Source organism: Cucumis melo, chromosome 8 (genome assembly GCF_025177605.1).
Source record: "Cucumis melo cultivar AY chromosome 8, USDA_Cmelo_AY_1.0, whole genome shotgun sequence".
NCBI classification, from domain to species: Eukaryota; Viridiplantae; Streptophyta; class Magnoliopsida; order Cucurbitales; family Cucurbitaceae; genus Cucumis; species Cucumis melo.
In genome coordinates, this window is record NC_066864.1 from 29,360,663 (window position 1) to 29,432,751 (window position 72,089).

At 32.9% G+C, this 72,089-nt stretch overlaps 3 protein-coding genes and 1 long non-coding RNA gene across 7 annotated transcripts; 3 read left to right on the forward strand and 1 right to left on the reverse strand.

Annotated features, from left to right (window-relative positions):
- The first annotated feature begins 28,770 nt into the window (after nucleotides 1–28,770).
- LOC103502455 (uncharacterized) lies at nucleotides 28,771–36,278 on the forward strand. 3 transcript variants are annotated; one of them, XM_051088240.1, is made up of 8 exons: nucleotides 28,794–28,910; nucleotides 29,624–29,725; nucleotides 33,172–33,311; nucleotides 33,672–33,732; nucleotides 33,878–34,013; nucleotides 34,161–34,491; nucleotides 35,207–35,332; nucleotides 35,429–36,278. In XM_051088240.1, exons 3-8 carry the CDS (start codon nucleotides 33,212–33,214, stop codon nucleotides 35,875–35,877), a joined length of 1,203 nt encoding a protein of 400 aa, XP_050944197.1. In that variant the 5' UTR covers nucleotides 28,794–28,910; nucleotides 29,624–29,725; nucleotides 33,172–33,211; the 3' UTR covers nucleotides 35,878–36,278. The 3 variants fall into 3 exon arrangements, with proteins under 3 accessions (XP_008464616.2, XP_050944199.1, XP_050944197.1); XM_008466394.3 differs by lacking the exon at nucleotides 29,624–29,725 and having other exon boundaries at nucleotides 28,771–28,910; XM_051088242.1 differs by lacking the exons at nucleotides 29,624–29,725; nucleotides 33,672–33,732; nucleotides 33,878–34,013 and having other exon boundaries at nucleotides 28,771–28,910; nucleotides 35,207–36,278.
- A 2,131-nt stretch (nucleotides 36,279–38,409) lies between these two features.
- Nucleotides 38,410–39,183, forward strand: LOC127150734 (uncharacterized). Its single transcript, XR_007823267.1, has 3 exons — nucleotides 38,410–38,558; nucleotides 38,658–39,016; nucleotides 39,097–39,183. It is a non-coding gene; the product is annotated as an uncharacterized LOC127150734 (long non-coding RNA).
- Nucleotides 39,184–50,459: 11,276 nt separating this feature from the next.
- LOC103502454 (calmodulin) lies at nucleotides 50,460–51,801 on the forward strand. 2 transcript variants are annotated; one of them, XM_008466393.2, is made up of 2 exons: nucleotides 50,460–50,813; nucleotides 51,120–51,801. In XM_008466393.2, the coding sequence occupies exons 1-2, from the start codon at nucleotides 50,738–50,740 to the stop codon at nucleotides 51,491–51,493; spliced, it is 450 nt and encodes a 149-aa protein (XP_008464615.1). In that variant the 5' UTR covers nucleotides 50,460–50,737; the 3' UTR covers nucleotides 51,494–51,801. The 2 variants fall into 2 exon arrangements, with proteins under 2 accessions (XP_008464615.1, XP_050944212.1); XM_051088255.1 differs by having other exon boundaries at nucleotides 50,491–50,817.
- Nucleotides 51,802–53,159: 1,358 nt separating this feature from the next.
- Nucleotides 53,160–57,655, reverse strand: LOC103502453 (ubiquitin-conjugating enzyme E2 22). The gene is made up of 7 exons (XM_008466392.2): nucleotides 57,509–57,655; nucleotides 55,811–55,945; nucleotides 55,166–55,310; nucleotides 54,999–55,076; nucleotides 54,721–54,833; nucleotides 54,453–54,556; nucleotides 53,160–53,748 (listed from the first exon to the last, which is right to left on the reverse strand). Exons 2-7 carry the CDS (start codon nucleotides 55,811–55,813, stop codon nucleotides 53,382–53,384), a joined length of 810 nt encoding a protein of 269 aa, XP_008464614.1. The 5' UTR covers nucleotides 55,814–55,945; nucleotides 57,509–57,655; the 3' UTR covers nucleotides 53,160–53,381.
- Nucleotides 57,656–72,089: the final 14,434 nt, after the last annotated feature.

Consider the following 72,089-nt stretch of genomic DNA (forward strand, 5'->3'; position numbering starts at 1 on the left):
TGCATGTAATGTTTTTATAAATATAGTTTTAGAAAATTATTTTGAGAATTTTAGAAATTACTCGATTTTTATCAAAATTTCTCTCACCTCTCTAACACAACCTATTGTTGGTTCCTTGTTTCCTTCCTCCAATTCCATTCCATCTCTATTTTTTCTTCACATAACGAGTCTCACAACCTGATTCTTAATCCGTAGAATGCGGGTCAACACTAGTGGTGGTCCCTGACAGCAAACCAAAGACAACTCAATATCCCAACCCCCAATCCTATGAGAGGAAGCCATAACCTGAAGGACATGAGACCAAATATTACACCCAAAAGGACACAAAAAAAAACAAATGGTCACGAGACTCGAAACCCTCCTCACACAGAATGCACAACTGTGGGACCGAACTAACCCACCTAAGCAACCTATCTTTAGTACCCAACCTATCCTTGATGGCCAACCAAGCATAAAAGGAATGTTTGGGGATATTCTCCTCATCCTACAACAAACCCGTCCAACAAACCCAAACACTACGAGGATAAATTGTATCCTAAGAACTCTCAATCGAAAAACCACCCTAAAATCCAGAATTCAGATCCACTGATCCCCAACACTCAGACACAGACATATGATCTAAACCTTATCCCACAAATCAATCATCTCAATAGACACTCGCGACCACCTCTACTCCTCATTCAGGCCAATGATCGGACCACCTGCAACCACGGGTCAAGCCACACTCTACACCACCTACCATCACTAACCTCCAATCGAAAATGCTCTTTCAGCCTATCACGTTGGTGCAAGATAACCCAAAGACACAAAGATCAACTAACCCCACAATCAACTGACCATAATGACCTCCTCTTAAGAATATAAGCTTCCACCCAAGCCACCCACAAAGAACTCAAACATAAGGCCTCTTAATTATCACACATAACTAACCTTCTTACAGCATTGATGAAACTGAAAACTCTAGGGAGGCTAGTTCAACATACGAGAAAGAACCTCTATAACCATAACAAAAAGGAATTAAGATAAAGGATCACTTTGCCTCAACCTTTTTCTATTAGGAAAATCCCCCTTCAAAGAGCCATTAATCAAAATGGAGAACATCAGTGAGGTTAAATAAACCCCAATCCAACTCACAAACCTCAAGAGAGTGCCAATAGCAGTCAACAAGGCAAACAAAACATCCTCATTTACAGAATCGTAAGCCTTTTCATCAACCTTTATAGTGCACGAAGGCTTACCAGAACTAAACGATAACCCCCAACTTGCTCATGACAAAGCAGAATATTATCAAGAATACTTCATCCAGGAAAAAAATCAGACTGATTGGCACTGATAAAACTAGGAAGCCACATACAAAGTTTGTCGGTCAAAATCTTAGAAATGCATTTATAGATCACATTACACCATGAAATAGGATGAAAATCTTCCGTATGCTCTCATAATGCTTAAGGATGAGAGTAATCGCAATAGCATTAACACAATGAGGTAAATAACAAATCTCATAGAAATGCGAAATAGCATTATAGAAATTCTTCCCAACCACTTTCCGCGCACCTTTAAAAGAAACCAACAGAAAGCTCATGAGGACCAGGAGCCTATCCACTATACATGGAAGAGAGCTCCCTATATAAAATAACCTGGGAATCAAAACTGTTACAATAAAAATTTACTTCCACCTGCACCACCCCATAATGGGAATTCAAGTGAGAGTCATCTGAATCAATGATAGAAAGCAAAGGATTATGACTCATACAAGAATTAATAGAACGGTGGAAGAATGTTGTATTCTGATCACCAAGCTCCAACCACCTAATCTTGGACTTCAGGCAGAGAGAGACTTCTTCCAATGTAACAACCATCTAGAAGGCCTTATAGTGGCAAGGCCAACATGATGACTCAAAGCATCAGATAAAGGATTACGCTCAACCTTCCTCTAATTGCTTAGAGAACTCCAACTCAACATCCTCACAAACCACAAGGGCCAGACCATCACCTTTACTGAAAAAAATCTCACTCACAACCTCCTTCTATTGCACCTTACTCTCAACAGTTCTAGGACACCTTCCATCAGAATGCCTAAAAGCATGACACAAATTACATTTACACTTATACTCATAAGTTGCAAGCATAATAAAGTTCACTCCCCTCAGATTAACTATAATTTCAGTAGGCATATTGGAATTCACATCTAATTCAATACATACACGTACATACGACAACCTTTACGTCTTTCCTTTGTGGCCAAATCCAAGGTTAACGACTTACTGATAGCACCAGCCACCATAACAAGACACACTTTAGTTTACAACTCTTTCGGGATCCTATCCATTTTAATCCACACAAGAAAAAATTAAAAACAAAGGTTTTAAGGACAATACCGAGGATCCATTTACAAAGAAGCATCGGTTTGCCACAAGATGCCAAGGGCCTTGAAATAGAATCTAGTCCATAGATTTCGATCGTTTGAACTAAAAGCAAATGAGATAATATTCAAGGATCGTAATAGTAAGCATTTCAATTTTGTCCCAAATTTTCTCAATTAGCCTTTGAATGGCTACATAGGGCATTCTCTCATCGATAATTTTCCCCACTAGAGAATTCTCCTAAACCTTCACTCCTTGAGCCACAATTTCCTCTAGCGGAACAACCACAAACTTTGAAACCACAATAGTAGGGGGAATAAACAAAAGAGATGATGTCCAAGAGACCAAGCCAAATAATGATGTCGATGAAGAACTCTCTGAAGCCAATACACAATCCCCTTGATCGGTAAGTCCATTCGATAATTTAAGAAATGCAATATTTGGCCCATCATGTCTAATTAAATTTGCATGTTGACCACCCTTTAATCCATATTCAAGAGAATGCTTAAGCCTTTTAAGTTCAAGGTCCACAAACTTTAAATTACTCACAAACCCATTATCATTAGAAGGCCTAATTAAGATTGGCACGTTTAATTGAGCAGGTCAGATAGGATTCAATGGAGTGTGGTTCAAACGACCTGGTTCACCTTCCATCACTTGCCCGACCTGGTTTGACGAAGAAGGTTGAATTAGGGTATCCCTCACCACCGTTGCCTTACGATTTACAGCCACCTCGTATGCACATTTTAGGCCAGACAACACACATTGTTTCACCACCGCTACTTCATTGGATTGAACCAACAACGACATCTCCGCAGTCATTGGAGTTAAATAAACATTTGTCGAATGAAACCTAAAGCTCTCCATTTAACACCAAAGTTTCATTCTCACCTCCAAACACACGATGGATACACCTGCAACACAATAGTACACAAAGCTTTCCACTTAACTCTTGTGGATGGATCCCCACCACCCTTATAGGTAGATGGGACTACTATTGTTATAAGTGTTCAGAGTCCAAGTGGTGGTCTTGGGGGGCGCATGTTCTTGATAAATCCCATGATTAGTTAGTGATTTTAAAATGTGCAGGGTCTAAATGATCCGGTAAAGTGTAGGATGGTGATTGATTTCTTGGGTTTATTTTCTGTGGGGTTATATTGTCTCTTGGAGACTAAAGTTCGTGAAGGAAAATTTGGGTCTGTTTCTAGCAGGTTCAATGTTTTAAGTAGCAGTGGTGTTGGGCATATTTAGATGATGTGGATGTGGAGTCACTTCATCTTTGCTCCTCGTGTGGTGGATGAGCAGTTTGTTTTTCGTTCTGTAATTGATCTGCTTTCTAGTATTTGTGTGGAGATGTTTTGTGTTTATGCCTCTAATAGTAATATTAATAGACAATTTCTTTTGCATCACTTAGTTGATATTAATTCTGATTGGTCGGGTCAAGGTGTTGTCTTGGGTGATTTTAATGCTATTACATTGCATTCTAAAGCTTTTTGTGGGTCTTCTATTCCGACTGATATAAAGGAGTTTGATATTGCTATTCGTGAGGCTGATTTAGTTAAGCCTTTGGTGTAGGGTAACTTGTTCACTTGGACTAGTAAACTTTGTTGCGCCATTTTGATCGTATTTTGATGAATGATGATTGGTTATCTCCTTGGTCTAGCTCGAGGGTTAGTGTTTTGTCTTGGGGTATTTCAGATCATTCTTCTATTTTAGTCTATCCTGGCTTTCAGCAGAGTCAGAGGGTGGTGACGTTTCGATTCTTTAACTATTGGGTGGAGGATCCTTCCTTTATTGATGTGGTCCCTTTGATTTACGTTCACCATGGGGGCATCTATCCGTCAGTAGGTTTCATAACGAATTTACATGACCTCAAGCCTGCTCTTTGTAGATAATTTGGTAGGCATATTTGACGTTTTAGTGAGGAGGTTTGCAATGCAAAAGGGTCCATGGATAGGGCTTAGAGACTTTGTAGTTTAAAATTATATTCTATTCAATAAAGTGATTATCAAGGACTTATTAGTGAAAATAGAATTTTATAATCTTGAATCCAATAAACTAAGATCTTTAAGTTATCTAGTGTAGACTTGAACTTTATGTAGAGACATAAGCGTGTATCAAGTTTGAGTATATAGCCCAAATGGTCTATAATGTATAAATAAGGTTGTGCGCCTTATTTTAGGAACACTATGGATGCGACCTGCTTTATAGTTAGTACAAACGATGTGATCCTAGATCGTTCATGTAGAGACATAGAATTTGGAACATCATATGTAAAGAGTTTACATAAGACTATAACCATGAAAAGGTCACTTTTAAGTTATAACACCTTGGATGTATAAAACTGACTATTTCCATTTTTTATGACCTAGTAACTTAATCTTTAATCCTCAGCTAACTATGAGCTTCTATTCAAATGGAATTATCCTTAGATCTGCATAGACGATAGTAGCTCATCAGCGCTGGCCCAATAAGCCTCCTATTTTGGGGTATGACTGGGTGGATGGCTAGGAACATATGATGCAAGATGAAATTCACCCGTTTTAGGGTTAGTAGAAAGATTGTTCCCATAAGGATTGAATCCAAACTTTGAAAAAGATGGACAAAAATATATTTATAGTAAGAGGAGTGCAACTACAGGACTTTAGTGAAATGACCTATTAATTAATGAATGTTGATTAGCTCGGTCTAAAAGGGTTTAGCCAGTTAATCTCATATCATTAGAGCCCATGGTCTATAAGTCTATTAGGTTCCCCTGCTAGCTCATCTTGAATTAACTTAGGACAATATGATGAAATTATTTGAATTGTTCGAATTATGTAAAGAGAGAGAAACTGAAGAATATATGTGATATAATTGTCGATTATCAGTTTAAGATAGAGCTTTATGTTTAAATATGATTTAAATATTTAAAATATGAATATGGATTCATATTCGGAAGCTCGAAATTGATAAAAACGATCAAAGTTGTGAAAAGTCAAAATGTTGACTTTTGACATTGGAAAAGTCAAACTTTGACCAGCTTTATATTCAAATATGATTTCAATTTCAAAAAAATGAATGTGAATTCATGCTTAGGAGGTTGAAATTAGTCAAGATGGACAAAATGGTAAAAAGTCAAAATATGGACTTTTGACTTGAAAAGTCAAAGTTTTATATTCAAAAAAATGAATGTGAATTCAGCTTTATATTAAAATATGATTTCAGTTTCAAAAAAATGAATGTAAATTCAGTTTTATATTCAAATATGATTTCAATTTCAAAAAAATGAATGTGAATTCAGCTTTATATTTAAAGTTTGACTTTAACTTGAATGGTCAACATATTGCCCTTGGACTAAAGTTAGTAAGAAAATCCAACATTTTTTTAGATAATCCCACTAACACTTAGTGGACAAGTGGTTACATATGATGTAAACATATAGCCCATTAAGATTGAGTGGAGGACGAGGTGTTAGATCAAAAGTGAACCTTTTTCATGCATTTTGCATGTAATTTTTTTATAAAATAAGTTTTGAAAAAACTTTTGATAAGTTTTTTTTTTTTTTTTGAAATTATTCATTTTCATTTTTTTTATCCCACCTCTCTTTCTAACCAAATTTTTGGTTCCCTCCTCCAAATTCCATATATCTCTCCCTTATTTCCTTCATCTTTCGGGTCCCACAACCTAGTTTTAAGTCGAGAGAATAACGGGTTAACTCTAGTGGGGGTTCTGGATTCATGTTTGTAAGGAGATGTCAAGGATCGAGAGGCTTCAAAGGTAAGTTTTCTCTTAACCCTAATTTGTTTTAGTTAGGGCTTTTTAAGCATGTTAATCACTAAATAGTTTAGTTGCATTTAGAGTAAAATAGATTTGTTTCTTCTGCTACGCATGTCTACTGTATTAAATCATCCAGTACATTTTAAATTTCAAAGCATTTGTAAACCAAATCCATTTTAAGAATATGAGAACATAAGAGAAATCGGGAAATTCAAGAATTCAATGAAGAAATATATATAAGGTTTCAAACATAGAGAAATTCTTTTAGTTCAAAAACATTTTAAAAAAAGAAACCACTCACAATCGATTAGCTTCCTCGACTAAGTCCTTAGTCGAAGCTCCCTTTGCTTACAACTTTCTTGTCGAAGTCAAAGCTCGGGATACTTTGAAACCAATTTGAAAGTCCTTCAGCTTTTTAAGTAATTACCAGGTAAAATAAGCTCTTGATCATGTCAGATTTTTGTTATTTATAGGCTTTTTCGGTGAGGTTATCCATGTCGAAATGATTTCTTTTTCCCGACAATAAGCGTTGTCCAATATCAAAATGTCACGTGTCACTTGTCACATCTAATCTTGAATTCATTTGGTCGGCAAAGTCAAATTAGTTCACTGGCTTTCTTACACAAGGATGACGTTAACTACTTCCAAGTGAAGAAAGCTCACATCGCTTCCTAGTTCAACCCATAAATCCATCACCCATCCTAAACGCGATAGGCAAAGTACTTTGCAAAACTTACCAATCGCCAGTTCTCATCGCAACCCACTCTAGTCAGGTGTATTCTTAACACATAGTTTATAACGTGATCAGGGTCTCAAAGTCCCTCTCGAGCCTAATGTGTCGAATGCCAATAAAAATTAGAATCTAGGCAATATGAATACTAATCTGCCCTTAAGAATGCATACCTTATCTTAGTACCAACGTGAACATACCAATTAGAGAATAGACTTTACCAACCATATATGACTTCAACCCTGGTATCGTATACCCAACCTTTAGTAATGCTTAAGATGATCAAAATTGTTGGCTAATTTGTGGGATACCCATGTAAAGATCCTCATGATCACATCAAGAGTCTTTATGCGGTACGCTCCTCCTTCCCCATGCCTAGTATTTCTCAAAAAGAACTCCATCTCACTCTTTTCCCATTCACCTTCAAGGATGATGCGAAGAAGAGGGAAGGAAATTTAGAGGTGGCAAAGTGACTTCCTGGGATCAACTTATTGAAAAATTCATGAAGAACTCTTCTCACCTCAGAAGATTGCTAGAAGAAGAAGAGATATGATGAACTTTAAGCGAAAGAGAGAGAGACTATTTTTTATGCATGGAATAATTATAATAGGCTGATGAGGGCATGCACACACAATGGCATCCCTAAATACATATTGTTTTAAACTCAAGGTAACCAAAATAGGGGGTTTTATTATTTTATTTTTAGATTTCTTCAAAAACTCTCTCAAATCTATTGTAAAATCTTTCAAGATTTAATAATATTGGAGAGCCTTCCCAGGATTCTCGACCCACAGCCTATGTGAGCTCCATAACTAGTAAACAAAGGGAGTTGGTTTCAGTTAGAGATCGTGGTAAGAATCTGGAGGTGACTATGCCTAACTCTTTTGGCTCTCTTACCGATTTGGGTAAGGATGATGACTGGGCCTTGGCTATGGTGGATGATATGCCGCCACCTTTACAAGTGGTTGGTAGTGATGTTGTATGAGTAGTTTAAGTTCAGATGGTGGTCTTGTAGAGGTAAATACTCTAAATAGCTCCCATAATTAGTTGGTGTCCATGGAATGTGAGGGGTCTTAATGATTTGGTAAAGTGTAGAGTGGTGATTGATTTTTAAGGTGTGTCTTCGGTGGGTTTTATTGTCTCTTGGAGATGCGAGTTTGTGAAGGTAATTTTGGGAGTATTTCTGGCATGTTTGGTGACTCCTAGGGTTACTCTTGTAGCTACAGTAGCAATAAGGTTGGCCATATTTAGGTGATGTGGAAAAGAGATCGTTTCGATTTTAATCCCCAAGTAGTGGATGAGCAGTTTGTTTTTTATTCTTTAACTGACTTGAATTTTGGTGTCAGTGTTGAATTTGTATTTGTGCCTCTAATAGTAATGTTAAGAGACGTTTGCTTTTGGCATCATTTATTTGAGATTTCTTCTAGTTAGTCAAGTTCGGGTGTTGTTATGGGTGATTTTAATGCTATTAGATGGCACTTAAAAGCTTTTAGTGGGGCTCCAGTTCCAAATGGTATGAGGGAGTTTGGTATTGCTATTCGTGAAGTTGATTTAGTTAAGCCTTCGGTTCAAGGTAACTGGTTCATTTGGACTAGTAAGGTGCATGAGCCAAGTTTGTTACGTTGTTTATCATCTTCTAGTGAAAGAGATTGGTTATCTGCTTGGCCTAGCTTGAGGGTTATTGTTCTACTTTGGGGTATTTCTTATCATTCCCCTATTTTATTATATCATGCCTTTCAGTAGAGTCAAAGGGTAGTGATGTTTCGTTTCTTTAACCATTGGGTGGAGGATCCTTCTTGATAAGTACCTACTATGTTTGTTAGATGCAAAGCTAGAGGTCCTTCTAGGATCCTTGCAAATACTCACAAAGAAAGCTACTTAGGTCAAACCTAGAATCTATGATGGTCACTCTTAGTTCCTCAGACAACTCACTTCAGGAATAGTTTGATCAAGACTAATCCAATAAATTGATTTTTAACATCAAATCTAAAGCAAGATTTGAAAAAAAAAATAACACCAAAAGGATTGAATAAGCACAAGCTTTTTAATGTTGATAATCTTATCTTAACTCATTTAACTAACATTGTAAATAATTTTTTGCTCAAAATTATTTATTGCTTCATGTGAATTTGCTAGTTTTTTAAGGTATAGTATAAAAATCACTTGAATCTTCTTTGCCTTTCTTTTATAATTGGTTCTTCGAGTACATGCAAGGGTTCCATCATTGAGTTCACATCATCCCCCCTTTCTTTTAGCGGATTTGTCCTTAAATCAAGGTTTTGATCTTCTACATCAAAAGGAGTCAAATCAGCCACATTACAACTAAAACTTACATTTTACTCACCTCGAAGATCAAGTTTGTAAGCATTATCATTAATCCGCTCTATCACTTGAAATTGTCCATCTCCTCCTAGGTGAAGCTTAGACTTTCGTTGATCCATAAATCTTTCTTTTCTTAAATGAACCCAAACCCAATCACCGGGTTTAAAAATCAATTCTTTTCTCCCTTGGTTCTTTCTTTGAACAAGTTTTTGTTTCTTCTTTTTAATTCTTTCTTTGATTTCCCTACGCATGGTTTTTATGTATTCTGTCCTTGAAACAACTGCATCACTAGTAAATATTAGGCGGCAAAGGCAACAAATCTAAAGAAGTTGAAGGATTAAAGTCATAAACAACCTCAAAAAGGTGAACAATTAATAGTGATATTCACTCTATTGTAAGAAAACTCTACAAAAGGCAAAGTATCCTCCCAAAACTTGAGATTTTTAGAAATGAGTGTCCTAAGAAAAAACCCCAATGTTCTATTAACCACCTCAGATTGTCCATCAATTTGTAAGTGACAACTTGTTGAAAACAAAAGCTTGGTTCCCAATTTTCCCCACAAAACTTTCCAGAGATGAATTAAAAATTAAGCATCTCTATCACTAAAAATGGTTTTTGGAATGCTATGTAATCTAACCATTTCTCTAAAGAATAGATTAGCTATGTTAGTAGCATCATATGTTTTGCTACATGGAATGAAATGTGTCATCTTATTAAACCTATCAACTACGAAGAAAATTTTGTCATGATACCTCTTAGTTTTTGGCAATCCAAGAACAAAATCCATGTTAATGTCAATCAAATGTTCACTAGAAACATTCAAAGGTGTGTAAATTTGATGTGATTGTGTCTTAGATTTAGCTTCCTTACATTTGAAACATTGCTTGTGATAGAAATAAACATGCGAAGCAAAAAAAGAACCAAGATTCTACTCTAATTGCATTTAAAAACCAAGAAAACGTAAACCGCAAATTAGTTTAAAATTAGGATCTTTAAGAAAACTTACATTCAAAGTTCTAATTGATGCTTGAACTACCACTAGCGTTAGCCTACTATCCGCCAACTCAAAACTGGGTTGCGGAACCCGTTGGATGAAGGAATCATTTCCAAAGGCCCCAAGAGCCTAATTTATAGAGAATTCACATGCAAGGTTGCATGTGCATGCAAGCTTCGTAGGCCAACAACAGATAACCCACTAATCATTAGTGGGCTTAATGTCTTCATATTGTGCTAACATCTAGTCCAATATAGTTGGTGGGATTATCCAACAAAATGTTGGATTTTTCCACTAACTTTGGTCAAAAGGCGAAATTGCCATTTAGTCAAAGTCAAACTTTGACTTTTTAAACCAAAAAGTCAACATTTTGACTTTTTACAATTTTATACGTCTTGACTAATTTCAACCTCCCAAGCATGAATCCACATTTATTTTCTCAATATTCAAATTATATTTGAATATATTGTCGGTCAAAGTTAGACTTTTCAAAGTCAAAAGTCAACATTTTGACTTTTTTACAACTTTCACTATTTCCATCATTTTCGAGTTTTCGAGTATGAATCCGTATTCATATCTTTAATATTTAAATCTCATTTAAACATAAAGCTCTATCTGTAATCTAAAATCTGACGGTAATATCACATATACTTGTCGATTTCTCTCTCCTCGCCTAATTTGAACAATTCGACTCATTCCATCATGTTGTTTTAAGTTTATTCCATATGAGCTAGTAGGGGAACCTAATGGACCTATAGATCATGGGCTCAAATGATCTGAGATTAACTAGCTAAACTCTTTTATATAGAGCTAATCAACATTCGTTAACTAACGGGTCATTCCACCAAAGCCTTGTAGTTGTACTCCTGTCACAATAAATATGTTTGCGTCCATTAGATATAACCATGATTAGTAAGTTAATCCTTCACAAGTTTGTTCGTAAACTCGACTGGGTCAAAATATCGTTTTATCCCTGAGACTACATCTTACTCCTTAAGTCTCACTGATCCACTATTGAACAATTGGTTTAAGGTCTAACCTATAAATTGAATCCCTCTCAGGCCAATGAGAGGGTGGGGCCCCTTATTCAAGACTTGGATTCAGTCTTTAAAGAAACAATCTATCTACTAACCCTAAAGTGGGTAGAAGCGAATATCGTCTTGCACACTATGTCCCCAACTATCAACTTGATCTTACCCCTGAAATGGAAGGCTTATTGGGCCAACGCCAATGAACTACCCTCACCTATGCAAATATATAGATAATCTTGTGTGAATAAGAATTCATAGTTAGCTCAGGATTAAGATTAAGTTACCTAAGTCATCAATAATCGAGACAATCAGTTTTAAACAGTAAATGGCTTTATAACGTAAAAATGATTATTTCATGGTTCAGTCTTATGTAAAACTTTACATAAGATGGCCCCACTTTACATGAACGATTCAAGATCACCTTATTTGTAGTAACTACAAAGCAGCCTTAGTTTCTTTAAATAAGGCGCACAACCTTCATTCATATACCATAGACTATTTAGGCTATATACTCGAACATGATCCACTCAGAGGGTTACCCCAAATGGCACTCGCCTTTCCGTTTATGTCTCTACATAAAGTTTAAGTTTACTCAAAATAGCCTCGGGATCTTAGTTTATTGGATTTAAAATTATAGTATTTAATTTTTCAATAACCACTTTATTGAATAGAATATGGTTACAAACTACGAGTTTTAGGATAAAAATTCCAACAATTGGTTGGTGTGGGCCACTCTCATGGCTTTTACCTTTTCTTCATCAACTTTAACACTATCCTTTCCAACGATGAACATTAAAGGCCCGTTTAGAAGAAGGAAAGGAAAAGGAAGGAAATGACTTCCTTTCCATGTTTGGGACATGGAATAAGGGGAGGGAAAGGAATATATTTAATCCTCTTTATTCCTTCTTAATCCTTCTCTTTCTTCCTCTCAATCCCCTCTTATTCTTTCTTTTTCTTCCTCAAAAGGTGTGATATTATTATTATTATCATCATCATCATCATCATTATTATTATTATTTTATAATAATAATAACGGAAACTCTTGTAAATATAACAAAACATTTCGTCTTCCTCCTGTTATTTCTTTCATCGTCTTCCTCCTGTGATTTTATCTTTCTTCTTTCCTCCTTTTTTTATGCAATTTCTTTCCATCATCTTTTTTATTTTTCAATTCTTTATTTACGTCGTTTAATCTTTCCATCGTTTTTCTTTTTTTCCACTTTCTTTTCGCTTTTTCATCATCTTTCTACTTTTTCTCTTCTTTTTTTCGTTGTGATTTCTTTCCATTGTCTTTCTTCTTTTTTTTTTTACGTCGTGTACAAAAAATAACAAAATCTAAAAAATTGTGTATAAAGAATATTGAAAACAAATCATTTAAATTGGAGTAGCCAAATGTAAACTATCGTGTAAAAAAGTAAACAATCATATAAAAAAAATAAAAGATCGTGAATAAAAAATCTTGAAAAAAAATCATTTACATTGGAGTAGTTAAATGTAAACGATTGTGTAAAAAAGTAAACGATCGTGTAAAAAAATAAAAGTAAACGATTGTGTAAAAAAGCAAACGATCGTGTAAGATATTTATTGCCTTTGCCATTTTGTTTGTTGTAATTCGCGTTACGGATTTATTTCACTTCACTTAATTTAAGGTTATTCGATGGTGCGTAAATAATTAGTTTATAGAATTGTCGCATAACGCATATCAATATACGGTTGAAAATTATGTCCTTAGCGAATTATGGTAATTACGTGCATTACACTACAAATTACACATTTAAAAAAAATTCACGTCGCATGCTGAATAAACATAAATTCAATTTCTAAAAAAATGGAAATTAAAAATAGGGGTCTTTTCAAAAATATAAAAAAGCAGCAAAAACAAAAAAAGCCCAGAGGCCCATAAAATACAAAAAATGTCCCGTCAACCACGCCATCAATAACGCGCGTGTAATATATTTGAAATCGTTGAGATATGGCTATAATTTATACGCGATCGTTTAGATATGGCTACAATTTATACGCGATCGTTTAGGCATGGCTACAATTTATACACGATCGTTTAGATATGGTTACAAATTATCTTTTCAATTACATCGTTTTATTTTGTTACACAATCGTTTAATTTGGTTACACGATCGTTTAGATTTGAAAATTTGTTACACGATTTTTTTAATTCTTTTGGTAGACAATCGTTTAGATTTCTTTACATGATCGTTTATTTTTTTACACGATCGTTTACTTTTTTTTACACGATCATTTATATTTGGCTACTCCAATCCAAATGATTTTTTTTCAAGATTCTTTATATACGATCTTTTATTTTTTTACACAATCATTTACTTTTTTTTTAACGATTGTTTACATTTGACTACTCCAATCCAAATAATTTCTTTTTCAGATTCTTTATACACGATCTTTTATTTTTTTTACACGATTGTTTTTTTTTAACGATCGTGTACATTAGGCTACTTCAATCCAAATGATTTTTTTCAAGATTCTTTATACATGATCTTTTTTTTTTTTTTACACAATCATTTACTTTTTTTTTTAACGATCATTTACATTTAGCTACTCCAATCCAAATGATTTATTTTTCAAGATTCTTTATACACGATCTTTATTTTTTTACACGATTGTTACTTTTTTTTAACGATCGTGTACATTTGGCTACTCCAATCCAAATGATTTTTTTTCAAGATTCTTTATACACGATATTTTATTTTTTTACACAATTGTTTACTTTTTTACACGATAGTTTACATTTGGCTACTCCAATCGAAATGATTTTTTTTCAAGATTTTTTCTACACGATATTTTAGATTTTGCTATTTTTTGTACATGACATAAAAAATGAAAAGAAGAAAGACGATGGAAAGAAATCGCAGCGAAAAAAATAGGAATAGTAGAAAGACGATGGAAAGAAATCGCAGCGAAAAAAATAGGAATAGTAGAAAGACGATGGAAAAGTAAAAAAAAGAAGAAAAGAAGAAAAACGATAAAAAGATTAAACGACGTAAATAAATAATTGAAAAATAAAAAAGATCGTAGAAAGAAATTGCAGAAAAAAATAGGGAAGAAAAATGAAATCGCAAGAGAAAGACAATGAAAGAAATAATAGGAGAAAGACGAATTGCAAAAGAAAGATGGAAGGGCAAACCTGAAATATTTAAAAAATGACTAACTTTATGGGCTTTGTTATACGGACCGTAAATAGTTTGGTGTTTTGTTACATTCATGTAAGTTTCCCTTATTGGTTAATTTACGAAAAAAAAACAAAAGTAATCGAATAAAATTTTTCATAATCTTTCCCATATAATCCTTCTCCCAAACAATGATAAAGATTAAAAATAATACCACATAATCCTTCCCCCAAACAAGGATTATAAATAATCCCTCATAATCTTCCTACTTAATCCTTCTCCCAAACATGGATTATAGATAATCCCTCATAATCCTCCTACTTAATTCTTCTCCCAAACATGGATTATAAATAATCCTTTCCTTTTCATAATCCTCCTCTCCTTATTCCTTTCCCCCTATATTCCTTTCCTTCCCCCAAATGGCCCCTAAAATTTTGTTCTAAACAAAAACTATATTTTTGAAGTTGGCATAAAGCTTTTCTTCTCTAAGTTTAAGCAAAATTGTCTTAACATGCAAAATATGTTCACACAAGCTTTTTGAGTAAACAAGACTATCATCGAAGTATACAATAACAAACTCCAATGTATTCTCTCAAAACATAATTCATTAGCCTCATAAAAGTGCTTGGTGCATTAGTAAGACCAAAGGGCATAACAAGCCACTCATAGAGACCAAATTTTGTTTTGAAAGCCATTTTCCACACATCTCCTATATGCATTCAAATTTGATGATAACCAATTTTAAGATCTATAGCTACCTAATTTTGTCCGACCTTATTCAAAATTAGTTTAATTGCTAGATTAATTTTTGCCTTAATTTGGTTTATTTTTAACTTTTTGATAAACTACCCTTTTTTCTTTAAAAAAAAGTGTTATTTAACTACTTTTTAAGTTTTGTAGGTAGTTTGGTTAAAGTAACTAAACCATTTAGTTAGGGTAACTAAACCATATAGTTAGGGTAACTAAACCATGGAGAAATACCAAATATGGTAACTTTCTGAAATTGGTTTTGTTAATAAAGGCTCCATGCCTTTTTAGGTTTAGGCCAAAGATGGCATTATTTCAAATTCAAAAAAATCCCACCATTTTGAATTTTTAGCCATTTAAAGAAATGATTTTGGTTATAAATAATCTCTTCTTCTTCATCCACAACACAACATAAAGAAAAGGCCACACAAAAAAAACCTTAGAAATTTTTACAACCTTCACATCCACTCTTCTTCATCTAAATCTCTAACCTTCATACCCCTTACTTCTTTTAACCTTCATATCTTCTTAAAAAAACCAAAAGATTTACAACATTCATTTTATCTTCTCTAAATCTTCATCTTTCTCCCTACAATGCCAAGAATCCAACACACAAAAACCTTTAACTTAGTTGGAGAGGTGTATGGTAGGGCTTTGGTCCCAATGATCCACACCTCAAACAATAAGTGACTTTAATGTGTTAGGATTTCAATCTTTATTTCTTTTCTTTTTTCTTTTTCTTTTTATTATTTTGTTTATTTTTTCTTCAAAGTTCTTTATTTTTTTCTTATTCTTACTATTCTCATTATTTTATTTATCTTTCTTCAAGCTTCCATAAAAGAAATGCAAAAAAAAAAAAGACTAAATGATTAAATATTTGCTTATTATTTTACTATTCTTGTTCATATTTCTCTACTTTACTTTCTCTTATAATTATTTATTTATTATCTTGTGGCTTCTATTTTATAGTTTTTTTATTTATTACATATTTCTTCGTACCTTGTTGTTTATCTCTTTTTTATTTATTATTATGTCTTTTCTTTGTTAATTTATTCTTAAGCTTTATTCTCTATATATTGGATCTTTACTTTTCTTTTTAATTAGCATTTCTATTCCATATTTTCTTTTTATAGCATTATTTATTGCTTCTTTAATATTTTCTCATCTTGATTATTGCTTCTTTAGTATGTTCTTGTCTTTTATATGTCATTTAATATCTTATTTTTCCCCCTCTTTTGTGGTCAATTTAATATGTTATTGCTAATCATTTTTAAGTTTGTTAACATTTTAAATTATTTTTTCTTTTAAAAAAAGACGGAATCTAGGAAATTTGGAGTCCGATTTCTTAGAATTCTTGAGGTGAAGAAATCGATTCTTTGGAAGTTCGAGATTGATCTTCAATATATTTTTATTAAATCCTCAATATGTTATTTTATGTTTGCATAATTTATTATGATGTTTCTTTACTGTTGTTTCTACTTATTTAATTCTCATATTAAGCCTCATTTTGTTTTCTATTTAAAATTTTCAACTCTTTCTAATTCAAATTCTCAATGTTTTAAAATTCTTCTAATTTAAAATTCTCCAAGTTCTAAAATCTTTCACAATTTTTTTTAAAATCATTTAGAAATTTTTTTTCTTTTAAAGTTATAATTTTTTATGTTTTCTCAAACGTTCAAAATTTAATCTATGATTTTATAAGGTTTCTTAATTAATCTTTTCTAATAACTTATATCGTCTTTCCTAAACGGAATCCTACGACGGAATCTAGGAAATTTGGGAGTCTGGTTTTCTAGAATTCTTGAGGTGAGAGATCACATCTTTTATAACTGATTTTGATCCCAAGAAAAAATTATTTTAATTAATGTTTTTAAAAAAAATCTCTTTATTAAAAGGCTATTCCTATAACTGATTTTGAGAAATTGTACTAATTTCTCACTTTCTTGAGATCATAAGATTTTCTTCGACATAGTCTAATTGATGGAATAATTTTCACTTATTTTATGAGATCATTGCTTTAAATATTGTAGTAATGAGGGGTAAAATAAGACATTAGTTTTCAAAGAAATTAAAGAATATTTTCAATTCAAGATTTGGAATTTGGCCATCATGTTCTAAACGGGTGTTGTAGGATGCTAACACCTTCCTCATACACAAATGACTCCCGAACTCAACTCTAGTTTTCGCAGACCATATTTTTTTTATTTATTCAAAATTGTTTACTTTATTCCGACATCTAATCACACCGTAAAAAAGATTAGTGGTGACTTCTATTTTGTTTTAAAACTAACCCATTTTAAGGACATCGGTCACTTTGCTTCGTCTCGGGCACATGGTGATAAGATCAATTTTTTGAAAACAAATTTGCACCATGGAATTCATCTAACATGTCATCTAATCTAGGAATAGGATGTTGATATTTTATCGTTATTTTTCGATGGCCCGACAATCAACATACATCCTCAATGGATTCATGTTTTCCCTAACATAACCTTTGTCCATGACTTCTACTTGCCTTTGAATCTCTTGGGCCTCGGTTGGATTGATTCTACTATATTTAGAAGAGTTGCCCCAGGTATGAAGTAAATTTAGTGTTCAATTCCTCTTAAAGGTGGTAGACCCGTTGGTGCATCTTCATGTGGAAATATGTCATTAAATTCCTGTAAAAGAGACTTAAAAGCACTAGGCGAAGCATCATTAGAGTTAGGTTCAGCCACTAAACACATTCCTTTATATACAAGTACAAAGTTTGGTGCTTCATTTGAAAACAAGTCTCTCATTTCCTCCTTTCTTATAACCAAGCTCATATTCTCTCTTTTTTTTCTCAAAATCACTCTTTCTCCCTCTTGATTTTCATTCACCTTTTGTGCCCCTCTCTTTTTTTGCTTTTCTATCTTTCGTTAAACTTGCTTTCTTCTCTCCTCTCTTGTTCTTCAAATTCTTTTCTTTTCTTTTCTAATTTTGTTTGATCACATTGGACTTCAAATGGAGATAATTAAAGCAAAGTAAACTTCTTCCCCTTTAAAGAAAATGTGTAAATTCAACAACCCATTGTAGGTGACCTCCCTATCATATTGCAAAGGTCGCCCCAATAATATATCACCCGCATGCATTGGTACAACATTACGCAAGACTTCATCTTTATATCTTCCCAAAGTAAAAGAAATAAGAACTTTAGAGTTTACCTTAAGTTCACCTTTGTTTGTCAACCATTAAAGCTTGTATGATTTCGGATGTGGACGAGTAGTAAGTTGAAGTCTTTTTACTAGAAAAGTATTTATCACATTGGTGCAACTTCCACTATCAATTACCAAGCTACACGGAGTTCCTTCAATCAAGCATTCTCTGTGAAACAAGTTCTCCCTTTGATATTCGACCTTTTCTTCCTTGATTTGTACATTAAGTACTCATCTTGCAACTAAGGATATTGAGCTACCTCCTTCAATGTACTCTTCATCATGTGCATCGGATTCTTCCTCAAATGGTGCATCATGCTCATGACATTCATCTTCCGAATCAATTATCCCATTCTTATCACCATGACTTTTTTATTGACACAATCTTTGCTCATGTGTCCAAACCCTCTGCACTTCCAACATTGAATGATACTAGACTTCTCCTTTACCTCTTTTGAAGCTTCATTCTTTTTAGTGTTGGAGCTCTCGGTTTCCATTCTCTTGGCAACCACAAACTTATCTTTTGCTTCACTCCTATTTACAAAATCATCATTGTTTCAAACATTAGAATTTGAAAAAATACTAGACTTAGAAGTATACCTCTTGGAATGCCTCTTACAGGATAAGCAATTTCTCGATTCAAACCTCCAAGGAATCTAGACATGGTGTCTTCTTCTTCTTCTCGAATTTTCGCTCTTTCCATCAAAGTTTTCATCTCTTGATAATATTTTACCACACTTTTTGTTCCCTACTTCAAAGCTTACAATTTAGTTTTCAAATCTCCTTCATAATGCTTTGGAACATACCTTTTTCTTATAGCATCTTTAAGTACATCCCACATTTCGATGGGATCTTCCTCTTTCCTTCTTCTTTCGGATTTGAGATGATACCAATTTCTGGCATGGATAATGAATTCGGCAATGACAAGTTTCATCTTCTTATTGTCACTAAATGTGTTGCAATCAAACACATGTTCTATCTTTCTTTCGCATTCCAAGTATGCCTTCGCATTCGTCGTTCCACTAAAGGATGGAATTTTGAGCTTAATTCTACTACCTCTATCTTCATGAACTCTTTTGAGTCTATAAGGTTGCATAAGATTATTTTTTCCTCTTCCTCTAACTTGTCTTTCTTGTTCAACTAAATAAATCACTTCCTCATCTTCTTGCAAGGCTCACTCTTCTCTTTGATGTTGTGCCCTCCTTTCTTATTCATCTTCCCTCATCATTTCCATCATTCCTTGAATGGCGTGAATAATGGCCATAGTAGGATCTTATACTTGTGGTACTCCTTCACCCTATGACATTTTCAAGTTAATAAAAGGACCTTAACACACATCTCACCAATTTCACTCAAGAACACTCGTGAGTTTATCACTCAAAGGTAGGCTTTTGGTACTAGGTCAAAGATGTAAGGGTTGGTTTTTTTTTTTTTTGTACAGTCTCACAAAACATTTAATGTAAATCAATTCAAATGAATAACTCTCACAAACTAAAACCAGTATGTAACTCAAGCTTTAGGATCCCAACAAAAAAAATTAAACAAAAAGAAAAAAAAAATGTGCTTTGGATCTTCCTTTTTTTTTTTTTTTTTGGCTACTTTCATTTTGGTGCAATCTCACAAAAAGTTTAATGTAAATCGATTCAAATGAATGACTCTCACAAACTAAAACTAGAATGTAACTCAAGCTTTAACATCTCAACATAAAAAAAAAATTTGAACAAAAAGAAAAAAAAAAGTTGCTTTGGATCTTCCTTTTTTTTTGCTACTTTTTTTACTACTTTTTTTTGCTACTTTTTTTTTCCTTTTTTTAACTGGTTTTTTTAATGATCCAAAAGTGATTTGAAGAATACTTAAAGACAATTTGTAGTATGTCTTGTATTACATGCAAAGAAAATTTGGAAACAAAAATGAATTGAAACAAGTAAAGATGAATTCACCTTAAGAGTCGGCCAATGATGATAACCAAATTCTGTGATACCAAATGATAAGTGCCCACTATGTTTGTTAGATGCAAAGCTAGAGGTCCTTCTAGGTAGGGATGTAAATGGGTTGGGTTGAGGGACATTTCCAACCCAACCCATATTTTCGGGTTGGTTGAGTTGACAACCCGAATAACCCATATTCCAACCCAACCCAACCCTTAAAATATGGGTTGGGTTGGGTTGGGTTATCGGGTTATATTATTATTTTTTCATTCTTCATGTTTGTACGGTTTAAAATTGTTGTACGATGTCGATAAACACTCATATCCAAAGTTTCAAACATCCATAAATTCAAAGTTTCAAATATCCATAAAAGTTCAACATTTTAAACATTATCCATAAATATTAGATAAATAATAAAATATCTATAATATAAATATAAATAAATATATATATAAAAATTATTAATTCGGGTTGGGTTGGGTTGACCCGAATTTTTCAACCCCCAACCCGAGACCCAACCCAACCCGAAAAAAACCAAAATTTTTAACCCAACCCAACCCACATTTTAAACTAACCCAACCCAACCCATATAATATGGGTTGGGTAGTTCGGGTTATCGGGTTGTTCGAGTTATTCTTACACCCCTACTTCTAGGATTCTTGCAAACACTCACAAAGAAAGCTACTTAGATCAAACCTAGAATCTATGATGGTTACTCTTAGATCCTAAGCAACTCACTCTATGAATATTTTGATCGAGACTAATCCAATAAATTGATTTTGAACATCAAATCTAAAGCAAGATTTGAAAGAAAAAAAAAATAACACCAAAAGGGTTGAATAAGCACAAGCTTTTTAATATTGATATTCTTCTTTTTCAAGAGCGTTACAAGTCATTTTGTAGGCTAAATGATCGTGCATGGGGTGGAAGCCCGATAGTAATACACTTAATTGCTAATTAGGAAATTATATGCATGGGGTGGAAGCCTAATGGCCATCCAAATACACTTAAGTGTCTTTTGAAGAAAACAAGACCTAGGAATTTAAAACAAGATTGCATGCTAAATTAAAGGTCAAATTAAAATACTAAAAAGAATGCAGAAAGTCTTCACAATGCCTTAAACAACTCTTCTAGAATTGTCAGCCCCCTTCCGACCTAGGTTCAAATCTTACCTATGTAGTTTATTTTGGTAGGGCAAATGTTTGTTTTCCCTTTGCCAACATGAGCTTAGCTTAATTGGCATCTGTATGTACCTATAGACAAGAGATCTTGGGTTCAAATCTCCCTACCCTTGCATTTATTACAATAGCTTTCCAAAGAAAAAAACTCTTCTAGAACTTTTCTCATGTCATCTTTAATACATTCTTAAATTGACTCATTGAACTAACATTGTATATAATTTTTTGCTCAAAATTATTTGTTAGCTTTTGAAGGTGTAGTGTAAAAATCTCTTGAATCTTCTTTGTTGTGCTTTTGGTAATTGGTCCTTCAGGCATATGCAAAGGTTCTATCGTTGTTGAATTCACATCATTAGGAGCCAAAGAATTCTTCGAAACAGTAGAATCAGAGTAGGTAGAGAAATGGTTAAGAACACTAGAAAAGTGTTTTAGAGTTATGTAGTTCCCTAAGAAGAGAAAGGTGGACTTTTCAGTTTTCTTACTCTAAGAAGGAGCAGAAGATTGATGGGCAATAGAAGAGAACGGACGAGGGTGAGGCAAGCAGGGAAAAGTTTATGGTAGCGTTTAATGAGAAGTATTTCTTAGAAACTTACAAGAAGGAGAGACAATATGAGTTTCTGCACTTAGAGTAAGGCAAGCTCACGGCAGTAGAGTGTGAGAAGAAGTTCACGAAATTAGCCAAGTACGCATTGATGACGATGGCAACGAAGAAAGACAGGTGTAGGCATTTTGAGTTTGGATTAAGGCATGCGATAAGGACACTAGTAGCCACATGATGTAGTTATCCTGAGTTAGTTGATGCGACATTACACATTGAGAAAAGCTTGAAGGAAAAGAGGTCAATGATATCCACATCTAGTGGAGAAGGGGAAAGGAGTATAGAAAAGGAAGGAAGTAACAAGCGAGATAAGACAAGTTTTAGCCAAAGGTCGCAATGGAGTAGTGATAAAAACAAATTTATGCAAAAAATGTGGTAAGAGGCATGTAGGGACTTGTAGGCAAAGCAGTATCACCTGCTCCAGATGTGGAAAGATAGGACATTACTAGAGGGAGTGCAAGGAGAAGTCTTAGTTGGATAAGGAACAAACGAGAATAGGAGTAGCGTCCCACTCAATTCAATCACTTACGCATAGTAGACCAATATTAGACGAAGGCAAGAAAATAGCGGAGATAGAATTTCAAGGACAAGATTCTTGAAAGACGAGAGAAATGTGAAACCCGCGTTCTGGAATAGAAGGGTTACAACGAAAAAAGTTTTGAAGATGGAAGCTAGGCTAAGTATTCTTGGTTCTACAGGAAAGGTATTGAACACAACTAATTTAAGATTTTCTCTTTTGTTTTAAATTTTAAAAACACTTATAAAACAAGAAAATAAAACGTACAAATCAATAAATTGAATTAATAATTAGAACCTTAATTTAAGAAAAAAAAAATTGAATGCATCTCAAACTACATCCTATTGCCCTTTTGAGAAAAAATTAATGAATATTAAACAATTTTTTTTAACAATATGTGGGGTAAGAGATTAAACTTTAAACGTCAAGCCTACTAACACACATTCATTTTAGGAGTGAAGGAATGAAAACCCTTTGCATAGTAGAAGAATTATAGAAACCTTAACTTAATTTAATTGGAAACCTGAAAATACCGATACATTGGCAAAAGAAATTACAAAATTAATTTCTATGGCTAAGCATGCTTAAAAAAAACACAGAGAGGAAGAACTTGCGCATGTTGACGACTCTGAATCAACCAAACACCAATTTAGGGCACCACCACTTGGAAACCCTCCTATTCTCTTGATTGAGATGGTTTGCAGGAACCAAATTGGAAGAGGGGATTATTGGAGAGAAAAGAAAATTTCAGAGAGAAACAATCTTTTTGGAGAGAATGCGACGTACGTAAAAATTCACAAAACTCCCTTCTGTGTATCGTACCAGTAACTCCCTCTTCTTCAATCTGAAAAATAGGGAAGTTGAGAGAAAAGTGGAAACTTGGGAAAACTACCCACGTTCCCTATTAATTTAATAAATTAATATTAAATTAATATTAATATTAAAATAAGGGGTCTTTTCAAAAATAGAACAAAGCGGCAAAATATTTACACTGTATAGAACAATTCTGAAAACGGAAAAAGCCCACAGGCCCACCGTGTAAAATACCAAAAATGTCCCGTCAACTACGCCGTCAATAACGCGTGCGTAATATATTTTCAATTGTTTAGATATGGTTCAAATATACGCGATCGTTTAGATATGGTTCAATACATACGCAATCGTTTAGATATGGTTCAATACATAGGCAATCATTTAGATACAGTTCAATATATACGCGATCATTTAGATATGGCTATAAAGCGATCGTTTAGATATGGCTATAATTTATACACGATCGTTTAGATATGGCTACAAGGCGATCATTTAGATATAGTTATAATTTATACGCGATCGTTTAGATATGGCTATAATTTATACATGATCGTTTAAATATGGCTACAATTTAGACGCGATCGTTTAGATGTGGCCACAACACGATCGTTTAGATAAGGCTACAATTTATACGCGATTGTTTAGATATGATTCAATACATACGCAATCGTTTAGATACGGTTCAATATATATGCGATTGTTTAGATATGGCTACAAGGCGATCGTTTAGATTTGGCTATAATTTATATGTGATCGTTTAGATATGGATACAATTCATATGCGATCATTTAGATATGGTTCAATACATACGCAATCGTTTAAATACGGTTCAATATATACGCGATCATTTAGATATGGTTACAAGGCGATCATTTAAATTTGGCTATAATTTATACGCGATCGTTTAGATATGGATACAATTCATACGCGATCGTTTAGATATGGTTCAATTCATACGCGATCGATTAAATATGGTTCAATATATACGCGATCGTTTAGATATGGCTATAATTTATCTTTTCAATTTCATCGTTTAATTTTGTTATTTAGATTTGGGGACCCAAATCCAAATGATTTTTAAAAAAAAAATTTGGTACACGATTTTTTTAATTCTTTTGGTACTCGATCATTTAGATTTCTTTACATGATCGTTTACTTTTTTTTACACGATCGTTTACATTTGGCTACTCCAATCTAAATGATTTTTTTTTCAAGATTCTTTATACAGATTTTGCTATTTTGTTGTATACAGTCTTTTACACAGTCATTTACATTTGGGTAACCAAATGTAAACACGTAAAAAAAAAAAGAAGAAAGACGATTGAAAGATTAAACGACATAAAAAAGAATAAAAAAAGAAGAAGATGTAAATATTAAAAGATGTAAAAAAGAATCAAAAAAGAAGAAAGACGGTTGAAAGAAATTGCAAAATCAGAAAAGAAGAAATACGATGGAAAGAAATCGCAGAGAGAAAAAAAAAAGAAATACGATGGAAAGATTCAACAACGTAAAAAACAATTGAAAAATAAGAAAGATGATGGAAAGAAATCATAGAAAAAAAAAAGAAGAAAAAAGAAAGAAGAGAAATTGCGAGGAAGAGAAGGACAAACCTGGAATATTTAAAAATGGCTAACTTTATGAATTTTGTTACACGGGCCGTAAATAGTTTTGTGTTTTGTTACATTTACGTAAGTTTCCCTTAAAATAAATAATTAATTAATTTTGTAATTTAAATCATATTTAAATGAATATCTCTCACATAACATATAGTTTTAATTTAATTAATTTAATTAAATCAAATTTAATTAAATCAAAATAAACTAAACTATTAATTAATTCTTCAATTAATTAATTTCTAAATTAAATATCTTATATTTAATTTAATCCAATTTTGAATCATATTCAAATATGAATTTCTCTCATAACATGTAGTTTTAATATGTATCATATACACATTAAATTTTAACCTATAGTTTTAGTATGAATCTATCACATTAAATTAATATTTGAACTTATTTAAATATCTTATTCTCTCATAAATTAATTTTGAATGATATCCAAAATTAAATTTATATATTAAAGTCTAATTAAAGTATAAACTTTATATTGTAATGTATGATCATACATTATATTAATTCCCAAAGTAAATTTGAACATTTCAAATTACAACCAATATAAATAAATCTCATTACCATTTACGAGCTAAGAAGGGGACCTAATAGACCTACAGATCAGAAGCTACAACGATATGAGATTAATTGACTAAACTCATTAACCACATTAATCAATATTCGTTAACTGAGCCATAGAGAGGGTAGGGCCCTTTGTTCAAGCCACGGAGACACCATTTAAGGGAACACTTGTCTACTTACCCTAAAGGCGGGAAGGAGTGAATTTCATCTTGTGTAATTATGTTTCCAGCTCCCCACTCGGTCTTGTCCCCAAAATGACAAGCATATTGAGTCGACAATCTGGTCACTCTCACCCATACAAATCAAAGGACAATCCCTTGCAAACAGGAGTTCATAATACACTCAAGATTAAAACTAAGTTACCTAGGTCATCCTAATGAAAATAAACTTAACTAGTTAACGGAGTTACATCTAGTGATTACTATTTCGTGGTCTGATCTTATGCAAACTCATTGCATATGATACCTTCATTCACATGTTGCATACATAAACACATTGGATCAGTGTGTTTGTATCAAATACAAAGTGAGTCGTATCCATAGTGTTACTAGGATAAGGTACCCAGTCTTAACCATATACTGTAGATCCTTTTAGCTGATCTTGAACATTGATCCCCGTATTTCCATACTTATTGTTCAAGACTCATTAAATAGCTTAGGATGTTAGTTTATTGGATTTAGGTTATTAAGACAAAACTAATAATATAATCAATAACACTTATTGAAATTATAATAACAAAACACTTTGTTAATAACGGTCAATGGATTATATATACTATCTACGAGTTTTAGGACATAAAACCCAACAAGAAATTATACTCATGTTGTGAATAAAATTCTTTTCTGATGCCAACATGAGCTTAGCTTAACTGACATATGTATGTTCTCGAGAACATGAGGTCTTGAGTTTAAATCCCTCTGTCCCAAGTTGCAGTTAAAAAACCTTTTAAGAAAAATATTTTTTGACAATATTATAAAGCCCCAAGCTTACAACGTGAAATAAAAAAGGAAAAAGTCCCAAGCTCACAACGTCAAATAAAAAAAATACCCTCGTAATTAATCAATCACACACGCGTGAAAAAATGATTTTATACTTAGTCTAAACGATCTGTACCTAGTCTAAATAATCTCTTAGCAAAGATCCCTTAGCAACAATCTCTTAGCAAGTCTAAATGATTGTGTATCCTTGTACCAAGTCTAAACGTTCTTGTACCCGTCTACCTACTCTAAACGATCTTATAACAAATCTAAACAATCTCGTAGTAAGTCTAAATGATCTCATAGCACGTCTATCATCTCGTAGCAAGTCTAAATGATCTCATAACAAGTCTAAATGATTTCATAGCAAGTCTAAATGATCTCGTATAGCAAGTCTAAATGATTTCATAGCAAGTCTAAATGATCTCGTATAGCAAGTCTAGATGATCTTGTACCAAGTCTAAACGATCTCGTAGCAAGTCTAAATGATCTTGTACCCTTGTACCAAGTCTAAACGATCTTGTAGCAAGTCTAAATGATCTTGTACCACCGTACCTAGTCTAAACGATTTGATCTTTTACTAAGAAGAAAAAAAAAGATGAGAAATGAAGAAGAAGAAAGAAATTCTGGAAGAGGAAATGAAGAAATATTTTGGTATTTTGTTCTATTTACGAAAAATTTCATGGGTTTTTTTGATTTTATTATACTAACCATAAATATTTTGGTATTTTGTTATATTTACGAAAATTAACCTTTAATTTATTACATCAATTTTTTAGAAAATTTTTCATAAATATAACAAATTGGTAAAATATTTACGACCCGTATAACAAAGCTCATGAAGTTGTCCATTTTTAAATATTCAAGATTTTCCCTTCCGTCTTTTTTTCCCTTTTTGTCTGTTACATCGTCTTTCTTCTTCTTCTTTTTTTCCTTTCTTTCTGTCTTCATTTGTTCCATCGTCTTTCATTCTTTTTTTTTTGTTCAAGATCGTGTATCAAATATAAAAGATATATATTTTTTTAAAACTTTTATTTGGTTGTTCAAGATCATATACTAAATATAAAATACTGGAAAAAAAATATCGTTTAGATTTAGGTAGCCAAATCTAAACGATCTTGTACAAAAAATAACAAAATCTAAAAGATCGTGTACAAAAAAAATAAACAATCATGTAGATAAATCTAAACGATCGTATACCAAAAGAATCATACAAAAAAATCATTTAGCCAATCTAAACGATCGTGCTCCAAATCTTGAAGAAAAATCGTTTAGATTTGGCTACCGAAATCTAAACGATCAAATCTAAACGATGGTGTAAGTAAATCTAAATGATCGTGTAACCAAATTAAACGATCGAGTATAGATAATTTAAAAAATAAATACCCAATCTAAACGATCAAATCTAGACGATTGTGTAACTAAATCTAAATAATCGTATAACCAAATTAAACGATCGTGTACAAACAATTTAAAAAAAATCATTTAGATTTGAGCCAAATATAAACGATCATGTACTAAATATATTACATGCCTTGTTGACCAGACATTTTTGGTATTTTCTATGATGAGCTATGGATTTTTTTCGTTTTCGAAATTGTTATATTTTTTAAAATAGAGAAATTTTCATAAATATAACCAACTATTAAAATTACAAAACTCATAAATTTAACTATTTTTAAAATTTTTCAGGTTTACCCTTCCATCTTTCTTCTGAAATTTTTTTCTATCATACATCTTTCTTCCTTTCCTCTTCTTTTTTTTTTTTTTTGTTGTAATTTATTTCCAGATTTCTTTCCATCATCTTTCTTCTTTTTCTCTTATTTTTTATTTCTTTCCATCGTTTTTTTACATCATTTAGATTATGGTAACCAAATCGATCGTATATTTTTTTTACTTCGTTTAGATTAAGATAACCAAATTGATCGTATGTAAAGAATCTTGAAAAAAATTTAAGTTGTTTAGATTAGGATTATGGTAATCAAAAAAGAATTAAAAAAAATTATAAACGATGGTATACCAAATAATCTTAAAAAAAATAAGAAACAAATTTAACCCAATTTTGAAAAAAAAAATTGTTGTACCAAATGATAATCAAATTTAAACGATTATGTATCAAATATATTAGGAATTGTTGATGACGTGGTTGACGGGATATTTTTAATATTTTTCATTGTGTATCGGTCTACGTTTTCAAAATCGTGTAAATATTTTGTCGATTTTTGATATTTTGTAGAAGACCCTTAAACCCCATTTTTTTTAATAAAAATTTATATTGTATAAATAAATATTCAAAAGCTGCTCTCTAAATCCTCGATCAATCATTTCAAGGAAAGAAGGTTCGTTTTCTCTCAATACTCTCGTCGTCTCTGTTTCCGCCCATTCTTCTTCTTCTTTCTGAGTTTGGTTCCTGAGAATAATCAGAGCCACGGAGATTCTTCAAAGGTAGTTTTCTTCTCATCTGGGTTTTCTTTTTCTCACTTTAGCAACAACCCCTTCGATTCGTTTCTGACTTTTGTTTTTCTCACTCCCTATGATGTTTCTGCTCTCAATCTCATTTGGATCGTCTTGTTTTCGATCTCTTTAGTTACTAATTGCTTGATTCTTTTCCGATTAGGAGAAATGGGCTTGTTGTTCTTGTTACTTTTTTGAATGTGCTAATGGGGATGGGGGATTTTGGGGAAATAGGGTTTTCTCGGTTGTTCTTGCCATCGATTGGAACATTTGTTTCTATCAGGGTTTGTTCTTCCGATGCTAAAGTTTGACAATTTGGAGTTAGTCTTAGCAATCACTGCACTTCTTTTTCACTACTTTTATTAATTAAAAGCTGAGGCATCTGATTCGTGTATCACTTCCATGAATTGCGGCTCCGAGACATTGCTTTATGGGAATAAAGAGTTCTAACAATGCTTCAGTTTCTTCCCTGTGAAACTTCTCTTTTGGGGTTTTAATAACCCGAAGCGTTTTCTGAAATTAAATGCTTTTTCAGATGTTTGATTCTGGAGCTTTATTGGTATATTCTTTCATTTCTTTGAAAACTATTGCTCAAATCAGTGGTCGATTGCTATTGATTTCAAAGTTTGTTGCCTATGTTTATTTTTTAGTATGAGTAACAATTTTCCTTTTTGTTCTTCAACTTGGTGATGTGACCTTTGTAGGATTATGCTTAACATCTAGATCATAGAAGCTTAAAGACCTGGGAGTGTGGAATTTGACTTTTTGATTTTAGAGTTCTGAAGTTGAAATCAACCGTTTATTTGGTATGATGTCTAGCATCTTTGTCTCTCAATGTATGTGGGTCCATCAGAAAGTGGTAATGTCTAGGATTGAATCCTTAAATACAAATGCCATCTTAGTTGTGATCTCTCCTCTCGTCTACGGAAATCGTTACAACCTAAACCCACTGTTATGCAATGACCGACAACATACTCTTCGGTATGTGTGGCAGATCTACTACCTTACCAAGTTACTAACTATTGTTATTTTATGTTTCTTCTTGGAATGTGTTAGAATACCTTTGTACGAAGGTGGTATAGGATCTTAAATTTGGACATCCTACATGAATATTACTCTTGTCATGGTGCCGGGTGGATCCCTTCTAAACTTGTTCAATCAATTATGTCAATTCTTCAATGTCCTTGATCTGCTGAATCCCAAAAGCATAGGTGTCCTGGAATCAGTCACTCTTAGAAATAATGGGCTAAGGTAACGTTGAAAGCCCATGGGTAGTTAAGATTTACTTTGCCCTAATTTTTTATTCTTTTAATTAGGTTTGTGTTGCCTATAAATATTTGCCCCCTTTGTACCTATGTTATTATTAAAAAATAATACGAACAAAAATATCGTGGTTCTTCTCCTGGTACTTGGGTTTCCACGTAAATTTGTGTTATTTGCCTTTACTTTCAATATGGTATCAGAGCGGGACATTGAACAAATCCTAGACAACACAACTTGTGATGGAAATAAAACAGAGGACACAGCCGTTGGTTTTAGCGTTGTCGTTGCTCGAGGCTCAGATCAATGTTGCCATGGACGAATGGTTCCACCGCCTTCAGACAACGCCGACCAATGTAATTCTGTTGATTATGCCGTCGTTCGCGCTGTCAAACACCTCCCACGTGCTGCCGCTGTAGCTACATGTGTCAGTCCATCCTCTTCAGACAGTGTCGACCATCCCTTTTGGGCAACCCTCTTCATCACCCTCCGATTCATGTGTTGCCACTTAATTCTGGTAGGCCACCATCGCTTCTGCAGTGAAATCTTTATGTCCTGCCGCCCGCTGACCTTAGTTATCATCCGATGTTAGGAACCCTCAAATTCACTCAATATTTGAGGTTGGTGAATCTTCGGCACATTCCAACCCTAATGTGTAAGCTTCTCTTCTTCTTTAGGAATAGCTCAACAGCAATGAAAGGGTTTCAATAACAGATGAGCAATTGAGGCTACTCTAGGTACGACATCCAACACTCATGTACCGATGTATTCTGAGAATTCGGTGACCTTGTTTCCTAATTTATCATCTTCCTATGTGAGTGAGAATGCTAGTCCAACCACACTTGGAGCTATTTCCCAATTGGGTATACCTCAGTCATTTAGTATTAGTATTAGTATTAACGGTAATAATCCTTGAATTATGGACTCTGGTGCCACAAATGATTTAACCGGTTCCTCTGAACACTTTGTGTCATACATTTCTTGTGCTGGGAATGAGAAGATAAGAATTGCTGATGGCTCCTATTGTCAAGAAAGGGGAGATTTCTCTTTTTGACGGGTTCTCATTATTCAATGTGCTGCATGTGCCACGGATTTCATATAACCTTCTGTCAATTAGCAAGATTACTCGTGAATTAAATTGCAAAGCAACATTTTTACCTGTTGATATGCATAACGATAAGGCCTTACATTAACAGGATTAGTGCTCTTCTTTAGATGTATATGGTGTTAAATTCCTCTCTTAGGAGGTAAATCTTCAAGCCAATCTAAAACATCCTCATACCTTCCTAATAATTCTGGATTAGACTCATTCACGGTGAGAATGTCATCAACTCCATAAAATTCTGCAAACGTCATGCCTCCTCAGAAGCTCTGCATTCCACTAAGAAACCCAGATCAGAAGAGGACCATGATTTCATCATACTCTTACTCTTACTCTTGCCTTAGTCAAGCTAGGATCACCCCTGAGTATCACCTTCTGACCTCCCCTGTATAATATCATGGTAAGCTTCTTCCAATCCACTTCTGTGACCCCTAATGAATGGAGCCAATGCATCCCGAGAATCACATCCACCCCTCCTAACTCCAATGGTAAGAAGTTATCTGTCACCCTCCAATCTCCAATCTTCAGTTCACCATTTTTACAAACTCCTCTGCCTTTTACGGCTGTTCCTAAACCAAGTATCAGCCCATAATTGGACATCTCCTTCGGTAATTTCAACAGTGATGTTAACCTGTCAGAAATGAAATTGTGGGATGCTCTACATTTAATCAAAACTATTACAGCTTTATCATTGATACTACCCTTCATTTTCATCGTGTCTGAGTTAGTTAAACCAACACTAAATTGATTGAAAGTTCAACTATTGGATTCTCTACCCCCTCCATTTTGAGCTTCTGTATTGCCTTGGTTTCTTCACAATCCTACTCTTCGAAAACTTCCAACTCCTCTCCATTTTCCTGTAGTATAAATGTTCTCGACTCTCTCTTCTCTCTAACATTACATCTATGAACAACATAGTATTTTTCATTATAATGAAAACAGAGTTCCTTGTCCTTCCTTACTTGGAATTTAGCGTCAATTAATCTATGCATCGGTCCTTCTCACTAATTCTCTATGGCCGTGGTTCCACGCAATGTGATTGTTCTCATTGGAATTGTGCCTCCCGACTTATTTTTACTCAATTTCGAAGGATTAGTCACTTTATTATAAGGTAAAGTGAATTGAGACTTACCTTTGGAATTCGTTTTTAATCCGGCTTCTCTTCTTGTTACTTCCCAATTCTCCACACGTTGAGCCAATTTCATCATTTGTGCAAGCTATGGGTGTTCACAATTCGGTTTGAAGCTAAAACTGCACCGAAACGCAAAATGCAAAAAATGTCTCATCCTACAGATTGATGAGGGGGTCATACAATCTCTTGCAATTGTTTATTCTTTTCTAAGGGATAGGTGTGGATTCCTACCGTTTTCTTTTGGCATGGAAAGGGAGAGGGAAAATATTGTCACTTGGTGAGGTTGTACTTCACAACAAAACTGAGTAGTATAGAGATTTTTATTTGAACAGGATGTGCCGAAAAAAGTTTCTGTTGGGAAGTACACATTCACCGAATGAGATCTTATTACTCATTCAATTTCGTTTTCTTCAGAGTTCAGACAATGCGATGGGTGGATATGGTGAACTTTTGATTTAGTTAGTTACTTTCATAACTGAAATTAGTCAGGTGGTGGTGGGAGGGGGAGGATTAGCTGATATAGTTTCTCTGTTTGTATGCTCTTGTCTCTTCTTTGGTTGCTGTTGCTGTTTGCTATCATCATTCACGTAATTACACACTTTTTCCTAAATTAATTAACCTAAATGATGGTAAAGGATTTTTAGCAAATTCCAACTTGTATCTTATTCTTGAAGATTCTTCAACTACACTACACCTCCTTAAACCTCAAAGGTCTTTGCCCATTTGTTCACGTGTGCTTTATTTGGTACTTCTTTTAGAAAACAATTTGAAGGTTGGAGTTTAAAATAAAGAATAGTCATGGGTGGAGAATTACCTCTGGATCCAATTCCTTTGGAGAGTCGACCTGGCATCCTTTTTGTTGGATCTCCAAATGTTGGCAAGCGCTCCCTCCTATCTAGTAATTCTCTCTCTTACCTTCTAAATTCAATCTATTTTAATTCTTAATTGTTGCAGTTTATTAAACTGATTGTTATAGTTTATTAAGGATTGGATTGACATCTCAACACCGTAGAATATTCTCTGGTAAATTTGTAATAGAGAAAAGTGGCCACAATTTCATAGAAGGAAAACTTGTATTTGCTAGTTATATGTTTTCTTTCTCTTTATTATGTAATTTTCCTTTGTGACTAATGTTGTAAAGTTATTGGGGTTGAAATGCACGACTTGACATTCATGGACTATAAAAAGAAGCATAATACTTTGTTTGCATTAGGGAAACTAATCATTTTCGGTACCCAATATTTTTCTGAAATTGTAGGATTACTCACTGCAGACTTTGAAGACGCTTTGAATTCATCCTCTCAAGTTTCAGTCCATGGGTGAATAAAAGCATTTTTCATTTTTCTCCTTTCAACTGTCAATGTATTCTTCTATGTAGTTGGTCAAAATTAAAATTAGTTGCATTTGCTAAGTTGCTCGATGTAAATTTGGGCTGAAAATGGATTTATTTTCCTTGGCATCCAGTTGGACTATCAATACACAATATTACACAGCTGATGTCTCTGTATCCGTGGCTCATTTGCATGAGGATTTCTCCATCGAGGCTTTGCCTATGTTCAATCAATTGGATGCCTTGGTCATGGTCTTTGACATGAATGACGTTAGTCCTTTCTATTTGCATCATATAATTTTGTTTATTCTCCAACCCCATGTCTACTGGGAGTCTAGTTTCTAAATTCCAATGGTATTGATCGATTTCGTGTTGATGCCATATGTTCTTATGCCTACTACCATTTTTTCATTGCAGCTTTCATCTCTTGTGACACTTCAGGACTGGGCCGCTCATGTTGATCTACAAAAATTTAATGTATTATTATGCATAGGAAATAAAGTAGATCTTGTTCCTGGTCATCCAGTTCATACAGAGTACAGAAAACTTCTGCAAAAACAGAGGCTTAAGGACTCTTCCATAGATTATTCAGATACAGCTGAATATGGAATTTCTGAAACTGAAGGAAGTAGTTTACTGGGAGATGAAGACACCTCTTGGGAAACTAGGAGGTCCTGTTTGGAGTGGTGCATTGAACGTAATATTGAGTTCCTTGAGGCTTGTGCGTCTAATGCAGATTTTGATAAATGTAAGATCCTTGTCCTACTATTGGCTTGGATGCTGTATGTATGTATGTTAGTTCGTCTGTGTGGTTTTCTTTAAGAAAAAGGTGATCATCTCAACATAATAGTTTTCCATTGAAGGTGAAAAGAAAAAAAAAAGTGTTTCCTCTCTAATTTACATTCAGATATGATTAAAATTTGAGAACGTAGAAGCCCAAAGAATCTCAAGTTTTTCTTTTTATTTGTTTGGACCAAAATTTATTTGACTTTCTGCAAGTATAATCTTGCCGATTTCTGAATATAAGTAAGGTATTTCCAGTTCACAATTTCTGGATTAATTTCCGATCATACATATAGAAATAGAAACAAACCTCTCAGAGATGGCCGAGTGGTTGATAGCTGCAGTTTTGAAAACCAACGTAGTTCAAAAGAAAGAACTATCTAATTGTCTAGGGTAATTACATAATTTAATGAAACCTCCTTGATACTAGCTAGTGGCTTGCGTTAGAGAAACTTATCCCTTTCATTTTACATATTTAGTGGTAGGAGATTGAAACTGACCTTCGCTCAATTGGCATCATGTGTTGAGGACCAAGAGGTCTGTAGTTCAAATTTTCCCACTCCATTTGTTCTAGAAAAAAGGAAAATCTAACGAGGTGGTGATTTGAACTATCTTATGAATTCAGTGCACATTCATCCCCGTCTTTTTTTTTTTTTTTGACATTATACTATTATCTGCAGGTTTATCAATTGATGGTGATATGCAAGGAGTTCAAAGGCTCTATGGTGCTCTTTCTGCTCATATGTGGCCTGGAATGATTCTAAATTCTGGAGATAAGATTACCAAGCCATCATTACCTAAAGAAGGTTCTTCTATTACTATTTATTTATTTATGACATTAAGCTTCAGTACATTTTTTCATCTGTTAAAATTTGATGTGCCTTTTTCTTTTATCCAATCAGAATTGTCAGAAGAAGAATCTGATTTTGAAATTGACTACGAAATACTATCTGCGGGTTCAGCTGAGCCTTGGGATGACACTGATTACCAAGGTTGCTCGTTGAATGGAGAAGGTTTTTCCATTGATGCTGGAGCTCATGGAAAGGATGATAACATTGCTGAGCAAAATCGGGCACGTCAGAATATCAGTGAAGGGACAAAGGGTGAAGAAAACCCTGTGGCTATTGATGGAGAACTTGATCAAGTGACGAATCCATGCGAGGGAAAACATCTTGATCTCGAGGATTTAGAACGATTGATGTCTGAGATAGGAAACATGCGTGACAGCTTGAGGTTGATGCCTGATTTTCAAAGGAGAGAAATGGCTGCAAAATTGGCGACGAAAATGGCTGCCATGTTTGCAGGCAGTAGTGATGACGACGATGAAGATGATGAAGATGAAACGAGATGACAGCAGAAAATTTGGTAATATGATAAGGTTTCTGCCATGGGAGGAATGGTCAAGTCATTGTGAGCGGGGAAAGGTCTTCTGTTCATCGTGCTCCATTCCCTCAATTCTTCAGCCTTCCCTTAGTCAAAATGCAAAAAGCAAGCAATCATCAAGTGGGGTGGGGTTGTGATATCGCTGATTTAATCATCGAATATGAGCTTGAACTTGGCAGCCATGCAGAAACAGACTATTCTTGGGTTTCTCTTTCCCTCCTAGGAAAAATTGTGTTGCCTAATTTGAGTTTGTGCTGCTTTGTCTAGTGTTATCAAGGATGTGCAACGTTTTAATACATCACTGATTTAATTATGTGTGGATGCTCTATATTCGTGTCTGATTATCGAGAAGTTTGATTTCTTTGTTTACATCTGAGGTTTTGTGCCCTTTTCCACACGTTCAGAAATGAACGTACAAGGGTTCTTTTCATGAGATGGGAAATGACAATCATTAGTCCTATGGTCTTTGGTTAAGTGATTATATGATATTGAATGAGCGAGAGATACCCATATCTTTCTGTTAAACAATATTTATTGAATTTGGAGATGTTTGAGAAGTCTTTTGAGACGTGGAGTGAGTTATTATAATATGTGACTATAATAGTATGTCGGTTATTATACTCTGTGTTTGGGATGTGAATTATCATAGTTTGAGTTATTATATTCTGATTTGGATGCAAATTATTATAGTTTGGTTTATTATAATTTGTGTTTAAGGTTCAAATTATTATAATTTGGTTATATCAAAAGTTATATTTTTAAATTATTCTTTTTTGCAATACACATTTTTTTCAAATTTATTTTATTCAATCTTATTAATTATGTTCATTTAATAAATTTAACTATAATCTCCCTAAAATAAATTTTTCAGTGATCGCGTAAATTCTTCAATATGTGCTTTGATTTTTTCTGATTTGCAATGGAACCTTCACTTGACGTTCGATCTTATAGTGGATGCATTATTGGTGGGGTGAGATTTCACATGGTAGATTGTGATTCCTAACACACATCATAAAACAGTGAAGTCATGGTAAGGGGTGAAAGTAGTGGTAGTGGAAGCGACAATAACTTAGATGAAGTGTTGGATGTTCAATATTCGATGGGAGGACGTGTTCTATTTATGTGTAGGTGGTTTGACACCAACAGCAACAAAAGCCATAGGACGCACGTGAAATTAGTGTAGAAATCAATCAACACGTCCCATTTTTTGTTCATCGAGGAATCAATCATTCTCGCGAGCAGACACGTCACGTATTTTACCTAGAAGACTACAAAAATGGTACCAATTAGAAAGTTGTTCAAGCGGTCCAAAATAAACGTATATGAGACGTGCCCAAGGTGGAGGATGTTAAGAATGAGCAACTGAATTTACTGGAAATCATTGCCGGATATTGTGTGAATGAACACATTGAGGATGACACTATGTGCAAACCTGACATTGATCCTGATGTGGTTGAAAGACCGGTTGTGACTCATGTCATTGACAACTTCATAGACGATGATGATGAACAATTATCACATCACAACAGATCAAGCAACAACGAATAATAACGACGAATCATGTATCCACATATTTCATTATTTTATATATTCAATTTAAGGTACTCATATTTGTTTAATTAATTTTGGTTTTTATGTTCACAGGTACTATGTCATCATTTTTTAGAAATTTTGAGGAGACAGATGCAATGTTTCTCGAGTTCGACGACGCGTTCAATAACAAAGGAGGATCGTTCTCGTTGGGCGACACTTCAAGTTATTCTCAGTACTTTGATGATAATTGCGAACAAATAGAGTAGTTTTTTTTCTAATAGTATTTTGTTTTCTTCAGCAAATGGGCCTCAACCCTTTCCGACTCCGAAAAGACATCACCAGTCCCGAAACTTGGAGTTCGAGAGGTACGTTCATAAGCATAATAAGATTCCAATTACCATAGTTCTAGGAACGGAGAAGCCAATATCTCCACATGTTGTCTAGTTCAGCAACATCAGTGGTGTGTATGTAAGAGATACAATTTCCAGTCTGCTGCCAAGGCTGATGTTCCACCAGACGACATTGAGGTGGTCAAGGGTGCACTACAAGTAACTTCAGTTATTAATTCGTTTTTATTTTAAACATACATAAGTATAAAATAAGCTAATGTGTGGGGTTATTTGCTTTGTAGCGCTATTTTGTGCTTGATTTCAACGATTCACTTACTAGATTTGTTGAAAATCATGCTCATATCTTTTAAGGAATTCAAGGGGGACTGTTATAAACATTTCAAAAAATACAATGACCCTAAACAGGCACGTGTCAATCTACCCCACAGATTGGTGGGACGTCTAGAACATTGTCACTTCTTATGCAATCACTATTTGAGCCGAGCATTTTGGTGAGATTTACATATTTCAATGTTACATTACTTCACATTTAATTTTTTATATGCATGTATAACTTTAAAAAAATATTTCCTTGCTGGAGTAATCAATGACGAACAAGGCTGCTTTGTAAGTAGCGGGTCTAAGTCGTTTCTACAACGCGACAACACGAGCTTGCTGAAGAACGAGGTCAGCCAGTTGATCATCTGGAAATGTTTAGGAAAACACACGCTCAGAGTGGTCAATTTGTTTGTTTATACGTTACGTTTGCTTATACGTACCATTCCATGTAAGTTTATACGTTACGTTTGTTTTATTTTGTACTTTTATTCATGACTTAATAACTTAATTCAAAAATTTATTGCGGAATCAAATGTTGTAACTCCAGTCTCATCCCACCACCCCAGAGAGTTCTCAACCACTCTCTGGTGACAAGATATGCAAAACCGTTTTGGATAGATGATCGGGCTACTCAAAAGATCTTGGTTGAAGTCCCAAGACCAAGTCCCGCAAGAGCAATGCTAGCAGTTCTTCGACCTCATGTTCACAATCTAGGAAGATCGAAGAAACTAAAGTCCTAATTGAACAAGAATTGAACTTTAAGAAGCTAAACACATGATTGAAGAGTAAAGAAGGACTTCGGAGCTACATGCACAACAAATGGAAGAAAATTCCCGACAAATAGAACAAATGAAGAAGATGATTGAAGAAATGAGTCGGCCATAGAGGAGACCTTGAGCACTTGCGGTATGTAGTTTTCAACTTTTAAGTTGTTTAATTTGCATTCGGTGATATATATATCTAAGTTTACTTTTGTGTCATTGTAGGTGGGAATATGGCGTACACACCCATTAGGAGATCAATGTACTTTTTTCTTTTATATGTAATTTCTTTAGAGCATTCAAACTAGTTAGACAATGTAACATTTAATTTATAATATATTTAATTTTGATTTGGTATTTTAAATAATTATTTAGTAATTTGTTACTTATTTTTTTACAATTTTAGTCAATTTAAATCAAATTGGAACCGAAGAGAATATTGCACAATTGGAAAAAGAAAAATTCAATAAATTAAAGAATATATATTTTAAAATATTTATCGAAGCACGCACAGTGCTAGGAATCATGCCTTCCCCCGACGTGATATTCAGCACCTCGGGGGAACGTTTTCCTAACGTGACATCGAGAGAAGGCTTCTCATGACGTCTAAATGGGACTTTGGGATGTAAGGTTGTGCCAACGTCTCCATCCGTAAGTAATATAAGCGTCCGGAGAAAGGAATTCACAACGATGTGTGGTTCACACGTCAGAAATGGGTCCTCGACGCATTTCTACGACACCCTTCCCAATATGTGGATGTGCGTCAGAAGAGCTTTGACCGATACCTTTTGGCATCTATGTCAATGCATGACAGCATTAAGAGAACTTCGATTCCTTGTAGTGACGATCTGATCGAAATGTTTTTATAGTTTTACCTTATTGATTTTAAACTTTAGCCTTATATTCTCCTAAACTTTTCAAGAGAATTAGACTTGTGATGTAATAGGTAAGCATGACCAAACCTTGAATAATCATCAATAGAATTGATGAAATATTTATACCCTCTTTGAACTTTGATATTCATTGGTCCAAAAAGGTCCAAATGTACGAGCTCTGAAGGTATTTTGTCTCTAAGGCTTTTTTCGGTAAAAGATCTCTTAATCATTATTCCTTTTAAGATAAGACTCACATGAAGATAAAGAGGTATCTTCTAACTAATTTAGAAATATAGTTTTAATAAATCTTCCAATCGCATTGAGATTTATGTAACTAAGTCTTCAGTACCCAAAATATGCTAAACATTTAAGTATTTAAGAAAAATTTTGCTATAGTTGGTATTAACTTATGTAAATTTGTTTATAAGTATAGCAGAATAAAACTAAATACATTTTATAGAAAAATGAACACTTCATTGATTTCAAAATATATTCCATATATTTTTTCGAAATATAAGAAGTTTATATTAAATTCGTCAACCATTTTAGAAACAGACAAAACATAAGTATGATATATCTATCAAAACAACTCCAAATCTCACACTGCTTCAGTCGAGACAACCTCTCTTGTTTCAACTTTGAGGATTATATCGCCTTCTGCAAACTTTCAAGAACTAGTTTCATGAAATGAGAAGTAAATTTGATTTGTAGCTTATGAATCTAACATTCAGATTGAAGTATCACATTTCACGAAGTATGTTTCAACAACTAGTAAATCATATTTACCTTGTGCTTCCTTCTCAACTTTCTTCTTAGCAAGGTACTTCGAACTTCAGGCAATTCCTCAACCAATGCCCGTTTTGGTTGTAGTAGTAACATTTACCTTTTGCAACTTTCTTTCCCTTGCTATTCTTGGGAGTCTTCCCCTTTCCCTTCTTTTTCATTTGTGAAGGCCCAGCTTTAGTTTTAAAGGACGATCCTATAATAAACTCTTTCTTTGTGGTAGCAAAATTTGCTTCCACTTTCTTCCCTTTTGCCATGTCCCCCGCCTCGCAACATGTCATGGACCTCATGTTGCGGTACACGATGCAACCTTGAGCAACCCTAACGCTTCAAGTGAAACGCCAGAATGCTCAACTTAAGTCCTTGAATCTGAGATTTAACGCCTAGTTCCAGCTTAACTCTTTAACTATTAGGCAATAAGAACGCATAACACAAGATATCAAACAAGACTTCATTTATTTCTTAAACAATAATATTACAAGCTTGCTTTATGGTAATACTTAAACAAACTTAAGGCCTTAAATGCCTAGTGCAACTCCTTCAACTTTAAATGCCTCAACGCATAGCAGCTCGCCTTACCTTTCTCAACTTGGTCTTAACGTCTAGTAACTTAGGGAAGGGAAAACTTAAACCATAAGTCAAATATTGAGTTTCTAGAAAACCTTTTGGGGAATACAACATATAAAGACATTTCCATAAAGTAGGTTTCAACGCCTCATCTATAAATCACAAATCACACATTAGCCTTTCATATTCTTTTCACCAAGAACATGAACCATTTCAACGCATACACTACTATGATAGCCTTTCATCACAACAGAGAAATTTTCGGTTCATTTTTGGTTGCTCAGGCTTGCTAACTCAATACGCTCCTTTTATGCATTGGTCAGCTTCTTTTCGCCATATAGTCCTTTCACCCCATGGTTTCCTTGACTCGTTATGTGCCCTTAATAGCTAGCTCATTGATAGGAATAAGACTAATGGTTTATTCACATACATAGCATACAATTATCAAACATAAAACTTTAATTTGAAAATATAACGTCAAAGCTTTCTTTAGAAATCATACTTCTCATAAACATTAACGTATATTTCAACAATAAATGACAACATGAAATTTTAGAAAGAAAACTTTAAAATCTTTGTTCAACTTTAGAAAATCACTATTGCTCTAAGTTCGCTTCTCTTAGCAAACACTTAACCCAAACCTTCTTTTCACTTGATAGCTTCTTAGCAGCGCAACACTTAGCTCTTTCTCTTAGCAAAATCTCATAATAATCTTCTTCTCTTCTACCCACTTCTCCTATTTATACTAATCTTTTGTTGGGATTAGTCACTCCTTAAGCTCTCTTAACTCGTCAACTCCTACTTGAGTGCTACATGTGTTTGTTTAATAATTCTCTTAGCCATGCTTAAGTCTAACCTTGACACGTAGTCTACTCATTAAGCACAATTAGGAAATTTCCCCAGAAATTCCTAACTCTCCTCGTCTGGCTTCATCTCGCATTGAACTCCAAAACGCCTATTCTTGACTTCATTTTCCTTCATCTCGAGTCGCCTAGCTTCAACGCTAACTAGAACTCAAAACGCCCACTTCAAAACACTTCCTTATAGAAATCCTTTTGACAAAAAACTCTTTCTTCAAAATGACCCTTCTAATTTGAACACAGGTCTTACACCCTTACCGATGGTAAGGTTCTAGATTCACTAGAGCTCATTCAGAAGGGTGGTTAGAGTGAACTCTTCGGAAGTGATTGTAAAACAAAGCTTAACTAATTTGCTTTACTGATGGAACCGTCATTTACTTTAGTGATATATAAACACAAGCCTTTTCATTGACCTTAACCCATCGGTCATATGCTTTCCGAACAGTTCAGTTAGCATTTAAGGACGGGGCTTGAGGATGTTCCTCAGTTAATTTAATAAATTAAATTAATAATATTATTAAAATAATTAATTAAATTAATAATTAATTAAATCATATTTAATTAATATTTCATTTAAAAGATATTTAAATGAATATCTCTCACATAACCTATCGTTTTAATTTAATTAAATAAAATTTAATAAAATAAATTTAAACTAAACTATAAATTAATTCTTCAATTAATTAATTGCTAAATTAAATATCATATATTTAATTTAATCCAAATTTGAATCATATTCAAATATAAATTGTTTTAATATGTATCATATACACATTAAATTTGAACCTATAGTTTTAATATGAATCTAATTCACATTAAATTAATATTTGAGCTTATTCAAATATTTTATTCTCTCCTAAATTAATTTTGAATCATATCTAAAATTAAATTTATACAATAAAGTTTATTTATAATATAAACTTTATATTAAAATAGACTAATAATAGTAAGTTAGTCCTTCACAAGTGTTCGTAACACCAGTTGGATCAAATTACCGTTTTATCTATGGGTTACTTCTAGTCCTTAAATATAAATGCTCATCAATGAACTACTTGTTTATCGTTCAACCACTAAACAGAAATACCTCTCGTGTCATAGAGAGAGTAGGGCCCTTTGTTCAAGTCCCGGAGACACTATTTAAAGAAACACTCATCTACTTACCCTAAAGTCGGGAATGAGTGAATTTCATCTTATATGATTATGTTTCCAGCTCTCCACTCGGTATTGTCCCCAAAATGATAAGCATATTGAGTCGACAATGTGACAACAATCATCCAAACAAATCAAGAACAATCTCTTGCGAATAGGAGTTCATAATACACTCAGGATTAAGACTAAGTTACCTAGGTCATCCTAATGAAATAGAAACCTGACTAGTTAACAAAGTTACATCTAGTGGTTGCTATGTCGTGGTGTGGTCTAATACAAACTCATTGCCTAGGATATCCTCACTCACATGTCACCTACACGAACGTGTTAGATCATTGCATTTATATCAAATACAAAGTGAGTCGTATCAATAGTTTTACCAGGATAAGGTAACCAGCCTTATCCCTATACTATAGACCTTTAAGTTGTATCTCGAACATTGATTCATGTATATCTCTACATACTGTTCAAGATCATCAAACAACTTAGGATGTTAGTTTATTGGATTAGGTTATTAAGACAAAACTAATAATATAATCAATAATACTTATTGAAATTATAATAATTACACTTTATTAATAATGGTCAATGGATTATATTTACTATTTACGAGTTTTAAGACATAAAATCCAACATAATGTATCCATCATTATTATGTTTTGCAACAATATTTCAAAAGTTAATTATATTCTACTAACTCTAAGAAAATTATCACATCATTGAATTTTTATTCAAATATTTTTTATTGAATTTCCATATCATTTCACCTCAAACTTGATTAATATGAGTTTTCTAATATTACTCTCATTTTTTTTGTCAACCTCTATCTACGAGTTATTTTTCCTCTTTCTTTTTTATTACATTGTGTTGTGTTTTATGTTACAAATCTTCTATTCTTATTATGTTATATTAGTTTAATATATGATTTTTTTATAAATTTTTGTATCCACCTCATTTTATATCGATTTACAATTATTTTATATGTAAATATTTTAATTTTTTAATTAACTTTTAGGTAAATTTAGATAAATATAACAAAACTAAAAAATATTTATAACCCGTGTAACAAAAAAAAACACACGAAGCTGGTAAAATATTTTCATAATTTTCAGATTTAGCCCTTGAATATGATAATTCTCACTTCTCTCTTTCTTCTTCTTCTTTGTGATTTAATCATCTTTTCTTCCAAATTTCTTCATCTCTTCTTCCAGATATTCTTTCTTCTATTTTTAAACGATTTATTCTTCTATTTAAATCTTTTATTTCATCTTTACCATTTTTGACAAGAGTCCATGGAACTACTTCATCTTCCTCATATTTGAAAATTTCAAGATCGTTTAAATATCATTTTGAGATCTAAACGATCATTTGTCATGGTCAACATGATTTTTTAAATTTGAAGTCTTTTTTTTTTTCGTTTGAAACAAACTACACAATCATGTTGGCATGATCTAAACTATCGCTTAACATAGCTAACACAATCGTTTAGCATGGTCAACATGATCGTTTGATTTGAAGTTTTCAATAATCATTTACATTAAACTATACAATCGTTTACCATAATCAACACGATTGTTTAGCATGGTCAACGCGATCGTTTAAATTTGAATGCCTTTTTTTTCATGGTTAAAATGAACTACACAATCATGTATCATGACCATAAACGAGAGTAGATCATTTATTTAGACTATAGTACATAATTATTTAGAAGACATTATTCACACGCGCATGTAGCCGATTAATCGCGTGTTAACTGGAGGCATCTTTTGTATTTTTCACCATGGGTTTGTGAGCTTTTTCCATTTTCAAAATTGTTTTATATAGTACAAATTTTTTACCGGTTTGTTATATTTTTGAAAAATCCCCTAATTTTTATTATTTAATATTATTTTGTATTAACTTTTCATTTTTAAAATTGATGATCCTCACATTTACGTAGATCTTTTACACTATACATCTGAATGTTATCTTAATTTATAGAAATAAGAATTAAAAATGGTAATTTGCAGTCTAATTCAACTACAATCAAAGTTTCATTAATTAATTTTCATAAACTTTTATCAACATTGTTTCAAATTTGCATGGGTATTTTCTTAACATTCCAACCATGATTATATGATATACTATTACTTAAAAAGAATTAAAAAGTGTTTATGGTCATCCGTAGATGGATTGCAAGGATATTTTTGTTGCAAAGTAATAATATCCAAAAAGAGAATAAGAATTAAAGAAGATTCAAAAAGGAGAGAGAAAATTAAAGAGGATGGGCCCGACAGAGAATAACAGAAGACGACCAGGTTCGTAATGACGTGGCCATCAAAAGTGAACCAAAATGACCGCGTAGCGTCCAAACCGCGTATCCGCGTTTTCTCTTTTGTTGACTCTTCTTTTCCCTTTTTCTTTTTTAAATATTTTTATTTTATAGTTACGAAGCCTTTTACATTTTTATCATTATGTTGAGTACTAATAAATGTCGTAGGTGAAAAATGAAATACTTATTATGGACATCCACCTCCAACTTGATCGTAAAGTCTAAGTTTATTTTACTAAATATTGGGTTCGACTTATTGATTCTAGGTTTATTTAGATAAGTATGAAGATCAACCTATAGAGTCCGTCATCATGCCATAATCTCTAATTATGGAGGTTAACCTACAAGGATGATTATAAAGCTTGAGAAGGTTGGTCCATTAAAGCAAAGATTATGCTGAAAGTGTTGCATTTCTACTCATACTAAGTTCACTAGTAAAATAAATTAAACGGTTCACAATAGTAAGTAACAATTAGATTAATTGCTTGAGAAACTAATTAAAGAATACTCGTTACGAAATTTTTCAATATATATTCAAGAAGGCTCCTAACATTTGGATATGCTAAAATACATCCTGATTTACTCATGTCCTATCTCAACTCTTTTCAAACGATTACTGACTCAATTGTCAAAATATTTGTGAACAAGCATCACGTAGGTGTAAGTTTTTTTTAATTATGTAAGGCTATGTATTTGATTCTCTCCTATAAATTTTAACGCCAAAATTTCAACTTCTATGATAGGTTGCATTTGTTTGAATTTTTAGAGTTTTTTCTTTTGAGTTTGAGTTTTTTTCTCTCTTTTAATTATTTTAATTTTGAGTTTTCTTTTTCTTAAAGTTAAATTTAAATAAACTAAAATATTAAGATTAAAATTTTAGAATATTTTTAAAATAATAAATAAAATTAATGGAGTTCTATAGTTAATTTAAATATTTTCAATTTTACGGTACTGGGGAGCATTTTAATCAACCTAATTAAGTATATTAATAAAAAATGACTTTGTCATATATTTTCATTAGAGATTCCTTCGAGAAAGTTGAAGGCGTATAGTAATAATAAACATTGGTGGGTTGTTTCAGATATTTCACAATCTTTTAACTTTATAAATTCCTCAAATACCCTTGCCTTTTCATTTTCCCCATCTTTTTGTTTTTCTTTTGTAAAATTATGGAGTCAAAGAATTAAGTCGTTTTTTATATATAATTGTAGGATTCTCTTTATTTATTTGTTTCCATTAACAATATAGTTTATAGTAGTATGAAAAATACATGATAGACAAACTTTTATGTTATAGTAAGGGTTGAATAAGAAATTTTGAGACTACTGGATCATTTATTAAATTAATGATGAAAAATGTAAATAACTGAATTTATGACTAGCTATTGGCATGTGTCTCAAATTAAAATTGAGGACGTAAATTAGCCAATTTTGACAATGTCACATATCCTTTTCATGACCGTTGAACCAAATTAATTATTTTGACCAAATTAAATATTATTTATTTCGACTAAAATTTAATTGAGTAAAAAAAATAAACGGAACTAAAATAGGATCTAAATTCATGTGGTTAAGGTCGTAGGTCTTGTCCATGGACCAACTAGGATGGGTCAAGTTCATAAAATCTACCAAAAAAAACTGGAGTATAAATTGTTTAGTAATAATAATAGTTTGATTTTAAGTATCAATGGAGAGAAAGAAGAGAACAATCTCTTATTAATATTTTCTTAAATTTCATTTTTCTAGTTGATACTCTCATTTTTAAACGCAACAATGTTTTGTAACACATTAAACTTTCAAATATTAACTTTCTAATACATAAAGGTTAACATTCTCACATTTTCCTTCTTTAATTTTAGAATTTTTTTTAAACAAACCATTTTTCATAAATTCATGATTAAATAATAGAATTGCTATTGTATTGCCTCTACATTTTATATAATTTCTTTCCATTTAAATATTAACTTTCAAATTCATTTCTTTTTAATTTTCTCACCATTTTATTGGATAAAAACATTATTTATATTACCTACATTAGCCTAATTACTATATATTATCCTCTTATAGTTGGATGTTCAATATCTATCACCATCTTGTTATACTAAAATAAAAACTCACCGTAGAATGAATTAGATAAATGTGAATTTCTAATAATCATGCTATTTTAATAGTAAATTTGATGAATTTGGTTATCTTTGTAAATAGCTTCAATTTATTTGGCTATATTTGGAGGTAGCTTTATAATTTTATTCCTTTATTTTTATCCTACATTTACTTAAAAATTAAAAAATGTCATGCACGTGTTGAAGAACTAGTTCCAATCAAAAGTGTCCTCCATTCTGACATATTACAAACTATTTTTTTAGTAGTTATTGACAAAAATAGAGTTATAAAGGATAAAATTAGGGTAGTGGGGTCGTATAGCTAGTATATGAGAATGAGAATGAGGGAACTATATATAGTGTGGGCATAGAAAAGTAGGCATATCTTCATTTGCCTATCTCCTCCCTCTTTCCAAAACTTGAGTGCCCTAAGGACCCAAACTCATTGGCCAACCAATAGGTATATGAAGGAGTCTCCAGATTCTAAATTTATCAATGTGGGAATGCTTTTGGAGAATAAAATAATATATTTTTTTCTTTTTACAAATTTTTCATCCAATATGCATATACTATTAAATTTAAGGACCTTTAAGACTTGTAAGAACGAAGAAAGAAGAAGAGAGATGAATTCATCCAAAAGTTGAAAGGAAATTTTATGGAAGATTGGTTGGTAGCCAAGTGACATGGTTTGAGTGTCATTATAGCCAAAGTTGAAAAACAAAATTCAAAATCTAGCTAAGTAAGACTAGATGAGATGGGCATGCTAGACGGCCAAGAAGTTGGTTGAAAACCTCTAAGAACATGTTAGACGCCAAGGCATAAGATAGACTTGCTTATGCATAAGAACATCTGAAGATGAGGAGTTTTGTCGCCAAGAGAATTGTTATGTGTGTAACCAAGAAGTGTCAAGACTAACCTCCGAAGACAAGGTTTGGCTAGGCAAGATGTATGGTTAGGCGGCCAAGTGTTACTAGATGAGAAAAAAATGTTATGTGAGCCGTCATGCGGTCAAACGCAAAGCAACATGTGACGAGGCTTGAGCAACATGTTGTGCTTTGATGCCATGCGAGTAAGCCAAGTGAGCTAAACCCAAGGCTTTGCTTTTTGGTGATGGATGTCATGCGACCAAATAAGGTCTAGGCATTATGATAGTGCTCGGTGGAGTGGATTCTAGGTGTCTAGGCATACAAGACATAAGAAAAATGGCAAGCATGAGGCATCTAATGACTGTTATGCAAGAACAAGTATTTAAGGGAACTTTGAGGATGAAGTTTTCACAAACCACTCGTGCGTTTTTCTTCAAACCACTTGCAAAAGCTCCCAATTTGAGCCTTCAAAATAGGACTTCTGGACAAAAAACAAAGCAAGAAAGTAGGTCAAATCCTTTAATACTCCTCCAAATTAATCACCAAATAATTTCTCAAACCTTTGATACTTCTCCAACTTCTATCTGTCTCTCAAATCCTTCACTCATCGGATCTCACAACTAGGTTTTAAATCCAGAGAATAGTAGGTCAACTCTAGTGGTGGTCCGATTCGTATTCTGGTAGAGATTCGAACGATTACAAAGCTACAAATGTGAGGTTTTTCCTTAACCCTAGTTTTAATTTATTAAGGTATTTACATGTTAATTTAGTGCAATTAGAGTAAAATTGATTCGTTTTTCGCTGTGCATGTCTATTGTTTCTATCCTTTCAAATGTCCTTCATGATTTTTCGTAGATATTAATTTAAGGGTGGGTGTGAGAATGCACGGATAATTTAGCCTTTGTTTGAAATTTAAAATTAAATATGTTCTATTTTATTAAAATTTTATGATGAACATACGAAAAAGGAGCTAGTTCAGACAAAAGAAAAGGTAAAAGATGGCAAAAAGAAGAAGAAAATGGTTGATGAGATTGAGGGTGAGGAGCTGGTAGTGAGAGGTCCGAGGGGCATGAAGAGGAGTTGTGCTGAGCTCCTGGAGAGAGAGAGGAAGAAATTCTCTATCCTTTAAGATTTAGGTTTCTATATAATTTTAAATTTTCAAACATTTACTAGACTTGAATAAAAACATAAAATATGGAGAATGAAAAATTAAAATTAAAATCGCTATCAGATATTTGAAATGTGAATTAGGAAACGTCAATTTAAATAGAAAAAAGAAGAATTATCGAACAAAAGCTCTTTATAGATTAGATCTACCACACATAGGTCACGTGAGTTGTGACTGGATTATTACATGATTTTAGTTCATTTTTGTCAATATTTTACATTTCTACCATTTTATTTCTATTCACTATATATTTTTTAAAATATCTTTTCTATGTATTTTATTTTTATCATTATCTTGAAAAATCACATTATTCTTGATGATTGCGAAACTTCCATCTTATGCTTGTGTTAATTATTATCAATTTTTTAGAAGAAAAAAAATACACATAAAAACCCCTCCCATCGTAAATAGATAAGTAGCTTAATAATAAACTTTTTAATCATTTGTTGAAATATTAAAGTTGCAAGAAGAACACCTACAAATCAATTTTTTTTTTTTTTTTACCTTTAGTACTTCAACGAATTCAACTGGTTAATGGTCTAAATAAATAAACAACAAAACCATTTTTAAATAAACATATTGTTTAGGTTAAAATATACTCAAATTTTTGTTGAATTTTAGATTTCCATATACTATTAAAGGTTTGATTTGAGTCCTTCTAAAAGAGAAAAAAAAAAAAAAAGTAATGAAAAAGTCTACGATAAATAAATTTATAAATAAAATTGGAAATTTAAAAACATAATAACTAAAATCGAACATATGAGTATTAAATGATATTTGAAGTGGGCATTATGGTAAATTGGGAAACCGAAGGACTGGAAAAAGCAAAAGGGGAAAATGGAAATGGTAATTTGGAAAGAAGAAGAAGGGTAGAAGAGTAAAATAATAAAGAAAGAAAAGTCTAGATTCAAAGCATTTAAACAAGAGGTGGAGCACTCTTATCGGTATCATACTAATTTCCTGCCTCCCTCCTTTTGCAATTAAAACTTCCACCAAAAAAAAAACCCCTCCCTTCTTAGTCTTCTTTCTCTTCTCCGTCCGGTGGCCGCCGTCTCTCTCTCTCTCTCTCTCTCTCTCTCTCTCTATAACTTTTTCCCTGTAGGTTTATACTTCATCCTTCCTCTTCTCAATCGTTTCCTTGGTTAAAAAGACTACTGCATTTGATTACCTTCTCCAGTACTCACCCATGGCGGATCAGCTAACCGATGACCAGATCTCTGAGTTCAAGGAGGCCTTCAGTTTGTTTGACAAGGACGGCGACGGTTCGTTCTTTTTCTATTCTCTTTTCTTTTGTTTCTGCTTTGCTTTTCCTTCTGCATTGCTTTTCCTTCTCATCTTCTCGTCACTCTATCAGATCTTTGTTTTCCGTTGGATTTCGGTTTTCTATATTTATTCGTCTCGTTTGGTGTCGGTTCGCTGTATCATTTGGCGGATTTGATTTTGATTTATAAAACGTGGAATCTCTGTTATCCTGTGAGATGATGATTATTCATTCTGAATCTGAGTGAAAATTTAGGATATTACGAATTTGGATTCACTCAGTTTGTGTTTTGGCTGTGATCGTTCAGGTTGTATCACAACCAAGGAGCTTGGTACTGTCATGAGATCGTTAGGTCAGAATCCAACGGAGGCGGAGCTTCAGGACATGATCAATGAGGTGGATGCTGATGGAAATGGAACAATCGACTTTCCAGAGTTCCTAAACCTCATGGCGAGGAAGATGAAGGATACGGACTCAGAGGAAGAGTTGAAAGAAGCATTCCGTGTGTTCGATAAGGATCAGAATGGCTTCATCTCCGCTGCTGAGCTTCGCCATGTGATGACAAATCTTGGCGAGAAACTGACAGAGGAGGAGGTGGATGAGATGATCAGAGAAGCTGATGTGGATGGCGATGGGCAGATTAACTACGATGAATTTGTGAAGGTCATGATGGCCAAGTGAGCTTCATCATCCTCCTTCTTCTACTATCTCACCAAGAACACTCAATCATAATAATCTTACTCAAAATCCAAAAAGAAAAAAAAAAAGAAAAAAAAATAGGGATGATTGTTGACTTTTATTATATAATTGGATCATCCGGTTTGTGGGTTAGTCTTTTGATTGCTTTCATCCATCAATCTTGAGTTTAAATCAAAATCAATGTTAGGGAAATTAGTTGTTCGTTTTGTGTTTGTGACGTTTTGAATTTGAATATGTATTATCATCATCGTTATCAATCATGTGATAAAAGAAAAAGTGTCTTTGCTGTCCCTCTTTTTGCATTTTCCCCCCTGTTTTATCTTGTCTCCTTGCCAAAGTCAAGTGCTTTAAAGAGGATTTAGATATGATTGGAAGTGTTTTCTTTTTGTTTTTTCTTTTCTATTATTACATCATTTGGATTTTGGCATACCATTCTATTTTTGGAAGAATCTTGTGTTTAGATCACTGAAATTACTCTCCCCCTCAGTATTTATTGGCTAGTCTATCGCAATAACAAATAATACACACATATAGGTTCTTTCACGGTGAAAGACCATGATAGATCGTTATTACAAGACTCATATTGTAGTCCAACACACTGTTCATATTGATACAGTTATATTTTGTTCTATTTGTATCACAGTTTAAATTGATATTGATAAACAATTATATTTTGTTATATTCTAAATTGTTTTTGTCATATGAAATATTTTTCATTACTAATATTGTTGTTATTATTGTTATTGTTATTTCCTTGATTTTTAGGGTAATCTTATTATTCAAAATGTTTAGAATCCATATGCTGAAAAATCATGCCCTAGGAAAGGGAGAGAAAAGGTCGATGAAAATGCATACTCTCAAGACATGGTTTTGAAATTTGAAATTACAAGCCCTAATGGATTTTGCGAATAAAAGGGTTGCTAATGAACTTTTAGATTTTGCGAATGCAAGGTTAGCTAATGGATTTTGCAAATAAAACGGGTGCAACTTCTATGAATAAAACAAGCCCTAATTACTATGTTGGATTGTTAATTCAATGGATGTTTTACATTTCTTTCGGGGGGTCTTTTGGCTGGAATTGTTATAGTTTGATTTGAATGGTTTTCTTTTGGCTGGAATTGTTATAGTTTGATTTGGATGGTTTACGTTTTTTATTTAAATAGTTTATATTTGAGTGTAAATTATTTTTATTTGGATTATAATAATATATAGTTGGTAGGTAAGTTATTTTAGTTTGACAAGAAAATAGAAAAAAAAATGATAATATCAAATAGTAAAAATAGTAGCAAATTGAAAGGTTTGACTTCGGAGTTTTGAACTGTTTACTTGTTTAACTAATTGTTTATTACAAATAGTAATAGTAAACAGTTTCAGCAATGAATAAAGGTTTGGAAGTTAAACTAAAACTTCACTAAATTTGTAATTTTGGATTACAGTGAGCATTTTGAATATTTTTTGTTGGATTCTCACAGTTTCCATTAGATTTTTGATAATGATGAATACATTTAAGTTCCAAAGCTTAAGAAAAACAATAAAACAAGTTGTTTATATTAAAGACCATAATCAAATTGCATTTTCAAGACCATAATAATTTAAGGGAAACCTAAGCAAAATTTATGTAACATTTTTAGGAAAGGTAAAGGAAATGTTGAAGAAAAAAGTCAACACCATGAGTGATTCAGCCGATGAAAGTGTGTTCCTTACAAGTTGGTTGCACAGCACAACACTTCTTTCTTTAGCTCTCGATTCTAAATTCTTAGATCTTTTTTCTTCTAAGCGCCCACCGTTATCGAACAAGAGAGCTAACCTTAATAAAACTATGCCATTAATTGACCATCCATTTTTTAATTCAATTCAAAATAATAAAACATCACAATCTCTTCAAGCTTTTCTTTCTTGCATCTATCTTCTTCTTGTCAACCTGCTGCATTTTTAAGTGTCCACTTTCCTTCTTCACCGTTGCTGCTGGTGCTACGCCCACCCCGGAGACCCCGACTCCTGATTCCGAGGCTAATGCTGTAACAACATTTGGCTGCTGCTGCTCCTGCCCACTTCTCACTGCAGTAGTAGAATTGGCAGTTGGACATGCCAAAGGCAATGCAGTGGCAGATGCGTTTTTCAGATCTGTACTAAGTGCTGACGCATTTGTTGGGTCGACATTGAGGGCGGTTGTTGACTCGGAGATAGCTCCGGTCTTGAATTTCGGCTTCGGTTTTGCATGGATTCCTGTATAGAGCCTGGGAAAGCAAGAGGAAACTTGGCTGCTTGTTATTTTGATCGTACCATCGCTTTTATCTTTTAAAGGATGGCGTTACAATTTACTACGAAATTAAATATTTTATAATAAATATAGAACAAAGGAGTGGGGGTGTGAGAAAGCAGACAGATGTGGTTCAATCGTTATTTGATTTTTTGTTTTTGAAAATAAATTAAGCTTAGCGTTCAAATTAAAAAACATACTGAGAATAAGAAAATTGGGTGGCAACCAACATAAATTTCAAAAATAGAGTCGGACAATAAAATCGTTTCCAACAGAAGCCTCTTCTAAAGTGCATCTTGCACGGTTTCGAGGGATTCTAAAATTTTCACATAATGTTTAAGTCGTACAACCCAACGTGAATACTTTGAAAGGACTTTTTACCTTTTCGATAGACGAGCAAGTTCAATCTTAGTTTGAATAGTTACTACTGGGTCCAACATCACATGGGTGTTGAAAATAAATTAAGCTCAGCGTTCAAATTAAAAACCATACTAAGAAAAAGAAAATTGGGTGGAAACCAACATAAATTTCAAAAATAGAGTCAACAATAAAATCGTTCCAAAACATCACATGAGTGCACCAATAAAATCAACTGAATTCTAAGTAAACAATAATAACCATTCCAGCGTTTCCTATCACCTTATATTAATAGAACAGATAATTGGGAGGGGCCTGACTAACCTGGCATGTCTGGCATACTCATCATAATTTTCAAGCAGCATCTTGCCAGCTTGTTCATTCAAAGCTGATTCTGGAAATGGTTCAATCAGTAGACACCTAACAACCTGTTCAACATAACACCTATTTATGATACACAAATTCTGAAACGAACAAAACATATTAAACTGAATTCAATATACTAAAACATTTGTAAAAACAGTTCTCTTCAATCAATGAGGATATCAGGCAAGAAACATGACAGCGCCCACAAATTTGAAAAAGTAATTACAATTAAAACATGTCGCAATCCGAGGCTTGGATTCCAATCCTTCTTTAAAGTGTTGACACAAATCTCGCCATTCGTTGCAATGTTCGGATGGAAGATCTTTGTAAGGAAGTAACCTATAAGAAAGTAATAAAAGATGAGATAATAGGATCTAAGAGAAGCATAAATTCAATTTATCAACTAATCATACAGATTAGATCCTCAGATAAATATGCACAAATTGAACTCAGCTATAGGCTAAAGCTGTTAATTCACAAATTCAAATCATTATCAGAGTAAACCTTTGGGAGGAGAACATGGGAAATCACGGGACAATATCAACTTCATGCGGAAGAGACCATTCTCGTAGGGAGTCCCCACTGCAAGTGAAACAATCACAATGCAGTAAGAAAAGTGAGCTCCAGGTCAAAGAGATGAACTTCATCTGAAAAAGGGATAAATGACATGCCTGGGCCTTCAATATCAGCAAATATTGTTGAGAAGTCATCATCGTTAACAACTACTTTTATGCCTTCAGGAGGGGATTCATCAAGGCTCTTCAACTCCTTTGCAAGTTGCTTTATAACATTTGGTGGAAGATTTTCATTAGTGGCCTGAATCAAATTGAAAGGTATGCACCATTAATGAGGTACAGTAGAAGACGGAATGAGAAACTGTTTTTCATCTAAGCATCAAAGCATCATGAGCTGTTTGTATCTTAATTAAACATATTCTACATCAAAACCATTCATAAAATCAAGTAAGCAAACCAGGAGATAAAGATGTTAAAATATATTCTTCCTAATTGTTTCTTTTACACCCAGTCACTCCTGAAGCCAAAGATAGAGGGAACGTAATGCATTCAAAAAGTTATATACAGAGTTCTAAATCTTTGGGAGTGGAGGAACGGTCTCTCAACTACAAGCCTGAGTCCTTTGCCCCTCTCTCCTGTATCGTCCTTCAGACTTCCATGCTCAGGCAATCTAACTAAGAATTGTTCACAAGTACACCTTCAAACCGATAGCATAACCACATCCCTCTGTACACAAGTATACCTCTCCAGTCTCCAGGGTGGGTCATTAAAGTATATGATGTGCAATGGGCCAAGAATTACCATATCCAGTGGGGGGAAAACAGACCACTTCTACACAACTGCTAAATTGAATTAACTTTTTTCAACAATCAACAGAAACTGGAGTGAAAAACTTCCACTATGCTGAGTGTAAACAATCCAGAGGCAAAGAAGAACCTGCACATGGAATTGGAAGTTTAACATACAAATTACAAAATGAAGTCAGACTTCAGTATTTTATTGATGTAAGTTGAGATACATTCAGAACATAAGAATAAGGAATCTGTACTAAATTCATGTTGCTTTGCAAAGGAACAACAAATATCTCTAGGGTCATGAAACATCAAAACCTTTAATAAACTTAAAGGTGCAGTACTAAATAGGGACCAGAGTAAAATCTTTAGAACGCTCATTGCAGCCTTAGTCAAGCTTCTGCCCAATTTCAATAGAAATGTACATGACTTGTGACCAGAATCTTCTCCAGGACACCTATGCTTTTGGGATGCAGCAAATCAAGGACATTGAAGAATTGACATAATTACAAATTCAGAAGGGATCCACCCAGCAACATGACAAGAGTAAATGCATGTAGGTTGTCCAAATTTAAGATCCTATAACAAAGGTATTCTAACATCCCAAGCAGAAACATAAAACAACAATAGTTAGTAACTTGGTAGTTGGTAGTAGATCTGCCACACATACCAAAGAGTATGTTGCCACTCATTGCATAACTGCGTGTTTAGGTTGTAACAATTTCAGTAGACGAGAGGAGAGATCATAAATAAGATGGACATTTGTAGTTAAGGATTCAAACCTAGACATTACCACTTTCTGATGGACCCACAGACATTGATTAGCATAGATGCCAGACATTATACAAAGTAACGGTTGATTTCAACTTCAGAACTCTAAAATAAAAAAAGTCAAATTATTAACAGCTTCCACATTCCCAGGTCTTTAAACTTCTTTAAGCTTCTATGATCTAGATGTTAAGCATAATCCTACGAAGATCACATCACCAAGATGAAGAACAAAAAGGAAAATCGTTACTCATACTAAAAATAAACACAGGCAACAAACTTTGAAATCAATAGCAATCGACCACTGATTTAAGCACAATTTTCAAAGCATTCAAAGTTAACAAGACACGATGCAAGAATATACCAATAGAGCTCCAAAATCAAACATCAGAAAAAAGAAAGCATTTAATGTCAGAAAACACTTCGGGTTAACTAAAAAACCCCAAAAGAGAAGTTTCACAGGGAAACTAAAGCATTTTTAGAACTCTTTATTCCCATAAAGCAATGTCTCGGAGCCGCAATTCATGGAAGTGATACACGAATCAGATGCCGCGGCTTTTAATTAATAAAAATACTGAAAGAGAAGTGCAGTGATTGCTAAGACTAACTTCAACGTCTCAAACTTTAGAATCGGAAGAACAAACCCTGTTAGAAACAAATGTTCCAATCGATGGCAAGAACAACCAAGAAAAACCCTAATTCTCCAAAATCCCCCATCCCCATTTGCACAGTCAAAATAAAGTAACAAGAAAAACGAGCCCATTTCTCCTAATTGGAAAAGAATCAAGCAATTAGTAACTAAAAGAGATCGAAAACAAGACGATCGAACTGAGATTGAGAGCAGAAACATCAAAGGGAGTGAGAAAAGCAAAAGTCAGAAACGAATCAAAGGGGTTGGTGTTAAAGTGAGAAAAAGGAAACCAAGATGAGAAAAAACTACCTTTGAAGAATCTCCGTGGCTCTGATTGTTCTCAGGAACCAAACTGAAAAAGAAGAAGAAGAAGAAGAAGAAGAAGAAGAAGAATGGGCGGAAACAGAGACGATGAAAGTATTGAGAGAAAAGAAAGCTTCTTTCCTTGAAATGATTGATTGAGGATTTAGAGAGGAGCGTTTGAATATTTATTTATGGATTATAAATTTGTTTATTATAAAAAATTGATGTAGTAAATTAGTGGAAATAAACAACGTTTTTTCTCGAAGACGTTTGCATATGTTAGCTGACCTCAATTTGTATTATTAAATTCAACATTTTAAATTTGATTCTTTTTACTTTATAATATTTTCAGAAATTAATTTTATTGATAATATAAATATAAAATGAATTTTATTTTCTACGTTTTAGAAGTATTTTTAAAATTTAAAACAAAATGATACAAAAAAAAAAAACGTGTTTATAAATTCGAAGTTTAAATTCTTATATTACATTCATCCTCTCGAATCTCAAGAATATCAATAAAATTTGAAAAAATTTAGATTTGCAAAGAATAGAAAATATATATGTATATTTGATGGCCCTCTCACTCTAATTGAATTTAATTGCCTATGCTTTATTATTATTATTATTATTATTATTATTATTATTATTATTATTATTATTATTATTATTATTATTATTATTTGCCTACTCTTTTATTTTGGGTTCACTTTACTGTTATTCAATTAACTTCTGTCAAATCATCTTTCATTCATTAGTCTAATAAACCATTCCAAATCACCAAATCAAATCACTCATTTAACAAAACCTACAACACCAAAACAAATCATAAAATAACCCTTTTGATAATCTTCATTTTATTGAAAAGTAATTCAAAATATTTTCCCAAATATATCAAAAAAATTTAGGATAACAAAATTTTAGAGGCCGTTTTAGGGGAGGATTGGGTTATAGAAGGTTAGTATTATAATAAAACTAGTATTATGATAAACTAGGTTTTATCATGACATGTGTTTAGGAGAATGGTTTGAAAACGTAGTTTTATGGAGGAGTTGAAAAGATAAGGATCTTTTTTTTAAATAATGTATTTTAAAAAACAAATGTCAAAAATAGGGTGGAAGCCAAACTATTGACAAAAATAGGGTAGTTTTGTGGAAGTCGTGTACCCCGTACACGACTTTGCTTGTGTGGACCCCACTTCCTTTATTTTAAAATTTAAAGATATTGAATATATATTTTTTTTTATTTATTTAATATTTAATACGTGGGTCCCACAGGTTTTTAATTTTTAAATTTAAAGATATTATATATGTGGGCCCCACCCTACCCCATCATCTTCTCCACGCCGTCCTCCACGATCTTCTTCTCATCCCTCTCCATTCGCCGTCCACCACCATCTTCTTCTCATCCCTCTCCATTTTCCCACAGCGATCGACGCACGATAGGATGGAGAACGGCGGCGATTGAGGCGAGGAGAAATCGAAAAGATAGAGTGGAGGACGGCGGCGAGCGACAGGGTAGGAAATTGACTCCCGGCGAAAAATTACTCCCGGCGAAAAATTAATCCCATCGTTCGCCGCCGTCCTCCACCATATCTTTTCGATTTCTCCTCGCCTCAATCGCCGCCGTCCTCCATCCTATCGTGCGTCGATCGCTGTGGAAAAATGGAGAGGGATGAGAAGAAGATGGTGGTGGACGGCGAATGGAGAGGGATGAGAAGAAGATCGTGGAGGACGGCGTGGAGAAGATGATGGGGTAGGGTGGGGCCCACATATATAATATCTTTAAATTTAAAAATTAAAAACCTGTGGGACCCACGTATTAAATATTAAATAAATAAAAAAATATATATATTCAATATCTTTAAATTTTAAAATAAAGGAAGTGGGGTCCACACAAGCAAAGTCGTGTACGGGGTACACGACTTCCACAAAACTACCCTATTTTTGTCAATAGTTTGGCTTCCACCCTATTTTTGACATTTGTTTTTTAAAATACATTATTTAAAAAAAAGATTCAAAAGATAAACTTATGAGAAGTTAAAAAATGTTTAAAAAGAATGAGAGAGAAGGAATAAGGGTTATGATAACCCTAACAAGGATAACAAGGTAACCAACCTACAGTGATAACCCTTGGGCCAAATGATCCCTTAAATTTATCACTAATCTATAATATAAAATATTACTGTTTTCTGTAAATATTTGTAATTACTTTTATTTTAAAAAGGTGAAAATCATCATTAAAATTGCAAAGAAATCTTCATAATTTTCAAAAACAAAAAGGTAATAGTTAAAGAATAAAATCAAAATAGCCACAACATAAAATATTAAATATGCAAGCATAATTCAACCATAGACATTTATAAATTTGTCTTCCAAGGTCAAATTAAATTATTGTACTTACAACCAACCTGTTTTAAGTTTTCAAAGTCTTTTTTATTTATTTATTTCTAATTTTCTTGGGTGCTGCTACGTCCGATCACTAAATTTTACTTTGTCAAAAATAATAACAATATACTATAAGTGATTTTTTTTTTTTTTTTTTTTGCTCCCTCTAAATTCAAATCCCAACAAAATTAAAAGAAAAAACAATAATAAATAAAATTAACTAAAACTAATTAAGCTAAAAGTTGCCCACACCAATCCTCAACTATGAGATTTGTTATCATCACACATTTCACTTTTATTTTGATGAATCACCTACTCATATTTATGATTGCTTATAATTAATTTTATCAATTAGCCCATGTAATTTGTTAAAATTTTACATTTACCTTTGTTTATTAATATTATTTTTTTTTAAAAAAAAAAGATCCAATTGAATTTAAAATTTAAAATTGTTACGTAGTACTACGATTACTCAATTTTAAATTTACCGATCATGGAGTTGCAAGTATATTTTTAATTGAAATTTTGTATTGAAGTGATGATAGATGGAATAAGTTTAAAAATGGAAAATTGAAAATAAGAAATAAAGAAATATAAATGGAAGAGTTTGATGTCACTGTTGAGAAGCATGAAATCAATTATTAAAGCATTAATGTTATTATATCAATATTAAAAAGATTATAAATATATTGGTATCAATATTAACATATGGTTGAATGCGACAACTAATGAATTAATGGGGGCTAATTGATAGACATAAAAATTTAGGAGTGATTGATCAAAATAAAGACTTATGCTGGTGCATTCAAGGGTGGTCGTTTGTACAATTTTTTTCTAAAAAAACAATACTTAACTATCATTTTTCATCTACCCTTTCTATGTTTTAGTTTGTTTATATATATATATATATATATATATATATATATATATATATATATATATATATATATAACGAGTGTATAACACATCTGAAAAAAGATTTCTAAAGAAAAATCTTACATAGAACAATATAGAAATAATAGAAGCATGATCCAAGTTAAGTAGAATAATAAAGGAATGCAGGGCACCTAAATGTCTAAAAAATCACTTAGAACGGATGCAAGGCGATACCGTGAACATGAAAGTTACACACTATCGTTAGAAACGATAGATATCAACATACCATTGAAAGTTCATGTGTAATTTATTGTTTATTAGTAGCTAACTTATTGAAATTTGAAACTTTTTTTATATTCTCTCTTTCTTTTACTAAAAACTATTCTTCTTACGGTAAAAACTAACTTGAAATGATTCGTTTTTAAAGTATAGGAAATAAAATTGGATGAGTCATACAATATGATAATAAAACAATATTCTAATCCAGTAATAATAGCACTAAGATAGGTTAAATAAAAATTTAATCCTACACATTTAAGTTTGGGTTTATTTAATTCTTAAATTTTAAAATATTTAATAGGTCGTCAAACCTTCATGTGTATTAGTGTGTATTTGATATTTGTTTTTTAAATATCTAAGAGATCTTTAAAAATTAGAACTTTGTATCCAATGAAATCTTAAAATTACAATTTTATGTCTAATAAGACGTGATCAACACTTTTAAAAAAATTGTGAACATTGACACTAAATGAAAAGTTTATGGTTAAATTAAATTAAAAAATCAATGTCATATCTAAGAGATCAATTATTCTTAAAAGGTTTAAACATATCATCGACTTACTAGACACAAGATTAAAGGCTACAAAGTTTACAAAGACGATAATTTAAGCACGAAGTTGAAAAATCAATAACTTGTTGATACTCTTTTAAAGTTCATTAATCGAGTTTATATACAAATTGAAGGAATAAATTTTGAAAACATAATCATATTGACCTTTTCTTTTGAAAAATGATTATTATTTAGCAATTTTCTTAAGTCCAATAATTGATCGTGAAATTTAAAATTCTAACCTTCTCGTTAAGATTATAATGTTTTAATTGGTTGAGTTATATTTAAGTTAATATAAATATCATAAAATTTATCTTCACGCTATTAAATGAATATTAGAAAACGTAACGCACACAAATCCTTTTAGACTTTTGGATTTTTTTTTTTTACTTTAAATGGTTTGGTGAATAGTTGAGAATGTACGTAAAACTAATTAAGGTTAATTTTTTAGGCAAAAGTGTGCTTTTTGTTGAAGTTTATATCTCATGAGAGTTTTACCTAATTAAAATTAGTAGGTCAATAGAATCAGTTTGAATGAAATGTTAAAATTATAGTACTCAAGATTAATTAAGACATTGATACTAATACATTGACTCAAAGTAGAAGCAAACCAAAAGAAAAAGTTGAACGAAGTTGTATATTTCATACGTCAAACCGAATATAGTTCAATTAACATATGTGTATAAAATATGTGGTTCCAATCTCTTCATCGACAAATGTACTAAAAGAGAAGTTGTATATTAGATAATTAGGTGATAATTTAAGTAGTATATATATAGATAGAGAATTGACTACATATAGTTGAACCATAGATGTGACATATTCGTAATTCTCATATCACTAACTTAAAAATAAAGGTAGTAGGTCTCACATCATTTTCAAATATAATCAGATCATATGGAGCACACTTTATGTTTTCTTAATCAGATTAAGATTTATTTTATAAGTTACCGTTGATGAATTACATTTCACGTAGAGTAAATGTAACCTAAACTTAGACAATTTTTTTAAAAGAAGAAATAAAAACGTAACATTTCTATCGTAATAATTTTACTAATTTAAACAAAAAGTGAAGAGGTTATTTAGCAATATAATCAAAAGAAACAGTAAAGTTGATGTATTAAATTAAAAAATAGAAAAAGAGGAGTTTCAATTTCTTTCTTCTATTTGAGAATTATTTTTAAATTTATTTTCTTATATTTGGAAATGGTCCAAAAGAGAAAAATGGATAAATAAATTTAAATAGAAAAGAATTTGAATTTGAAAAAGAAAAAGAAAGCAACGGTCAAAGTTTTGGCGACACGCTGAGATGAGATGAGCTGGAAAATCAGAATGTTGGATAACACTAGCCGTTGCTCTGACTCAGCTTTTTCATCGCTTCAAGGTTTCCTCTCACTTATTCTAAACTCTTTTACCTCTTCCTTCTCCTTTTCCTATATTTTCTTAAAAGCCCTAACAAATATATTTCCTTTTCAATTTTATATGGATTTAACTTCTTTCTTTTTTTTATATAAAAAAAACTATGTAATTCACAAGATGAAAATTTTCTTTTTTTCAAAAATTTAATTTTAAACGATAAAAGTTTTAAAAGTATTTACTAATATAACAAAATTTTATAGTCTATTATTGATAGATGTTGATAAACACTTATCAATCCAATCAACATCAGAATGATAAGTCTTTATCAACATCTATCAACATCTATGGGTGATAGATGATAGTAATCTATGAAGGCGTTTAAAATTTCTTATTTAAATCTTGTTTTAAGATCTTGATTCTTGTGATGTTGAATTCATGAGCTTAAGTGATTAAAAGTAAAGTATTGTGTTGTTTCCATATGTTTATGTTGTTTATGTTTGAAATGGTTTTCTTTATCGTTTAATAATGTTGGAGGTGTCAATATTGCTCAAATCATGTTTCATCTCGCACAATAAGGTTTACGTGTGCGGGACGGGGCATGACACAAGGTCTTTATTTATAGAGAAATTTCATGGGCTTTTAGGTGGGCTTAGGTGATGGAAAACAGACAAGCGCAGCGGAATTAAGGATCGATAATTACCCTAATTGCACCTAATTCACATGCAACCCTAAACTAAAAAGGAATTAGGATTTAGGGAAAGTTTTACCTTTGTAGCCCCGAAACAATCGTCTACTCCTCCTTCATAAGCTTGAACCACCACTAGCAGTCACCTATTATTCTCTAGACGAAGAACCGGGTTGTGGGACCTGATTGATGAAGGAACCAAGATAGAGAGTTGAGAGAGATATGAAATTTGGAAGGTTTTTTTTTAGAGAGGTGAAGATTTTAATTTTTAATAAAAGAGAAAAAAGGATTTTCTTTTAACAAAAATTCTAAAAAATTTTAAATTTTAATTTTAAACCTTTTTTATAAAAAAATTATATGCAAAATGCATATAATTACTTCACAATGGCGCAACACCTCATAAAGCACTTACTCTTAATGGGCTTAGTGTCATCACCATGAGCTTCCACTTAGCCCACTAAGAGTTAATGGGATTATGCAACAAAATGTTGGATTTTTCCACTAACTTTAGTATAAATAAGAAAAAAATTTACACAATCAACAACAAATCCACAACAAAATGAACATAGTTTAAACATTATTGATACAAATTCCCAAGATAATCACAAATTTAATTATATTTGTAATACCTAAACCAAAATAAAGAAAAAAAAAGAAGGGATTCACTTACCAACGGTGAGGGGCGGCGGTAAGATTGGACGACGAAGATTGACGGCGAAGACCGAATGGTGGATGGCGTTTCTTCCTCTTTTGGAACTTTGGAATCTCTCTCTCTCATTTTTCGGTTTTCTTTCAGATCTGTCAAACAAATCTGAAAAATGGATTTTAAAGGGGAGCTTCCGACGCCGTTAGGTAGGGCGTCGGGAGAAATTAAAATATTTAAAAAATTCTAAACTTCTCCCGACGCCTTTATGTACGGTGTCGGGAGAAGTCAAATATATTTAAAAAATTTAAACTTTTTCGACTGACAATTCCCAATGCGTGCAAGGGGCGTCGGGATAAGTTATTATTCTCGACGCTATTCACCCAGACGTCCGAAATGTTGTCATCTTTCCCGACGACTCTATCATGGCATCGAAAAAAGTTCCTTTACCCGACATGCAAAAAGTGTTCTTGGGATAAGACGTATTTCCCGACGTCATTTCTTCTGATACGTTTTTATGTGTCGGGAAAACCTCGATTTCTTGTAGTGATATCGAGTTAATTAATATTCGTTAACTAACGGGTCATTCCAATAAAGTCCTGTAGTTGTACTCCCCTCACTATAGATATATTTGTGTCCATATAATATAACCATGATTAGTAATTCTTCACAGGTTGTATTAAGCTCGATTGGGTCAAAATACCGTTTTACCCCCTAAGACTACATCTTGTTCCTTAAGTCCCACTAATCTACTATTGAACAATTAGTTTAAGGTTCAACCTATAAACCAAATCCCTTTCAGGCTAATGAAAGGGTGGGGCCCATTGTTCAAGACTTTGATTCAGTCCTTAAAGGAACAACTTATCTACTAACCCTAAAGCGGGTATGAGTGAGTTCCGTCTTGCACCTTATGTTCTAAGCTATCCACTCGGTCTTACCACTAAAATAGGGGACTTATTGGCTCAACGCTAATGAGCTACCCTCACCTATGCAGATCTAAGGATAATCTCACGTGAATAGGATTTCATAGTTAGCTCAGGATTAAAATTAAGTTACCTAGGTTATCAATAAATAAAATAGTCAATTTTAAACAATAAACGGCGTTATAATATAAAAGTGACTATTTCATGGTTCAGTCTTATGTAAACTTTTTACATAGGATACCTCCACTTTCATGTCTCACATAAACGATTCAAGATCACATTGTTTGAACTAACTACAAAGTATGCCACATCCATAGTGTCTCTGAATAAGGCGTCCAACCTTTATTCATATACTATAGACTATTTATGCTATATACTCGAACTTGATCCATGTTTATGTCTCTACATAAAGTTCAAGTTCACTCAAAATAGCCTTAGGACCTTAGTTTATTGGATTTAAGATTATAGTATTCAATTTTTTATTAGAATATGATTATAAACTACAAGTTTTAAGACATAAATGCCAGCATTATGCCCATTTTCTTGGTGGGGTTGGGCTTAGGTCTATTTTCCTATTGAGCTTGGACTCATATGTTTATTGGACTCGGCTTGGGTTTATATGCTTATTTCAGATAGAGAGATGAAGAGACGAAGGTCGAAAGAGCAAGAGGAATCCCCATCGTCGTCATTCACCCCTTACCGCTCACCGTCCATCGTCTGCGCTGGTTGTTGCCTTCTGCCTATCCCCTTTCGTCATCATCACTTATGAGCTAGCAGTCTGCCGCTCGCCATTGCCCCTTATCGGTTCATGGCCAAATGCCTCTTCTATTGTAACTTGGCAACAACTTGCCACATCTACTTCTTCTTCTGGTTGATTATTTTCAGGTCGAGTAAAAAACAACTCCATGTTGCTTTACTTTTAATCCTCTGTATTTTCTAAGACAAACAATTTCCTTTTCATTCTTAATGGAATTGCACTGCAGATTTCCTCGTCCCTTGTCACTAAGTCAGGTTTGCTTGAGACGAATATGGTAGGTTTCTTTTGACCTCTTATTACTCACACACTTAACCTTTTGAAGGAAGATTCTCTTGTGACCAAAGTTGGGCTCGAAGATTGTACTTTTTTTAAAAGTTGTATTTAGCCTTTGAAAGGCAAAAAGTCGGGTGGAACCATAAGTTGAACTTTGATTTTTTTCCTCCATCGTTGATGTACTCAACCTCTTGAAAACTAAAGGGAGTGCAGTAGAAGAAGTAATGTGAAAAAAAATAGAAGTTCTTTGACTTTTGCTTTTTTGCCTTCTTCGAAAGTATTGCTTTCTTCTACAGTAATGTGGCATGTGTCAGCAACTTTTACTTGCTTTACCAATTATGAGAATCGGCTCAGAAGACTTATATCCAACTTCAACTCTCAAAATAGGAATAGGATATCCTTGCTTTTGAAGTTTCTTTTGCGTAGGAGAAAGCCTATGCCTTTCGTCGAATATCTTCACTCTTTTAAGCTCAGTATGAGTTGTAAAGTCATAACTTGCCTTCGCTATCAACTTATATGCCTTTGGGTCGAACCCATCCACCATTCATTTTTTCTAGAAGGAATGCTTGTATGCCCTCTTTCTTAATAATTTTCACCTCTCCTTTATTCATCCTGGTAAGTGGTGTTATGAAACTTTCCTTCAATCTTTTGACGTTTTCGACTGTTAAGTTTTTTCAATATTCTACAAACGGAGGTTCTTTCTTCTTACGTCGAGACAGAGGAATGTAACGTAAAGTGGGAGGTTTTGACGCTTTTTCTTATGGGGCTGCCATTTTTTTATTCTCTGACACTTCAGACTTAACTTGGGTCGTCAGCTCATCATTTTCTAGACCATTGAGTGCATTCACTTCATTTGACTTCTTTGCTATGATCGTTCTTTGCTCAAGCTTATAAGTGCCTTTGGCCATGGGAGCTTCAATTGTTATGGTTTCACTTAAATCACCTTTTGTGTAAAAGTTTGCAGCAGCAAAGTGAGACTCAGCCTCTGAGAATGACTTAGTATCAGCATCAACCTTCCTAATTCTCTATTTATAAAATTTAAAACATTGATGGAATGTGGAGGTTATTACTCCATTTTTATGAATCCATGGACTGCCTGATAACAACTTATAAGTGGTCCTTAAATTGACCACATGAAATAGTGCTTGCCTACAAATCCCCTATGACGATCTCCAATCGAATACTGTCTATCTCTCGTTGTGCTCCTTGATTAAAGCCTTGAATCACCAATTTACTACTTGATAACTCTTTAATCGAGATACCCAATTGATTCATGGTTGACTTTGGCAGAATGTTAACGACAAGACCATTATCGATGAGAATTCGACTGGGTTTTTGCTCCTAAATATATCCTGACATAAGTAAAGGTGTGTTATGAAGCTTTGACTCAAGTAGCAAATCCTCATCATTGAATGATATTGATATACCAAATGAATCGCACGCCTTTGTTTGTGATGCAGAAATAGTCGAGACATCATCATTTTTAATATCTCGATAATTTGTATCTTTCATTTTGAAGGAATGGAATTCCCAAAGTGGAAGGGTATGAACGTCGTGCAAATGGAATTCAATTTGTAAAACCCAAAATCAACAATTCAGAGAAAACAAAACTAAAACCTAAGCATGCTTCTATGGAGGAAAAGGGGAAAAGAAACTAACCTTTGTAGAACCTCCAAGAAATCTTCTTTAAATCTTCTCGAACACCTTGAAGTCTTCATCATTATTCTTAAGGAAAGAATCAACAGAGAGTTGTGGGCTTCTGTAATTTGGGGAGGCAAAAATTTGAGAGAGAATTTTTTTTTTCCTTTTTAGAACAGAGAGAACGTCCAAAAAAGAAAAAGTAGGGAGATGAGAATACAGAGTGATTCTGTATATCTCAACTAACTTAAGAGAGATAAAGGAAAGTTATCAAAATAACTCCTTCACTCTCTACACGTTGAGAGTTATTTTATTAATTAAATATATATTAATAAAATAAAATTAATATAAATTTAATTTATATTATATCTCATATAATATAAACTTTATATTATATTATATATAATATTATCAATGGTTTAAATCTCTCATATAATGTATAGCGCTAATATAAATCGAATCTTTATTAATTTAACCTATAGTTTATTTATGAATCTTATTCATATTACTCATATTATTATTATTTGAATCATATTCAAATATTAAATTTTCTCATAAAAACTTTATATTATAATGTATCAAATACATTGTATTAATTGTATCATATACAATTTATTCCGTTTAATCAATTTGAACAATTCAAATTAAACCAAAATAAATTTGATTCTCATTTATCCTTATTGAGTTAACAAGGGGACCGTATGGATCTACAAATTGAAGTTCCAATGATATGAGATTAATTAATTAAACTCTTTAATTAAATTAATCTCCATTCATTAACTATCAGTCATTCCACTAAAGACTAATAGTTGCGCACTCTTCTTACTGTAGATATATTTTTGTATCCATTACATATAACCAATTAACAGCGCAATGAACCTTCACAAATTGCTCGTAAGTACAGCTAAGCCAAAAATTACTGTTTTACTCATGTAGTTACATCTAACTCCTTAAGTACCACTGATTCCTCTAATAAACAATAATTATACTCCTACTATAACTGAACTCCTCTCGGGCCAAGAGAGAGTGTGGCGTCACATTGTTCAAGTCTTGGAATCAGCCCTTAAGAGAGCAATTTCTCTACTTACTCTATCTATAGAGAAGAAGTGAATTCCTTCTTGTGTAGTTGTGTTTCTAGCTCTCTAATCAGATGACTCCCCAAAATGGTAGACATATTGAGTCGGCGACATAGACCACTCTCACCCACGCAAACCAAAGGACTGCCTTCATAGGCAGGAGTTCACAACTCACTCAAGATTCATGTCAAGTCACTTATGGTCATTCTGGTAAAATGTAGTCTTAACTAGTAACGATGTTAATAAGAGAGACTATTCATTTCATGGTTCGGTCTTACACAAACTCTTTGTATGGAATACCCCTGTTCTAATATCTTGAGATGAATGATTAAGATCAAATCATTTGTAACACTTTAAAACAATTATAACAACTGTAAAGAATGTTGTATTCGTAGTATCACTAGGATAAGGTATCCAGCCTTATCCATCTACTACAGACTATTTGAGTTATCACTTAAACATGATTCATTTGTATGTCTCCATATACATGTTTAAGTTACAGAAAATAACTTTAGATGTTAGTTTATTGGTTTTCTGGGTTAATGCAACTAAATGTCAAATAAAATAAAGTACTTTATTTTATTAGATAAATAAGATGTTTGTATTATATACAATTACAAACTACGACCATGAGATTTAAGGCATCAACCCCAATAGATTTCTCATGGGAGTAACAATGAATCATTTATGCCTAAAGAAGACAGTTCCTCTGGCTTAGTTGTTACCTCCACGAAATTTGAGAAAAAAGCGTCATCCTGAGTCGTACTGACATCATGCCATGAAACAATTTCCATTGGAAAAGTTTTCAGGGAAGAAGTCTTTCAAAGTTATTGGTTGTCGTAGTTGAAGAAGCTTCTCACTTTCTTCTGGGAGTATAAGAATAAGTCGAATAATCCGACAACCCGAACTACCCAACCTAGATTATATGAGTAGGGTTGGGTTAGTTTAAAATGTGGGTTGGGTTATGTTGAAAATTTTAGTTTTTCGGGTTGGGTTGGGTCTCGGGTTGGGGTTGAAAAATTCAGGTCAACCCAACCCAACATGAATTAATAATATATATATATATATATATATATATATATATATATATATATATATATATATATTAAAGATATATTCTTGTTTATTTAATATTAAGGATAATGTTTCAAATGTTGAACTTTTATGGATGTTTGAATTTTTGGATGTGAGTATTTATCGACGTCGTAGAAAAATTTTAAATCATACAAATATTAGAAATGAAAAAAATAATAATACAACCCGACAGTCCAACCTATATTTTAAGGGTTGGGTTGAGAATATAATTCGGGTTATTCGGATTGTCAACCAAACCAACCCAAAAATATGGGTTGGGCTTTAAATGTCTCTCAACCCAACCCGTTTACACCTCTACTTTATTCAGTGATTGACTGAAACTTTCTCGCATTTTTCCTTACCTTTCTAATCTAAGACTTACCCTTTCTCTTATACTCTCGATACGAACGAGATTCTTTTTTGAAAATTTTTTTGTTTACGCTTCTTTTTAGGTGTTACTAACGTCCATCCCTCATTAGCGTCCACCTGTTTTTCTTCTTCCATGAAGTGAACAGTTTGGAGGTCATTATTTTGTAAGGCCACTGATAAAGAATATATAACAACGGGCTTCAGGGATCCAAATTGGATCAAACTCCCTATAGCAGGTAATCGACTATCCGGATGAATCATTACTGCAACATGATTTTTTTTTGCCACATGATCAAGATCTAACCCAATCTTTTTGTCTACAGCTAATTTTAAAATCAAGTTCTTCAATACAAAGTATTTTTCTATGGGATGGCTGACGATTCGATGATATCTACAGTAATTGAGATCATTTACCCTCCTTATTTATGCAAGTTGTTTACATTCAAGAAGTTTAATAAGTCGTTTTTCAAGTAGTTACTCTTACATATCGTGTAACTCAAGGCCCGTTTGGTAACATTTCTGTTATCTGCTTCCTGTTTCTTGTTTCTTGTTTCTTTTTTTTTAGAACAAGAAACAAGAACGTGTTTGATAACTGTTTATGTTTCTTGTTTTTTTAAAAAAGAAACAGAAATAGAAAATGTGTTTGGTAACTATTTATTGTTTCATGCTTTAATTATTTCTTGTTTAATAATTTGTTTGATTGCTCCTCTTTAAGATTTATTTTTATTTTACTAATTTTATTTTATTCACATGTAATTCAATTAAATATTAAATAAAAATTTATGTCTCGCATTAAACATAAAAATGAAAATTATCAAAAAGTATTGTATATCATTTAATACAAAGAAGTTCCAGTGCACAAATAAAAAGCATAACATAAACATAAAATTGTATCTATCCTTCAAATGTTGTCCAAATTTGATTTACAATATCATCTCTCACTCGGGCCATTTCTCGTAGATGTTGTCGACTCACATCTAATTCAATTATATCACTCTGCAAATTGGTCGACAAATTATGTGTATCTTCAACGATCATTAATTCATATGTCTCGTTTCTCTAAAATCTCGTAAGAGATATATTTGACCTCGAAATGGTGCTAAAAATCCTGGCATATTTGAATATCCTGAATCGACAAGATAGTATTGATTTGCATATAATAAAACAAATAAAAAATTATCATAAAGTCAAACATGAAATTAAAGTTATGAAAAACACATAATTATTTACCTCTCTTAAGCATAGGAAATTTATTCTCGGGATTCTTGATACATTCTTGAAGTATGCGAGAATCATTGGCTGATCATTCCCAACCAGACATGACATATGTGAATAACATATCAAATGAACAAACACACATTATATTCCATGTTGTGTTAGTTTTTCTTCCATGAAATGGTATTTGTTCATTTTAGGGAATACTTGCAGCAACACGAGTGCCATCAATAGCACTAATACAATCCTAAAGGATAATAAAAAAACACAAATATATTTCAAAACATTATATTTATGAAAATAAATCAAAACATTAATGCATTACCTTAAAGAAAGAGTAATATTTTAAATTTGATACGATCTCTATTGGTACAATGTCCATCTTGGGTGGGCGAATAATTTCTCCACCAAGCTTGCAAACTTTACTCAAAACAAGGTTAAAAGCTAGAGAAATAGTATGACCCGAATGTGGAAATCTTTATG

Excerpts from the sequence above, each read along its gene's own strand:
- LOC103502454 (XM_008466393.2), top strand. The coding sequence starts at position 50,738 with ATGGCGGATCAGCTAACCGATGACCAGATCTCTGAGTTCAAGGAGGCC. Across the intron at positions 50,814-51,119 it reads GTTTGACAAGGACGGCGACG|GTTGTATCACAACCAAGGAG; the intron begins GTTCGTTCTTTT and ends GTGATCGTTCAG.
- LOC103502455 (XM_008466394.3), top strand. The coding sequence starts at position 33,212 with ATGGGTGGAGAATTACCTCTGGATCCAATTCCTTTGGAGAGTCGACCT. Across the intron at positions 33,733-33,877 it reads TCTCAAGTTTCAGTCCATGG|TTGGACTATCAATACACAAT; the intron begins GTGAATAAAAGC and ends CTTGGCATCCAG. Across the intron at positions 35,333-35,428 it reads GCCATCATTACCTAAAGAAG|AATTGTCAGAAGAAGAATCT; the intron begins GTTCTTCTATTA and ends TTATCCAATCAG.
- LOC103502453 (XM_008466392.2), bottom strand. Across the intron at positions 54,834-54,998 it reads CCCATGTTCTCCTCCCAAAG|GTTACTTCCTTACAAAGATC; the intron begins GTTTACTCTGAT and ends ACTTTCTTATAG. Across the intron at positions 53,749-54,452 it reads GAGTATGCCAGACATGCCAG|GCTCTATACAGGAATCCATG; the intron begins GTTAGTCAGGCC and ends TTGCTTTCCCAG.